We start from the raw sequence: 72,089 nt of genomic DNA on the forward strand, positions 1-72,089 counted from the left end.
CACGCACGCACCAGGCCGAGCTAGGTTGGGCTAACACACGTGCACACCCACCTACTCGTCGTGCCATGTTGTGTCATGCGCATAGGTCCAGGGCCCTTGCCCTATCTTTATTTATTTATTTTCTAATGTTTCTTTTGTAACCGCCCCACTCTCCTAATTGTGGGAGAACTCCTAACATTAGTGGGGAACATTTTTGTCCTGGCATTACTTAATGGCCAAGACTCCTGTGTGCTTTTTGCATTCTCCCACTCTATGTTTTTCGTTTCATTGATTGAATCGTGTGGGGCATACATAACAAACTGGTTTGTTGTTTTGGATTGTGAGTTGACACAGTGCCAAGGCTTAAAGTTGTTTTATCTTAGAGACCGGTCATTAGAAACCTTATGCACCTACGAGAATACTCCAAGAGGCAACAAAATCGGTTTTAAGGAGAACTGACACTTGCTGCAACTCAGATACACGATAAGTTGATAATATATATAATCCTACATTTTGGATTTGGTTGTTTTGTTTTTGGTATGATATTTGTTATAATCCTATTATTTCATAATTTTCAACATAAACTAATAAATTTGGATTTACCAATATCCAATTTGATCAATTTGCTTTGCACACTAGATTTTAGTTTTTGTGGCACTCATTGACCGTTGAACTGGTTGGCGATTGAGGAAGGATGACTCCAAGCTTTTCACCCTTATGTTGGGTGAATTGTCGATAGATGACTAAGGTTAGGTTTGACCAGTGTTTTAAAAACTGAACGGAGGTTGAACCATTTTTTCTTCCAGGTCGTAGGTCATCGATTCAACCGTCTGGGTCAAACAGGTCAGACCCTGCCACGTTAGCATCATCTATAGATTTTAAGTATATGTGTGTGTATATGTGCAAATACATATTTTATTAATAAATAATGTATAATTATATTTTAGTCAGTATATATTATTTTATATTTTTAAATTTGTATATATAAAAATATTAAAAATTACGATTTGAGACCAAAAAGTGGTTTTTTGGCAAAAATAGCAAGAATGCATAGATCTCAAAAAGTTATCTAAAATAAAAAAAAAAATCACCTCAATCGAACATTGGAGCACAAACTTATGACCTCCCAAAATTTACGTATAGTATACAATCCGCGACCTAATAACCGGGTAAATGGTTTTATTGACTTTTCAATGATTTTTGAGACAAGATGAAAATCGAATCTAAAAATTCAATTAATAATGGTTGAACCATCCGGGTCAGCACGGCTTAAAAACATTTGGTTTGACAATAATGTATATAGCCGTTTCATTTAGATTTGGAAAAGTCACAGCAACGCACTCATCTTTCCACCCATGGCATGTTTTAAATGGTGGATATAGCTTTAAATAGAACGAGTCGATAAAACAGGAATCATATAACTGACTCTCTATAATTGATAAGGCATAGATGATGACACGTCCGACTTTCCTCCTACATTATGTTGATACCAATGCTGCATTATTGAATTGAAAAGTATAATTGTGGGAAGAAATGTTGACACAAACATATGGACATTACACCCTACTTAGTTCAATATATTAAACAAAATTATTGGATCTCTTTTTCAATCTGATTATCTTGTCGTTTTATTGGGATAACATTTAAAAAAGAAGTATAAAATAAAAATTGGTAAAAAAAGGGAAAGAATGGCTTTCTCTCTCCGGAGTCCGGACAATAATTGTGGAGATTTACATTAACAACTGGCATTGGATGATGGGTCTGAGATGGATCCATGCTGCACCTGATCCATTGTTGCATCGTTGAAATATCTAATAATAATATATAGGGGTGAGTATTCGGTTTATTCGATTAAAAATCGAATAGAATAAATCAAAATTTTAAAATCAAATTAAAAAAATAGAAACCAAAATTTAGAAAAAGCAAAATTTTTGGTTCGTTTTTTGGTTATTTCGGTTAAAACCGAATTTTAATAATATATACTCTATTATATATTATAAAATCAAATTTCAGTATATTATATATTATATGTTTCATATTACATATAATTATAAAAAAAAAAATTGATTAATTCGATTAACCAAAATTCTAATTTTAAAAATTAAAACAAAAAAATGAAATAGTTAAAAACCGAAAAATCGAACCGATTTAAGCGAGTAATGCTCACCTCTAAATAAATTCATATGCATATGCTTGTTTGAGTATATATATGCACTATTCATGGGGTTCGATAGTCCCCGGAAGCACACATCCTGATTTGAAGTTGGATCAAATTAAAATTCAAAAGTGAGGCGTGAAGACAAGAAGCAAGGATGAAAGATGAAATGTTTGAAATGCTAGGCACAAGTGCAACATAATTCCATTTCCCGTGATGCCCAGGTGTGCAATTACTAACATGTACGGAAGGTTCGGGTATTTATTAATGTGTGTGTAGAATGTGGATGGTGGGAAACTGTGAATGTGGTAGAAAAATAATACAAATGTAGCGAGGAGAAACGGAACAAGCAACGGAACATGAGTTGAGGGTATTTATTACCAAAACACCTACCCCTGTTTTGTTATTTACTATGTTTGGGTGGTGTGGCCATATTATTGCTACACTTCCTCGATTATGATTATGATATAATGCTTCATTTGGATTTCTATTCTACAATGCATTGCAGCTGTATGAGCAACGCCATTGCGCGCTGCTGCATCACAAAGAACCAACTCTAAACCCATTATTGATCCAGCCGGTTAGACCGGTCACAATTGAGGCAACTTTTAACCTGTTATATATGATATATTAAAATCATTGATTCGGCCAATGATCTCATGATTCAACCACTGCCTCATTGATCCGTATGAGAAGAAAACAAGAAAAAAGAAAAACAGCTCAACCGAGTTATGGTTTTTAAAACACAGGCTTAATTGGTATTATCAAATATCAACTCAGATGGACCCAACGGAAACACCGTCAAATATCAGCGACCCATAACAAAGCTCATCGGATCACTGCTTCTACGGTTCCACTATGATTGATAAACTCCAGCTTGTTAATTGTTTTGTTTTCAACAAAAATAGGCAACGAATTCCAAACGTTTCTTTTCTGACTTTCGGAGTCTAGAATATTTTGCAATAAAATTTTATGAAAATCAAACAATATGGAGGTGTTTGGTTCAGTGGTGTTGCCATTGTGCTTTGGATTAATGAACACATAAATCCGTGAGAGAGATAGATTTTTCTAATGTTTTGTAGAATGAATATTTCTGTAATTGAAACGTTTTGAAAATATCTTGGGTTGATTAATATATTTTCTATTTATAATGTCAAATTTAATGTTTATACATGCATTTTTTTTAGTTCAAATGACTTTTGTGTATAATGTGACAATACATTTTTCATAAAATTGTATTGATCAACCAAACATATTGGCAATACAACACTGGGGATGGCAATTTTTCCTATCCCCACCGGACACCCGACCTCTTTGACATGACGGGGTCAGGGATGGGGATTGCTTTGGTGAGGTGGGGACAAAGACAGGATGAAAAATGAAGTCTCCACCCGCCCGACCCTAATTATATATATTAAATATTATTTATATTATATATACTAAAATATATTTAAAACGTTATTTCTATTTTAACATTTTATTTTATTTTAAGTAAAAATAGTTTTAAAAAAAATACTGTTAATTAACAAATTTTGAGGATTTGAATCCCTGCGGGAACCCCGTCTCCATTAGAGATCAGGGATGGAAGATAACTTTTGTCCTCGGTGGGAATTGGGCTTGGGAGCGGGAATTAATTTCAAAATCTGAATCGGGAATAAAAAATATGATCCCCATCCATTCCTACGCAACACCACTATAACAAAACACAACTATATTGGATTTGGAAAAATCAGGGTTCAAATGGATGTTTTCATGTTAGTAATTTTATAAAATTTAATCAATGACTTAGTTCATAGCCTAACCCAACTAACTGAGGGAAGTAATCTGTCTTAAACAAGAATATTGGCAGGATGAACAATGATATGGCACGTGAATGAGTGATATGGGAAGAACGGAGAAATTCTTGTACATATGATATGGGGTCGATACGATATACATATGGTGAACAATCAAAGCAAGGGATGGGGTCTGGTGAAATATTATATGGTATCCTAATAATATTTGTAGATAAGATATTCTTAGTTCATGTTCTTTTATTTCATGGGGTCTGGGATACAGCTAATGTTGATAAAGAATGGTAGGATTAATGATTCGAACTATTTAGCCAAACTTGTAGATAAGTTATATATATAGAGAGAGAAATTTTTGCCACCTGGGCAATCACAATTCGGGAGAGTTTGAGTTCTGGGTTTATACAAAACATTCACAGTATCAAAATAACTAAAATATTCCCTTAACTAGTCCAGGTAGTAGCGCAGCTTCCATTCAAAATGTTCCAGACATCCTCTTCCTTCAACAACCGCTTTAGCATCCGAAAAAACCGTAATGTTTGTCCATCCGTTATGTTTTGCAAAAAGCAAACTTTGCAGAATTGCCTTACATTTAGCCTTCATTGTGCTGCAAACTAAACAATAGAAAGGGTCATTTATTAAAATGTCGTTTATAGTTTCATAGATTTATTAATATCTATACTATAATTAAAATTTTACTAAAACACCACTTATAATTTGCAATGGATTTATCAATCTTCCATTAGATGACAGTGGAAAATGACAATGTTGACCCTAATATTCATTTAGATAAATTTAATCAAAAGAAAATAAAAATACCATTTTTGCCCTTTATAAGATACGGTCAATCACCCTATTGGCTATATTTGGTTAATTTTGTTTTCTATACAAAAAAAAGTGTTAAGGGTATTTTTTGGAATTAAAAAATCAGATAAGTATATACAATTGTTTTATATTTTCAACTTTTTAAATAATTAATAATTATTCATATTTTATATACTACTTTTAATAAATTTTTTATAATACAAAAATAACAATAATTAATTTCAGTTAGGTTTATTCATCAAACTGATGAAACCGACCAACCCGATCAATTCGACCCGAGTTGGTCGATTTTCTAGTATTTTAGGTTGCCTTTGGTTCAAAAATTTTCCAATTCAACCAAGTTTGATCGATTTCACTTTGGCCATTTGTAAACCAACCAAAATCGAACGACCTAAGTCACCTAACCATGGACTATATATTTTACATTTTAAATATAATTTTTAATATAGAAAAGTGAATTTTTTTTCATATTTCTTATTCTAAAATGTTTTACATCATAAATCTAATTTTTTTAATTTATTTTTTAATAATTATACTATAATTTTTAAAATTAAATTTAATTCTTAAATTTAAATCTTTTGAACCAACTGACCAAACCAAAAAATCGACCCAAACCAATATAACTTGAGTGAGTTGATTTTCACAAAAGGTCAGTCGGTTTCAGCTGACCAACTCCCCAACCTGACCAGGTAAATTTGGTTGGCCAAATAGCCTGCGACCGAACCAAACCAACTCATAAACATTCATAATTTGAGCTAAATTAATAGTGTCATCCCTTATAAATAACAATAGTTTAATCCCCAAAAATTATTGAAAACTTATAGAAAAAATACACAATTATTGAAAATATATTGATAATAAAAAAAATACAATAATTACAAAAATTCAATAAGTACTAAAAGTATATTAACTTAGTTAATAAATAGAATAATCTCAAATAATAGTTTAATCTATAATAAATATTAATCAATAAGTTATAACAAAAATACAATAAATTAAATTTAAAAATTTCACTAATAGTACTTTAACTCTTAATAATTATCGAAAGCTTTCTATTAAATAACAAAACAAAATAAATTTATACATAGTCATTTAAAATGCATTTATCACAAAAACAATTTACTGAAATACAATAAATATTAATTTTAGTATATATAATTATATAATAAATACAGATTAAGAGTTTAAAATTATTATTAATAAATATTAATTTTTTAAAAGTTATTTTCTTGAATTATTACTTGATATAAATAAAATTAGTTATTTACAATATTATGTAAAAATATTAAATTATTACTAATTTCAATATTATGTTATAATTAATTCTCTACTTTTCAAAAATTTTTAAATTTATTACATAATTTCATTATTTTAACTATTTAAAATCTAGTTATGTTAAATATTTTGTTATTTAAAATACCCAGTTATTTAAATACTTAAACAATATGTAAAATATTTAAATTTTAAAATATTAGTTATGTATGGAATTTAATTATTCATAAAATCATAATTTATACTATTATTACATAATTTCATTATTAATTTTGTAATATATTAAATTATTATTAAATTAAATATTATGTTATAATTATTTTTCTGCCTTAAAGAATTTTTTAAAATTTATTACATAATTTCGTTATTTTAACTATTTAAAATTCAGTTATTTAAATATTTAAATAATCTAGAAAATATTTATTTTTTTTGGAATTTTATTTATTTAAAGCTATTACATATTATTAAATATTCGAAAAACATTTAAATTGATGATCAGGAAAACCATAATTTAAATTGTTAGTACATAATTTTATGATATATTTTGTAAAAATATAAAATTATTTATTAGATAATTTCGCTATTTTAACTATTTAAAATATAGTTATGATAAATACTTAGTTATTTAAATATTTAAATAATATATAAAATATTTAAAATTTTTTGTTATTTGAATTTTATGTATTTAAATCTATTACATATTATTAAACATTTGAAAAGCATTTAAATTGATCATCCAGAAAAACACAATTTAAATTGTTAGTACATAATTTCGTGATATATTTTGTAAAAATATAAAATTATCTTTTTTGTTTTTAATAAATATTTTAAAGTTATTATATAATTTTGTTAGAATAATTAAATAATTTTTAATTTTTTTTTAATCCAGACTTTCTTTAGATAGATTTAGATAAAAAGTAGGGGAGAGGATAAATAGGAATTAGAGATAATTTTGGAGAGAAACACTCTACTAAATTAGAGATAATTGTGGAGATAAATAGGAATTAGAGATAATTTAGAAGATAAATAGGAATTGGAGATAATTCTGGAGAAAGTAGGGGAGGTAGTTTAGGATAAATTTTAGGAGAAGAGATTATTTAGGTTATTGGGAAAGTGTATCTTATTGGTTGTTTAAAAAATGACATGGAATAAAAAAACAAAAAAGGAGAAAATTTCTTGACGGCTTTGTTTTATATAGATACATAGATAGATAGATAGATAGATAGATAGATAGATAGATAGATAGATAGATAGATAGATTGATTGATTGATTGATAGATAGATAGACAGACAGACAGATAGATAGATAGATAGATAGATAGATAGATAGATAGATAGATAATCATGCCATAAGTTCCTTAATCAATTGCAAGGTATCTTGCCATATATGAAGGCATGAGATTTAATTTATATAACTACATGTTCTTTGTGAGTTCATGGTAAGGTTAATGGACTTCACATGCACTTTGAGGGTGTTTGGTTCCGTTTACGTTTATTAGATAAACACTGCCATCTCAACGACAGTTTAGCTTTTGGGCTATTAAATGTTTTTTGGATTCAAAAATGGTGTTTGGTGCAACCGTTTATTGAAAAAGCACTAATAAGTGTTTATTTATTGATTTTCATGAAAAGAGTCATTGAGCAACGGCTGGCCTTTTCACGAAACGCACGATGATGTGGAGCTAACGTGTAATCTAACTTGGCACACTCGGTTTTTTGATCCGATAGATCATGGATCTACCATCCCAAAAGAAAAAACGCAATTGAAGCCCTAACCATGACAAGTTTAGAGCTAGACAACGCAAACGCTCAATGGAGCAAGGGGAGTTCTTTCTTTTCACACCATTGACGCTAGCCACTGAACGCCAATAAGAGCTTGCCATTGATACCCCCTTATTCCTCTACCGACAGCAAGGCAAGTGTTTTATATTTTCAACTTTTTCAATAATTAATAATTATTCAAATCATCGATTAACCCATTTGACCTAATCCACTAAACCATGACCCCAAAAAAAGTTTGATTTCTATGTTGATTTTAAATTTTGTATTACATTTCTATTATTGATAAAATTATATTCTATGTACAATATTTATTTTTGTTCAATATAATTAATGTATAATATTATAGATGTGCCCAATATTTTATTTTTTATAAATATATAACATTATATCTTATGTATAACATTTATTTTTTTTATCCTTTGTATTTTCTATTTATAAAAAAATTATTATTTAACTATGGCATCATTTAATTTTTAGGTTGATTTTAATTTTGGCATTCCATTTTCATCATTTATAAAAGTTCTTCTTATATTTAATACTTATTTTTGTTCAGTATAATGAATATACAATATTAGTGGTGTGCCCAATTCTTTTTATTTTTTATTATTTAATTATGACATTATTTATTAACGCATTTGACCCCAAATGATTGAATTGCTTACCCACCACCAAGAGGGAAGAAAATTATTTTGTTTTCAAATTATTTTTTAATATATTTATTTTTATATTATTAAAATTAATATTGTGGATTTAATTAGTAGAATTTATTGATGAGAAAAAATATATCTTAAATATATGATTTAATAAGAGAATATACCTTTAGATTTGAGATTTAGTGAGAGATAATAAGAAAACACTTTTACTTCCAATTGGTTTTAAATTTTACATTCCATTTCCATATTAATAAATAAATTTCTTATTTATCATCTATGTTTTCAACCTGTTGTTGACTTGGCCGATTGAATTGTTCGAACCGTCACTCGGCCTTGATCTTGGGTTTGGTTCTATTGAAACACTCCCCCTTTCAGTTAAAAACCATCTAACTCGGGTGGTTCAACCATTGTCCCTTTTGACCCATTGCAGGTTGCGCATTTAATTATGTGCAAGCTTTTGGAAGCCATAACTTTGCACTCTGATGTCTGATTGGTGTTATCTTTTCTTTTCGTGAAAAAAAAAACCTTTTTTGGCCCCAAATTGCAATTTTTAATATTTTTATAAATAAAAAAATTAAAATCTGAATGCAGGCTCCGTTTACGTTTATCAGATAAACGCTGCCATCTTAGTGCCAGCTTAGCTTTTGGGTTATTAAATGTTTTTTGGATTCAAAAATGGTGTTTGGTGTGACCGTTTATTGAAAAACACTAATAAATGTTTATTTATTGATTTTCATGAAAAGTGTCGTTGAGCAACGACTGGCCTTTTCACGAAACGCGCGATGATGTGGAGCTAACGTGTAATCTAACTTGGCACACTCGGTTTTTTGATCCGGTAGATCGCGGATCTACCATCCCAAAAGAAAAAACGCAATTGAAGCCCTAACCACGACAAGTTCAGAGCTAGACGACACAGACACTCAGTGGAGCAAGGGGAGTTCTTTCTTTTCACACCATTGATGCTAGCCACTGAACGCCAGTAAGAGTTCACCGTTGATACCTTCTTATTCCCCTGCCTTGCCGTCGGCAAGTGGTTTTTCTCTGACAAATTGAGACATTTTCTTCTTATTTTTGTAGGCTTATAACCTGTCGACAAGCTCCTTCATATGCAGTTAATCCATTCTCATCACTGCTTCTTTTGCCCATTGATTGGTATGTTCACCATTAATCCCTTGCATTCGATAAACTACCGTTTCTATGCTACAAACTTCAAATATGATAACACTTATCTTTTGTCATTTGTTCTATTGTTCAACAAAAAATGATCCAGATCATTTGTTCTGATAACACATACAACAATTTTCTTTTGTCGTTTGTTCTCTTCTTCATCGTTGCTTTTGCCGTTTGTATGCTACTATTATTGTCTTGTATTCTATCCATCTGAAACATGGGTTCTCCCTTTCCACCACTAACCTGAAAGATTGGTAGAGGGAGAGAAAGAGAGAGAGAGAGAGAGTCGAAGTGAAAGTGTCATATATCTACCGTTGGATGTGGGTTACATCATATTTCCCCCGTTGGATCTGAAAACCGGTCTTTAAATGCAAACACATGTAATTTGGACCATTGGATTGACTAATGGATCGTATACACCAAAGTGAAAAGTGTCACACTGAAACATCCATATGATTGTTTCTTGAAACGCGCCACCAAATAGGAAAAGTGAGAAAACGTTTATATTGTGTTGAGTTGTAAAGGAGCGTTTCTTGAAACGCCCAAACCAAACAAAAAAGCGTTTAAAGTGGGCATTTATCAGATAAACGCCCATCCAATAAACATAAACGGAACCAAACACATACTTTATTTGCCCCCACCCCTTCCTCCCTACAAAAAAAAATTAAGAAAAAAATGATACTTCTCCAAACCAACCCTTCCACTACAACCGACTCTATACTTAGATGCCTTAGCATTTCACCATAGCTAACCTAATTCCACATGTCTCCGTTGATTTGCTTTAGCATTTCAAATAATTAGATGCTATGAATCACCCATTATAGATAGTTAGACACACTCAGGTATAGTGTTAGAATGGGCTTCCGGTAAACAAATCTATACTACTTTAAAAAGTACGAATAGGCTCGAGAATGTTTTTAGAATTTTCTAATGACAGAATTTACCCCTCTATATTTAAATTTATTGAAAAAAATGAGGGCAAATAGGGTAGTTGGTTATTGATATTAAATGAATTGTAAAGAGGTAATTTCAAGATACTCAATGCATTCAATTCTCTCTCATTAAATCCGGTACTAATTTGCACTTTCCTTCATTGAATCATATATTTAAGGATTTTTTGTTTTTTTTTCTCATCATTAAATTCTATAATTAAATCCTTACATAATAAATTAATAATTTTTACCTTTAATATCTACCTGGAAAAAAGTAGTGCTTTCATGTAGGTGGTGGTAAGAAATTAAACCATTTGGGTCAAATGGGCCAATCTGTGTTGCTACAATTAAATAATAAAATTCAAAAATATATAAAATGCAAAAAAACATCTAGAAATTAAAAAAATAGGAACAATTTTAACATCATATATTTGACATATTAAACAATAATAAATATGATTAAACAATGTTTTAAAAACCGGCCCAGAGGCTAACCCGCTTTTGCCTTTGGATCATGGGTCACCAGTTCAACTATCAAGGTCAAACGTGTCAAACCGCTCTGCATCAACACTATATATATATATATATATATATATATATATATATATATATGTGTGTGTGTGTGTGTGTGTGTGTGTGTGTGTGTGTGTGTGTGTGTGTGTGTGTGTGTGTGTGTGTGTGTGTGTGTAAAAATACATATTTTATCAATAAATAGTATAATTATGTTTTACATATACTATAGTTTTGTTTTGCATATATTTTATAATTATGTTTTGCTTATATTATATATGTATTATGTTACATTTATTTATGTTTTTTAATTCAGATTTTAATTTTTTTATTTATAAAAATATTAAAAATTGCAATTTGGGGCCAAAAAAGGTTTTTTTTTTCACGAAAAGAAAAGATAACACCAATCAGACATCAGAGTGCAAAGTTATGGCTTCCAAAAGCTTGCACATAATTAAATGCGCAACCTGCAATGGGTCAAAAGGGACAATGGTTGAACCACCCGAGTTAGATGGTTTTTAACTGAAAGGGGGAGTGTTTCAATAGAACCAAACCCAAGATCAAGGCCGAGTGACGGTTCGAACAATTCAATCGGCCAAGTCAACAACAGGTTGAAAACATAGATGATAAATAAGAAATTTATTTATTAATATGGAAATGGAATGTAAAATTTAAAACCAATTGGAAGTAAAAGTGTTTTCTTATTATCTCTCACTAAATCTCAAATCTAAAGGTATATTCTCTTATTAAATCATATATTTAAGATATATTTTTTCTCATCAATAAATTCTACTAATTAAATCCACAATATTAATTTTAATAATATAAAAATAAATATATTAAAAAATAATTTGAAAACAAAATAATTTTCTTCCCTCTTGGTGGTGGGTAAGCAATTCAATCATTTGGGGTCAAATGCGTTAATAAATAATGTCATAATTAAATAATAAAAAATAAAAAGAATTGGGCACACCACTAATATTGTATATTCATTATACTGAACAAAAATAAGTATTAAATATAAGAAGAACTTTTATAAATGATGAAAATGGAATGCCAAAATTAAAATCAACCTAAAAATTAAATGATGCCATAGTTAAATAATAATTTTTTTATAAATAGAAAATACAAAGGAAAAAAATAAATGTTATACATAAGATATAATGTTATATATTTATAAAAAATAAAATATTGGGTACATCTACAATATTATACATTAATTATATTGAACAAAAATAAATATTGTACATAGGATATAATTTTATCAATAATAGAAATGTAATACAAAATTTAAAATCAACATAGAAATCAAACTTTTTTTGGGGTCATGGTTTAGTGGATTAGGTCAAATGGATTAATCGATGATATGAATAATTATTAATTATTGAAAAAGTTGAAAATATGAAACAATTGTATACTCTTATGTGTTTCTATTAGGGGCATTTACTATAACACACTTTTAGGGATGGCAATTTTTCCCATCCCCAACGGGGACCTGACTTCCCCGACCCGATGGGACCAGGGATGGGAATTGTCTTGGCGGGATGGGGGTGGGGACAGGGATGGGAATTGAGATCCCTGCCCCGACCCTAATCATATATATGCATATATATATATATATATATTAAATGTTATTTATATTATATATATATAACAAAACATATTTAAAACATTATTTATAATTTAAAATTTTTAGTAGTAGTAGTAGTAGGAGTAGGAGGAGGATGAGTAGTAGTAGTAGTAATAATTATTATTATTATTTAAAATTTATGCACATGCACATTTAGCACAAGTATTTAAGTTTATTTTTAATCATATGGTTACTTTTATTAATTTTCAATTTATATCTTAACTATTATATATCTAAAACTCAAGTAATTAATATGGAAAAAAATCATACGTGCGTGCTTAATTACTAGTAGATATGAAGTGGCAATGGTGAAAGTAAAATGCAAAATTAACTTGACATATTTACTCATATTTATAAATATATGCACATTTATTCCTTTGCGTATATTTTCCTTTTAGGCTACATTTGTTTTCGGTGCAAACCTTTATTGATGTAAAAGTATATCGATGGAATTCAACACTGATCAATTTAAATGAGTGAACCATTGAAACTTCAAAAAGTGTGGTTGTCGATGTAAAACTCAATTGTGTGTAGAGTTTACATCGATTTTTAATGTAAAACTTACATTCCATCTAAAGGCCAATAAATACAAATTGGGAATGGAGTTTTACACTGGTCCAACCTTAAAGAATCAATTTCATAGTATATAAAATTTTAGGCCAAAATTCATGAAGCATAAAATCATCTTAAGATGATTTTTCTTACTTTTCCATTTTTTTTTCTATCAAAAAAAGCAAATAAAAAGTATTCTTCTTGCAAATTCTAAGTAGTGTGTTTAACGCAAGGTATTAAATTTGTCATTGACTTGGACCATTTGGCCTAAAAACCAGCATGGGTTCTAGTTATATTTTATTTTAGATTTGTAATTTTTCCAAAAACTATTGCATTCAGTGTTTTCACCTCGTCGTTGACTTGATTGGTTTAACCGCTCGAACTGTTATCTAGTCAAGATTCTGGATCCAATTTGAATAAAACCTGGAGAAGGTCAAAAAACTATTGATGTGGTAAAAAACCGTATGACTCAGTCGGTTGGACCATTAACCCTTTTGACCTGGTGCCCAAGTCATAGGTTGCATATCAATTGTATATGCAAACTTTAGGAGGCCATAACTTTGCACTCCAATGTTCTATTGAAGTGAATTTTTTAAGATTTTGGGTAACTTTTTGAAATCTATGTGTTTCAAGGTGCCAACTTGCCCTTTTTTTTTCAAAAAACCCCCCTTTTGGCCTCAAAATGCAATTTTTAATATTTTTTACAAATATAAAAAATAAAAATTAAATTTTAAAACATAAACTAAATATAAAATATTTCATATATTACATGTAAAACATAATTATACATTATTTATTGATAAAATACATATTTATACATACATACATACATACATACATATATGAATTTTCATGTGACTAACATGACACAGTCTGACCCATCTAACCCAACTGGTCGAACTAGTGTCCCGCGACCCGAAGGCAAAAACAGTTTGACCTATTGGTATTTAAAACACTGTTTGAATTGGTAGGTGTTTGGCATCAGTGCTAGGAACACTGCATTGTTTTCTCATAAAAATGGTACTGGGCATGTGTGAGTTGTAAGCACCATTTTTGAGAAAAATGATGCTTATTTTTTGTTTGGAAATGGTACTGCCACATAGGTTGTTTTCTGGGAAAACAACACTGGTTTGTTTGGTATCAGTGTTGTAATACTGTTAACATTGGTCATATTATCCAACGTTCCAGATGATGCCACATCATTGCACCACCGGCAACATTAAGCTGTTTTCTAAGAAAACATCGAATTTGGTGTTGCTTTAGACCATACTTCTCTCGATTTTCATGATGTGGTTTGAAGCAACATTTTTTTTTCTGAAAAAACGGTATCAAATAAGAGATCATTTTTTGAAGCACCACTTTTTCTGATGTGGACCATTTTCTCAAAAAACGACATCGATGCAAAATACCCACTTGATCAACAACCCACTAACCTGATAGTCGAACCGTCTACCTCTTCAACCTAAACAATGTTTTTTTAGGCCAATTTTTTCATTTTAATTATTTTTTTAAGGAAAATTCCACTTTAGTACCCTGAACTTTGGGGGTAGTGCCAAGTTAGTATCCAAACTTTCAAACATGTCACGGTAGTACCTAAACTTTCAAAAAGTGTCAAGTTGGTACCAACCATTAACTAACCATCAGTTATTTGTTGAAAACGTCAAAACTACCCTTCAAAAGAAGACACTGTTCATTGTCTTATACCTTGAGACTGAACAGGTTGTCTTCAAAGAAAAAGAGAGAAAAAACATGAAAATATGATAGAGGGAAAGAATAACTGAAAGCAAAGAAATAACTAGATAAGAATGTGTCTCAAATCTAAAGGTAGAAGACAATGACTTAATTAGTCTAGAATGTCAAACACCGCAATCGATTCAGTCTCAAGGTAGAAGACAATGAACAATGCTTTCTTTTTAAGGGTAGTTTTAACATTTTCAATAAATAATCGACTGTTGATTAGCGATAGGACTAACTTTACACTTTTTGAAAGTTTAGGTACTGTAGTGACACGTTTGAAAGTTCAGGTACTAACTTGACACTACCCCCAAAGTTTAGGGTACTAAAGTGAGATTTCTTATTTTTTAATATCTTAAAATATCACGAACTAATCTCTTTAAACAAAATGATCAAACTGTTGGCCCGAAAACTAGTGGCCAAAGTGAATCTGGCTCCAGATCAATTTTTAAAACATTGGTTTAATGTTTTACTTGACCCACTCTAGTATCTAACCAGAAAGAAATTCCTATTCGTTTTATCACAGTCAATGCAGGCCCCATGCGGGATGCGTATTGTACAAAGTACAAAATACTGAAATAGCACACACAACCTTACTTCCATAGTGTTTGGCATTGATGTCATTTTCTGTTTGGTACAAAATAATGAAACGACACCATGTAGATGCCACATCAGAGAAAGCGGTGCTTTAAACAGTGTCCTCTTGTTTGATACCATTTTTCTAGAAAAAAATGTTGCTCTAGACCACACCATAGAAATCAGGAAAGTATTATCCAGAGCAATGCCAAATTCAATGTTTTCTGAGTAAATGGTGCATTAATGCCAACGGTGCAATGATGTGGCATCAATATGGCATAATCTTGAAAATTGAATAATATAGACCATGTTGAAAATGTTATTACTAGTAGAGGTGTAAAGTGGGGCCGAGACAGGCTGTAGGCCGTGCCGTGGGCTTGGGTCGTGCCGGACTAAGCCACAAGGCGGGCCTTCGGCATGGGCTGAACCGGGCTAAACTGAATGGATATCTTATATCTACAAATAACGAATTTACAATTGTCAATTACCCAAAAAATAAATAAATAAAAGTATAAAACAATTTAAATAGGAATTTTATTTCATTTAAATTTGAACGAATAATGATACAAATTACAAAGCATACAAATATTGAAATTATGAAATAAACAATGGTTGGATACTTCATACTTCATACTTGGATGAAAATACATATACATTAATAGCAAATAAATTAAGTAAAATTAAAACAAAAATTACAATAATTTGAAAAAAAATAAAAATTTGTGGGTTATTTGTTAAAATTTACATATACATTATGATGAAAGCGTTCACACACACTTTCATCATATGCTTCATGTGAAAAATGAAATATCCAGTGTATGTAGTAGTATCATCCCCTCCTTTGTCTTGTAATTGTAAAGTTATAATCTATATCCTGCATCATGATTCATGACTGCATCTAGCCAACCCTGATACAGTGGTACCTGTAGGTCTTGCACTAAAACAATTAACCAAGACTCAAATGGAACTGTAGCCTATGGACACCGAAGGGGTTAGTAGATCAAGGATCACGTGCCATGGCGGGATTGGCGGCAAGAAATGTTTTCTGACTTCTCCCAATATTTTTAAAATTTATTTTCCATTATTTCAACAATTCATTTAAATTATGAGTTATTTCTTCTTCCTTCTCATGTGTAAGAAAATGTCTGGTCAAATAGCCAGTACCACCCTTTGCTACAATAGCTAGAGTCTTTTCTACATTTTTGGCAAACTCTTCTTTTTCCTTTTCCCTCAACATCCTCTATTTTAAATATTTTCCAAATTGGGCTATTAAACTTGGGGTTTTGAGAAGAACTGGCCATTTTTTTTTCAATTTCTCAAAAAATAAAATTAATTTAATTGGACTTACCCCGGTCCCGGGTTGTTGGTTCAGAATCCCAAATTGATTTAAACAATTAAAGCCTTTCAACGTGACAACGTCCAAGCCTCCAAGCCTCTACCTCCCAAATTGCTAACTTGGAGAATCAGACTGTGAGATTATTAGAGTTCACTCAAATAGTTAGATTGCATAGAATGTATGAAAGACTGAGGGAGGGAAGACTGAAGAGATTAAGATAATAACTTAATAAGAGAATCGTTGAATGTTGATTGTTGAATTGGTGTGATGAGAAGAATGGTGGATGATAGGGTTATTTATAGGAATTAAAAATAATTCAATTGCCTAAAATACCCTAAAAACCAACTATTTTTTAGTTGTTGGGAGGGGTATTTTGGTCATTGTAAAGTTATTTTATAACTTTACCCAAAAAGCCCCCATAAACTAGTTGTTATATAGTTGTTGGGGGCATTTATATCTGTTGGGGGGTATTTTTGTAAAAACCCCTCAAAAGGTAAAACTAGTCATTGGGCCCCTTGGGGGGGGGGGGAATGGCGATATTCCAGATGGGCTGCACTCGGCCTGATATGGACCTTGCGGGCCATGCCATGTCGGCCCGTGATGGGTTGTAGTACGAGCCATGCCGCGGGCTGAGCCATACCGGCACACGGGCCACGAGCGACATGGCATGAATAATCGTGTCATACTGTACCAACCCGTGAACCTCAAACCTCAAACCCAACACGGCACAAACCTTCGTGCCGAGCCTGGCACGGCCCATGGGCCTTTGTGCCAGACCGTGCCAGGCCGGTCCAATTTTGTGCCGGGCCACATGATTTACACCCCTAACTGCCATCACCGATGCCAAACAAAACCAGTACTATTTTCTCTATGTGGCAGTACCGGTTTTAAATAAAAAAATAAACACCTTACAATAGAAAACGGTGCTATGTTTCCAACACCTACTTCATTGAACATCGATTTTGCTAAAACCAGCCGGACTTGGGATGGGCTTCGGGTTCGGGCCCAGCTTTGGCCGGTAATAGTCCTGCAGCAGTACACTGCACACTCTGCTCCTTCCGGCTGGTCAGTCTCTCTGGCACCGACAAGCTCGGTTGGCAAAAAATATAAAATGAATACCATCCATAAAGAAGTCTACAAATAGGATGGTTGTGATGTTTTTTTTTTTTTTGACTTGGACTTCGAAGTGGGCCCATATCACAGCATCTCATCCATGACCGTACGGCCCACGCGTATCTTATTATCATACACGGATGCTGCAAGACAACAAATCTTTCCAAATTTTCGTCCTTGCTTCCCAGACGCAGACTACAATTTTATACGATTTTTTTTGGTGGATCTACAATATCAATATTATACGATGATCCATGACCGTATTCTTTAAAAAAACAAGCCCATATCACAGCATTGTAACTTTGTAAGCTTAAACGTTACTTAATGGGCCCTCAGAATAAAACGATCAAAGCCGTCTGTTGATGAATTCAATTCAGCAGCCTGATTCCGTAAAAGTCCGATATGTCATGTTCAGCAGCTTAGCGTTTCTTTCAGAAGATCTGATGAAAGCTCAGCATTTATTTTAGAAGATCTGATGAAAGCTCTGTATGATCCGACAGTTCTCTATATGCTCCATAATGGCACAATCCACATCGTACACTGTTCACTGGTCCCATGAATGCATTTTCTTCTTTTTTCAACTCTTTTACCCTACGAGGCATAAATCTCAAACGTCTGATTATTCCATCTCCTCCATGATGAAACATTGACATAAAATTTGAACCAATAGGGTTGTTTCGTTGTAAGCCTAATTTGTTAATGGCTATGGACCCACCATTTAGTTGACTTAAAGTCAACTTCATCTACTTGTTTGGAAGAAGGCTCCTTTCAAGTTTTAAGGAATGAATTGTTTGTATCAAAAGGAAAAAAAAAAGGAAGGAATGAATCAATGAATTGTGATTGAGGATTAATTAGAAACAACAAAAAAATAAATAATAAAAGGTAAGCATTTAAAAAATGATGAGAAATTAATCATTTAACAAAGTAAATTTTCTTGGGGTGCAAGGAATACGAAGATTATGGGTTCAGGTTACCACGAGACAAACCATATAAAAAAAATAAATAATTGAATAAATATGCTATAAAATGGGCATTGGATTGGATTCGGTAAGGGGTATATCCGGTCCCAACAATTTGACTGATCTGAATCCAATAAGAATCAGTCGGATTTTAAAAATTATGATTTGAATTTGAATATTTTATTGAATATCTGAATTTGATTCTGAATTGAAGTTCGATCCTATTAAGTTCGATTTGAATTTGATTCGTTTATAATTGGATTATCCTATCTAATTCGATGTAATTCGATTTAATTCAATTTAAATATATGCTCATATATTCTTAAAAATTATATTATATTTATCAATAAAATTGGTCTTATTACTCTTAATGTTATATTTTTCACTAGATTGTCATATGTTATTTTATATAAATAGTTTTCAATTCTATAATATATTATTAAAGCCATTTTTATCTCATCTTATTAATAATATATAATATATTAGTCATTTTTAGTCTAATTTATTCATACTATTTAATATCCTATTACAACCCGAATTCGATTCGAATTCGTTAAATATTTGATAAGTATGATCCAATTCGGATTTCGAATGTTAACAAGTATGATCCAATTCGGATTTCGAATGTTAACAAATCGAACTCGGATATAAGACATATCCGATTTGATCCGATCCGTTTGCAGTCTTAATACATAATACATAATATATTATATTTCATAATTAACGAATTGAATAGGATCGGATCGTGGTGGATTGAATTAGAATATATTCGAATGTGATCAGATCGGTCGAATCGAATTCGGATTTCAATCGCAACTGATCCGACTTATCTGCAGCCTCAGTACCAAAGCACAAAATCTCGGAGAGATATATTTGCGAATAGTGAAGTTTCGGATATACAGTTGTGGACGGTGAAGTTTCCGTTTCGAGACGAAATTCAGGAACCAGTAAGTAACGAAACTCTTGTGGCGTTTCCGTGAATAAGAAGAAGACGAGGGCTTTAATAAAAAGACAAGGAGAGGAGGAGCTGTAAAGATGGAAATCCACGACGCTTCCTTTTCGGAAACCGTAACAAACTATACTCCTCTGACTAATGTCTAATAGTGGTGGCGCCGCATGGCATGTCATGCTCATGCTGTCATGCATGCATTAGGTATACATGGTAAGACAGATGGTGTAAGCCGTAACTCGTAAGGGAGGGAGAGTCATGCATCATGCATGCACATGCTCCATACTCATGCCATATGGCGGTTCATCGGCTTTCCGTTTATTTTTTTACATTTAATAATATTAGCTTTCCTCCTCGTTAATGCATTTGACCGCTTGGGGAAAGGTGAGGGCGAGTGAGAGAGAGTCTGTGAGAGCCAAAGGAGAAGAAAGGGAGAGGGAAGAACAGAGCAACAGAGATCAGACAAGAATATATATATATATATGTAGAGAATCAACCAAGGTATCATTATAAGATTTTTTTTTTTTTTTAATTTTTCTTGGGTTCTTCACTTCTTCTATAGAGATTTGTGTTGCCTTCACGCTCTGTGTAGTTTACTCTCCATCTATTTCTTTGGGTTTTGGGTTTTTCTCAGGCAAGTAATTGGAAATAACCCGAAAGGATTTTGTCATGTTGTGAGGAGATAAATCGCAGCCATAGATTCGTCATCCTTTTGTTTTTTTTTTTTGTTTTCGTTTTTAATTTTTTAATCTTTTGTTCGCTCTTTTTATGTTTTAGTTGGTGATTGGGTTTCTCTTTTTCGTTGGAAGAAAGAAGGAAGGGGTTTTCCTGAAGAAGCAGAGAGAGAGAGAGAGAGAGAGGGAGAGGAGAAAAGGAGGTGGGAGTGACGAATTTATGTCGGCTAGTTTTGATCTGTTGATTAGAGCTCCGGAGCAGCTCTGGCTTTCTTCTCTGTTTCTCTCATTCTCGAGTTTCTTCACTTTCTTCTTCTTCTGGCTCTGCATGCGACTTTCACCTCTCCCGCACTGGACGAAAAAGGGGTCGCTAACCGATTCGATGCGCTTGAGGTCAAAACGGTATACTTTATTTTTTCTTTCATGAATGTCTGATATCTTGTTTCTCTTTATTTGTCTCTATATTTTGCGATGTGGGTTTTTAATGGGTTTTGGGGTTTTGGGTTTTTGCAGGACTGTTTCGAGAGTAGAATGCTTTGTGGGTTTTCACATAAAGCGATTTTTATATCTCTTTTTGTTCTTGAGAGGAGTTCTTACTTGATACCGAGGCTTTGAGAGATTTCTTTCTAATATATTTCTTTTCTCTGAGATATTTTTTGGTTCTTTTCTTCGGGGGTTGGGATTTGCGGAAGATTTTATTTTGCATTCTTTCTAGAAATGCCAGGCCCTCAAAGGCAGCTTTTGAATCAAGATAAGGTATGTAAGAAGCAGAAGAAGAAACAAAGCTTTATCAGCGAAGAGATGGAGACCAAAACGATGAGAAAAATCCGTGTTATCTGTTACGACCCCGATGCGACTGATTCTTCGTCCAGTGAAGACGAAACTAATGAAAGGAGGAATGGCGTGGGTTGTAAACGTCTGATTCGTGAGATTCGTGTTCCGATTTCTCCTTTTCAATCATCTTTTGCTGAAACAGAGAGCTCTTCTCAAGATAGTAACAATGGTGCCAAAACCCCTAACAAGTCTGGCAAAAACCCTAGTAAAAGGGGTTTGACGAGGACGCCCAGATCTTCTTCCAAATACAGGGGCGTTCGTCAGAGGAGATGGGGCAAATGGGCTGCGGAGATTCGAGACCCTATCCGAGGGGTTCGAGTCTGGTTGGGTACTTATGATACTGCTGAAGAGGCCGCTGAGGCATATGAAGCCGCTTCGAAGAGTTTTCAGATAGAGAGCATGTCTCTCTCAGGCGGGCGCATCAAAAACAACGATGGCAACCACAATACACCATCGTCTTCTGCAGCAGGTTCTATGACTCAGTCCTGTGTTTCTGAGGACTCTGAGAGTCTTTTCTCTCACTCGTCCCCATCTTCGGTTCTCGATGTCTCCACTGCAGCCTCACATGTGGCTTGCGCTGGCTCGCAAACCAAAGAAGAACAACATTCCACAAGAAATGCAGAGTCGCAGCAGCCACAACCAGAAAAGCATCAGCCCATCTCAGATTTCCTAGAGGAGGAACCATTGCCAGTAATTTCATCACCAATGGCGGAAGATCTTGAGCTTAGTTTTGAGTTGGATTCATTCCTCGTCAACGATTTTGGGCATGCTTTTGAAGATTTCTACGACTTCTCTGAGATTCCACTCTACGGATTTGAAGACCGTGACCCGAGTGATCTTCCCAACTTTGACTTCGATCTGGGCGCCGAAGAATTGGCGTGGATTGATGAATCCCTTAATATTGCCTGCCCATAAGTTTTGTAGTTAGGAGTTTGAGCTATTTGTTAGTCGTTACAGTGGTTCATTTATCTCTTTTTAAATTCTTAGGAGCTTAAGGAAGAAGCTCTTGAGAGAGAGAGAGAGAGAGAGAGAGAGAGAGGGTTTTGTGGTTGAGTTCGTTTATTTGTTTATACAGAGAGATGAGTTCGGAGTGCGGGGGAGAGTTCTTGGGTTTTTCTGTGCTATTAGAGCCGTCCCAAGATTTTCTACTTTCCTCAACAAGAGAGTCATCAGAAGTAGTGTTGAACCGGTCAAGATATTGTTCATCTCTCTGCACTTTTCTCCCGGTCTTTCAACTTTGTGTTTGGTTGAGATTGAGCAGCTATGCTTGATTTCTTTTTTAATTGATGGAATATAATATTATGAGTTTAGTATTTTATGTGGAATTTTACATCATTTGTTTGACATTATTGAGGGAGGTTGTTGAAGCATCTTCTTTGCATTACGAAGATAAAGAATTGGATTCTTTTGTAGCAAATTGATTATGGAGGAAGGTGGGTTTTTAATTATATAATTCTAAAATCAAATTAAATTTTGTGATTCAAGTATTATCTATCTCTTTTTTTTCAAGCTCTAACCGTTCGTTCTATTGATCTCGTGGCTTGAATGGGTGTTTTTTCTATTCATCCTGGTATTTTTCTTTCTACTTTTCAGTCTTATGGATTGTCTGTCTTTAGTATTTATATTTTACCTACTTTTTCAAGCTTTAACCCCCTTCGTCCTCGTAGGGGATGGCTGAATTTATTGTTGCTGGCAGTGGTGACTCGGCTTTTCTTTTTCTTTCTGTTAATTCTCTGGGTTGATAAACAGCTTTTGGTTTTAGAGAGAGACACTCTGCGTGCTCTAAGTGCTAACTACCATGGGTACATTGCTCTCTTAACAGACGGACCTCTCGGTTCTCTCCAGGGAAGGTGGTTTGGATGGCTGTCTTGTGAGTTTGTGAGCACTTGAGCTCTCTTTTTTCTGGCCGTTGGAATGGATTTGGTGATAAGATTGTGGATTATTGGATCATTCTATGCATCTCTGTTCTCGATGTCCATTTTGCTCTTTCCACATCAGCTGTTGTGCCTGTGTACAGCGTTTTCATCGTTCGATCTACTACAACAGGGTACAGCGCAAGTCTAGCTGTAGTCCAGCCCAGATGAAGACAAGAGAACGTTGAATTTCTGGATTATTGAATTATTTTAATAAGATATATGTATTTGTTGTGTAGAACTTGTGGGAATTCACATCTGCGCCCCACGGAGCGCATCCCACTGCGCATCCCAACCCAATGTGTATGTGTAAGTAAACTCAACTAACTCATGCATATAGCTTGACGAAGGGAATGTCACGTTTTCAACGCATGGCCTGGAACCTGTGACTGTGAGCTTCATTTTCATGGAGAGAGGGGATTGCTAATCCTTTGTAAAAGGGTTTCCAACTTTCCACTGTTTCTTTCACTTTGTTTGGAGCTGATTACTGTGGCAAACTCGCAGTTTTGCAAAGCCCAGGCTTTCGGTGGAGACTGTGTTGTGTATAGTATTTGTAACTTTATAAGGCTAAGCATTGGAGAAGTAGCCAAGTTTTCAAATGGGAGTTGGCACGTGCTAACATTGAACGCCAAACCAAACCCTATGGTCTATGGCCTATGTATGGGAATTGGGATATCATTAAAATAGCACCGGCTCCTCCTTTCTAGTGGGTGGCAAAGGAAACTCGATGTGGGTGCGTGCTCACTTTCTAGAGTGTCTAAAATCGAGGCCCAACCCAACTCATTATCACCCAAATATATTGTAAGCTTGCAAAAGGCAAGAAGCTTGGGTCTTTGGGTCTGGCTCTACATTGGTTTGTGAAATGAAGTGTGGCATATACTGTCGAACCTTAGAAGAAACGTTAGAAACTTTTAAAATAGAGGGCATAAATCAAAAGGGCTCCAAGCCATCTCATTATGCTAATTTTTTGTTCAGCTCTCAAGTCTAAAGTCTGAACAAACAATCGACTCTGAGAGAGCCTGACTCCTGACGCTCTGATTACAAAAGGACCAAACCACAATAGCACAACTTGTGCTGTGGTCACTGGTCCCAGGTCCTTGTCTGTTACATTTGTAAAACGTACCAACTCGAATTTTCTATGCAACTTCATTACCAAACAGTACTTGTCCGTGTCTTCCTGTTTTCTAAAGAGGGATAGTATGCTTATCAAGTACTGTGGCAATTCTAAATTTGTAAATTGTAACGGATGAATGCTACTTTCAAGGATAAAATTATCCTTATTGGGTAAGTTGGAAATAGATATAGATATGCCTTCAAAACGCATGAATATGAATAAAATATATAGAAATACTTGGATATCCTACTAAAATGCCTACAAATCACATAAATACATTAATAATGCTAAACCAAAAGTTGAATTATCTATGAATAAGGTTAAACACATGAGAAATTCATACTTCAATAAGTTACATGAAGAGAAACATTACAACAAACAATATCGAGACTTTAGAACATTCAAACATCATACAATAGTTATCACTCTTTCAATTTTTATAATTATAATTTTTTATTTTATTAAATTTTGGGAATATTTATTAAATTTAATATTTTTATATAAATAACAACTCTTCTTTAAATAATAAACATGCTTTCATTTTTAACATGTAATGCTTTTATTTTACACATAATTGTAAAATAGAATATATAAATCATTTAGGGTAGATAAAATAAATTATTTATATTTTTCAGTTTTTATTAAATAATTTTGGGGAAATTAAATCTTAAATTATTCACTTCAGTTTTTATAATTATACTTTTCTGTGTTTCATTAATTTTGTTGGGAAAATTTATTTACTTAGCATTTTTATATAGTAACTCTATTTTTTCAAATAATAACTATGCTTTCATTTTTAACATATAATTATGTGTAAAATAAAATATATAAATCATCTAAGGTAGATGAAATATATTATTTTTATAATTTTTTTTGAAAAGTTAAATCTTAAATTATTCATTTCAGTTTTTATAATAATATTTTTAATTTTTATTAAAGATAAAAAACAATCCAAATGTAGTCAATATACAGTTTTGTCAAACTAGGAATGGGGATATGCCTCCCTTTTAGTGCGTATCAGACTGAATCCACCAATACAACGTGATTTAGCTTGATATAGAGGTGTATCATGACTCATGGGATACATATCCACTTGTGACGTATCCCATATCCATGACCATAGATATGGATACTATATACCCCGTATCAGGAATATCATACCAATACCTTAAATACTTGGTATCTTGACTTCTTAGTGAGAAATTAGGAATCCATTTTTGCTTTACTTTATTTTTATTTACCTGTTCGGAAATACTAATCTCGCACGTCCATGTCTACTGGTCGAATTGCTGTACAAAGGGACTAGTAAATCAATCACACGAGTGAATACTTTTTTCTCCAGGGAGCAGTGACTTATTAATCATGACTCATCAACATACTAAAGAAAATAAATAATCATGATATATGCTAAGGAAATGGTCTCATGCGCCATGTAAAGTTGTGAACGAAACACAAACACATTTTGTTGGCTCCTTCCTTACTTTACATATCAATACTACAAAATGGGGCATCAAGGAGCATAGCATCCTCTATTCTTCAGTCTTCACAAAAAGTTTCTGTATGCCTAAGCTAAGGCTGGGTTGGCTTCAAAGATGGGATGGGAATACTAGAATAGTCTGTCTATACAGGGAGGGCCTACGGCCAAGGAGTCACATACCAAGTTCACACCGAGCGAGCACTGGGAAGAAGGAACTAAACACGGGACTTTGGGTGAGACGTCCTTGTCCAGTCTTGGCTTGAACGTGAAGCGAAGTAAAGAAAAATGTGGAAGCTCATATGGTGTTGTATTTTTGTTGACTGGGGTCCAGGCCTCTCTAGCTGTGTTCCAATAAGAGTGAGGAGTCAGGAGAGACAAGTGTCCTGGACATACTAATTGCCCATCCAGGACGTGGATCATGGGCGCTGGGGTTGGTATGTGACAAGACTTCACCAACAGAAATCCAGTGATAAACGTTGTCCCACGCAGTGCAAATGTTCAACTAGGGCAGGCCGCAGGCGCAACGCTCTGCTCTGCTCTGTGCTCTCCACACTCCAAAGCTGGAAACCTTTGATGGCTGCCCTTGAATTGAAGGTGAACATGGTGTGGCTAGTGGGTCCATTTGACAATTATAATTCTCCAGCCCTACTACTAGTCTACTACTACTACTAGTGGATGCACAAGTTAAAAGCCCCAACATCCTCCCCTTCTTATGTATAAAGCTTTCTTTTTACTTTCTTCCTTTTTTTTTCTTCAATAAAGTTAAGTTTAGCCCTTTTTTGTGTTCTTTTTGATAGGGCCAGACACTATGGAGTATGGACTTATGGAGTACGGAGTTTTGTGGCAATAACACAAGAAATAAAGGGTGAGATTCGGGCACATCCCGTTTTTTGATATATCTATCCCTGCATTCCCATATGTATTATTATAACATGACATGAACCCCTGTATCAATTTGTATCATTATAAGCAAGCCTTTGTCATGTTGTCGAAGACCAATAGACCATGACAACATCTGCCATCAGCAATGGCAAGACCACGAGATGCCTTGCTAAAAGAAAACCAAGAAATAGAAAGTGATTTTTCCTACTTTATACTTTGATACATTAGATCGAACAGGTGGAAGCATGTTGGAAAAGGATGGCTTGAGTAACCAGATTCAATATTCAGAAAAATCCAACTTCCTTTACAAGTAGTCATTTCAAGACTTCAACATCCGGATAGAACACTGATATGCTAAAGGTCTAAAGCTTCCATGACATAGAGCTATAGAAGAGTGATTAAGGATCGTGCTTGGCATTGTGGTAGGGTTAGGGTTAAATAGGCTTATAGCCTTGGCTCGGGCCCGGGTCTGGGCTGCCCTGAGTTAGATCCTGATTCTTGTAATATGTGAATATGTCATGTGAGGCATGGTTGGATTTAAATTTTACTCCAGGCCCAAGACACTCTTCAGCCAATCAGCCCTTTTGATCCTTATGAGTTATGGTTGGATTTAAATTTTACAATCTGCATATGATTAATAACTGAATTAGGTTTTGGATTTGATTCTATTCAATTTAGTTAAAATTCGAATATAATTATATTATAATATTTATTGATTTTAATATATAAAATTTATATAATTATATTTAAAACTACAAAATATATATTATATTATGAGTTAGACTATGATATTGGAAAAACAATTGACCAATAAATTGGAATCATAAACGTAATAGTAAATCAGGTTCATTTATCAAAATTCATGGATGGGTTTTAATTGGTCAAAACTCTTTTCATATCATATCTTTCCTGTATCATAGATTTTTCCATTATATTATATATATATACTAAATTCAGTATGTTGTATTTCTATTAATTTATTATATATAAAAATTGAAAAGTAATTAAAATTTTAATTCCTTTTCATATTTTACACAATTAAAGTGAAATGGAATAAATCTGAATCCAACACGATTACAACCGTATCCGAATCCGATCTGATTACAGTCTTAGTTACGGCAGCGAGGGAATTGAAATTGGTCAAAATTGTATATTCTTAAATGACCAAAGCACCCTTCGTATTTGGCAAAGCTTGACAACAGCCCGAATCAGCGCCCAAGGGTTTTACCGTACATTCAAAGGTAATTGATACCTGGCGGTTTCAAGCACTCTCATTGGATCATCGTCGTCACCTCGCTGAAAGAAAGGAAGCAGAGAGAGAGAGAGAGAGAGAGAGAGAGAGGGAGGGGATCTCCGATTTGTGTCTGAACTGTCTGAAACCCGCCTCGGAGACTTTTTAGAGGAATTATTTGAAAAGAAGAAGAAAACGAAGAAAGAAGAGCAAAATGCATTCGGTTTTGTATCGTTTGAACACACTCATCACCTTAGCGGGCTTCCTGCTGGCTGTTATGTGCTCATTGGCTTCCTTCACTGATACTTTCCATGTGCCCTCCGTCACTGCCCACGCCGAGGTAATAACACGCAGCCTACCTAATTCTTTCACATCCACTCTCAGTTCCAATTTTTGCTCATATGTTTTTTTTTTCCCTGAGATTTCATTGAACTTTTACTGTTATAAATTTCCCTTTTTTGATTTAAATAATGTTGGAACTAATATTTACTACTTTTAATCGGTTCCTGTTTCTATTTGTTTCGTTTGGGGGCTTACAGGAGAAGGGAATTCAGAATCCGATTTCAATATAGTGGGATTGAGATAGAGCTTTTGGTGCTATAACATTCCTTTATCAATGTCGAATGTTACCTTGCATGGAAGATTTATGATTATGTGATTCAGAATTTACTGCTTGGATATTATGTATGAATCAATAGAAGCCACCACAAGAAATTTGCATAAACGAAGTAACGAACATTGATACTGAGTAGTTTGCTGCATGCTATATGATTTTGTTGGATGCTGCTTTCATGAAAACAGCATTAGGGGTAGAACTTTGCAGGTTTAATTTCGCAATATAGTAGTGGTTAATGTGAAGTCAACCGGTTTTATCGTATGAAAAGGAAAGAAAATATGAGTAGTTCCTAGTCCCTATTCTTCGAGAAGTCCTTAGTGTTTGCAATTATAAGACCATCTCCAACCTCCCCTATCAAGTACCAAAAATAGCGTGGACATTCTGTGTAGCTTAAACACTTCTATAACCAAAATTTGTTACTCTTGAACTGAAAGAAATGCAGTTGCTAAGAAATCTATTATTATCAAGAACTATTTATTTCCAACTTTGTCTAGGTTTAACCTGTCTACAAGCTTTGAGAAGGTTCATCCAATTCCTGCTTAACATAGTTTGAAAACTGACGCGAGGACAACTATTGACTTATTTCTAGAAGGGAAACACTGTCTGCTTGGTGGTTCAATCTTCCTCAGGCTATCTCTCTTTAAGATGTTTTGAAATGGAGAGAAAATAATTCATTACTATCATCATCATCTAAGCCTAATCCCAATTATATGGGGTTGGCGACATGAGTCCTTTTCCACCATTCGGTTCTATTCAGTGCCATATCTACCATTAAACTATGGGTCCTTAAATCATTCTCAATTTCTCACTACTTCAACCAATGTTCTTATTGGGCTGCCTTGAACTCTTCTAACCCTTTCAACTTGTAACAGAATATTTCTTGTTACTCATGTTGTAGTTGGTCTTCTTTGCATGTGTTTAAACTATCTTCATCTACTTTCCCTTATTTCATTACCTATTGGAGCTAATCCTTGGTTCCTTTGAATAAGTTCATTCTTGATGTTATCCTTTTTAATTTTCCTACTCATCCATCTCAACATTTGCATTCCACCACAATTATTTTTTGGATATGTTTCTTCTTGACTGTCCAACACCTTGCTCCATGTAACATTTCTGGCATTATAACCCTTTTATAATATTTTGCTTTAATCCTAAGTAGTTTTCTCCTATTGCACAAGTCTTTGGATGCACCATCCCTTTTGCCCATTCTGCTCTAATTTTATGGGTGACATCCTCCTTAATCTTTCCCTTGTTATGGATTATCGAACCAAGGTAATTGAAGAAGTCATATTGCGATGTTTCTTGGTCTCCAATCTATATCCCAATTTCCACTCCTATTTCTTGGTCTCTAATCCACTTATTTTAAAACCTCTTGTTTCTATGGCATTTTTCCATAAATCTAATTTTACACTTGATCTTTCTTTATGTTCATCAATTAATACTATGTCATCAGCGAATAACATGCACCATGGGACTAACTTCTGAATATGTTTAGTCAATTCAGTCATGTCTATGCAAATAAATAAGGGTTGAGTGCTAATCGTTGGCGAAGCCCCATTTGTAACTAGAAACTTGGTTTCTCTCCCATAGGTGTTCCAACATTGGTTGATTTCCCTCATACATGTCCTTAGTTAAGTCCACGTATCTTATTGGCACTATTTTCTTTTTCAAAACCCACTATATTATCTCTTTGAGGACTTTATCATATACTTCCTCTAGATCAATGAATACTATGAAGATCTCTCTTCTTCTCTCTAATGGTGCCAAGGTAATTACAGAGTGAAAATGAATGAGCTACCATCTAGGCCTATTTGCTAGGAAAACTTGCTAAAGCTTTCTCTAGTAAAGACCTGATTATTTTCCCTTTTCTTTATCTATTGTAAAGTGTTCTTGTTTTTTCCAATAAAAAGAAAAGAGAACCATTGTTCATTTAATGGTTTCTATCAATTTCTTCTTGTCCATATTGTGATATCTTCTGTGAAATCCCCTATTTAAGATGCTTTTGCTAGAAGGACAAATTGATTGCAGAGTAGAAAATTTATGATCTGGTATTTACTATTTTGGGATATATGCTTGAACTTGTAGTACTTTATGTCTTGTTCTGCTCTTATGGTACTTTCTGTATCTTTATCTTCATATGCGAACAGTAAGGCTGATTACCCATTGGTGGCCCCAATTATCTGGTCTTGGGATGGGTAGACTGGATATGAACCTGACCTTTGGCATTTTCTTTTTGCACAAAGTGGCTGCTGTCATATTTGAACCTGTTTTCTTCCACTTGTCAGCCTGAGATTTTACCACTATACCAAACAGTTACTGCATATTGTTCTCATGATTAGATGTTCTGTTTCCCTTTTCTTACTAGACACTCATCAGGTGGCTAGATGTTAACTCTATGTTCTCATACTTCTGTAGTTGGCCTTTTCTCTAGGTCCTGAAAGTAAATCGGTTTCGGAAGCAGCTGACTGGAAATGATGAGGTACAATTCTGGTCAACTTACATCTTAGACCTCTAATAGCTGTCAAAGGCATAATGATAACATTTATGTTTTTTTTGAGAAAAATAATGATAACATTTACCATTATATATGATCACATCTTGAACTCTTTCAATTCATATGCATATAATTCTATAGGGATTTAATAGTCAAGAGTTACATGATGTCCTTCTAGAGACTCCTTGATATTTATAAGGAAATTTGGAAGTAGGGAAAACAAATGTCCTTCCCAAACTGCTTCTACCATACTTACTGTGGATGGTTGGTATTCCAATAAAATTTTAAAGCTTTCTTTAAGGAAGTTTCCAATTAAGAAAACACCTTTTCTGATGTTTTGTTGGGTCCACATGTCATTGGAAAATGCACATTTAGTGATAATTGATGGGGGTGTTATCTTTGTTGGCAGTCTTGGTGACCCTTTTTACTGACTCTTTTTCTTTCTTTCTCGCTTTTCTTTTTCAATTCTGTTAAACACTCTCTACAGGTTCAACAATCTCTTTTGACTTAGTTTGCTGATTGGACAATATCTTAGTTGCATGTTGAATTTTGTAATTATTCTTGCTTTCACAGGTCAGCTTGACATTAAACGTATCCATGAATTTACGGTCAACATTTACCTGGAACACCAAGCAGGTATGATACATCTTTCTGTTTAGATGATATCCACCTTTTTTTAGTGCTTGTGTGAAAAGAATCTTTTTATGCATCATATTTTATTATGGCGCTGCAACCAGGAATTGTTGTCCATAAGTCCAAAGATGATGAACCTGATGTAAGTTTAACCAATATTTATTCATGATTTCTGATAAAGATTTTCAGAGATGGTGATTTCCCCAACGAGGGCCTACAACTGCTTCCTTAGGAAGGGAATCTGCTTTCTTGTTGGCACTCCTAGGAGTATACCATACAAAATCTGAGTATCACATATACTGGTATACCCATTATGCAGTCAATTATATTGGCAAAAGATCCCTGAATCTGAGTCTCTGCCTTCCAATATAAACCATTAGAAGAGTGCCCTTAATCAATGAGGAGCCCCTCAAAGACATCAAACATGAAGAAATTCTTTAAGAATAGCAAAGTTCAAGCTTCCTTACAGAACTTGCAATGAAGTTCTGTGCTATATATCAACTCATTTGTGCACTTTTTTTTTTTTTCTACTATTGTCCTAGCTTATATTGATCTTTATTTAAACATGATTGAATTGCAGGTTTTTGTATTTGTTGCAGCTGAGTATGAAACTGCAAAGAATTCCTTGAATCAGGTTTGTCTTATTTTTTAATTCCATCAGCACAAAAAATGCTGCTTCATGTCCCAATGATTTTAGTGCTTATGAGGCTTTACCTTTTTATGTATCTTTTTAATTTGTAGTTTCAATTTCTAAGTTATTGGACTAGCTTAATATGTTGGCATTGTGTCTTGTTGGAACTAGATTTCGTGTCCTTTTTTTGGCATAATATGTACATGAAGCTAAACATCACTTCTAGCTCTAACTAGTTGGCCTAAGGTACAGTCTAGAATTGTTTCTAGAGAAGGTGAAACCTTGGGGCCCTTATTAGGTTCTGTAGTCCATTTGGACCTCTATATATTGATAATATTAGTTACTCTCAACTTTCTAGTGGTAGGTATCTTTTTATGTTTTATGTCTACACTTCACATTACTACACTAAAGAATATTGGCTAGGTCATTAATCATTATAAGAGACATGTTTAGATTCTTGTAAGAGACTGTTCTCAAGGCCTTGGGTCTTGGTCCAAAACACATCTCCACTAGAGATGAAACTTGAATTTAAGCATCTTCAACCATAGTAATCCACAGTTTAAATTATATACTACTAAACTGCAAATTAAATCAGTAAATGCCTAAATGGTACTTTGTTACACAGATATGGAAAGGATATGGCTGGATACACGGAATTTGCCATCTATCTATCTATCTATCTATCTATCTATCTAATACTCAAAATGGGTTACAGTCACTCGTGGTTATTGTCCCCTACTAAGATGCAGACATTATGAGTTCTTCCCCCACTAAGATGTTTCATTTATACCAGCCACCTGGTTAGTCACCTGGTTGATGCCTAGGACCATATAATGCTAGTGTTTTAAATGGATGAAGTGCCCATGTAGGTAGGACACGTGTCAGATTCTGACAGTCCATCGATGCTCAATGGACACTTTGACATAAAATTCTCTTTTATATACTTGTATTTACATAAATGAACAGCTAACTATTGATCAAAAAAAAAAATGAACAGCTAATGTACACAATGCCATTCTTTTTCTGTCAACTGTTATTAAGTAACAAAGATAAACTTCTAGAATCAGACCTTTTTTTATAGAGATATAATGTTAAAATTCAAAATAATATGGACTATTTTATACTTTAGTATGGACGTGCCTACATATCCTGTTTTTTTCGTCTTGTCAAGTCAGACTCCTAGTAACACATTGCATTCTGATTTACATTTTTTTTTGATGAATTCTGATTTACATTTTTGCTTCCATGCAACACTGGATGTGCATGATTTGGTAAATTGAGGAACCTCATTAGAAAGAGGCCCTGTCAAAATTTTGATTAGGGTTATGAAAATTTCCCAAGGGAGTGAACTTACCACCAATGAGCTCCTCATATATAATGCTGCCAACTTTTCTCCAAGATGCTCTTTCTCTTTTTCTTTTATATTTTTGTTTAGTTGTTGCTTGTACATCCAAACATCCTTTTGACTAGCTCAAGATGTAGAACTGTTGGAACTTACACACACTGCTTGGAAGTACACATAAGTAGGATCTAGTGAATGATAGAAGTAAATTATTTTGTATTCTAATTTCTGGAATACCTTTGGTAAATCCAATAATTTTCTCTCAGGATAAAATATCCTGTTTCTATTGGTGTACCTTGTTTGAAATATCATCCTTGCAGGGCAGTCAAGGCTTTATTTTGAAAAAATATTTAAAAATTCACTGAACTGCCTGTTTGAATTACTTATACCATCATCGATTTCTATTGTTTCTTGCAAAACCACAACCAACGTGGTTGTACACAAGCTTCATGTTCTGTATGTAGCATCTTGTTATATACAACCTTCATGTACATATCTTATATTCTTATCTATATTATGTTAATATGTTTACCATTCAACCCAGTTCAGGAAAAACCAGTCAGCATGGTTCAGTCAAATTGTTACTCTGTTTGACAGCTCAAGTAGACTGATTCTGTGCCTGTTATTATTTTTGATTTTAAATCATTTAGAAGAACACAAAAGAAAACATTGCTAATAGTTAGATCCTGAGGATTCTCAATTCTACATTCTTTTAAGAGAAAAAAAGCAGAAACATTGATTGTTGCTACCATTTTTTAAAGATAATGCAATTTTCTCCATTTTTTTTTTATTTACAATCCTTTCAGTTTCTTGGTGTCAATTGTTTGTACTTACCTTTGGTTATATGGTGTTGACCCTACAGCCAAATTGTATGGTGTTCCTTGTTGTAACTTAAATTATGGATTCAAGCCTTAAAAAGACTAAAGGATTATATAGGCAAAATAGAAACAACATATTGGTTCCACAAAGATCTGTATGGTTCCTGCAGACCATGAAGTTTTGCTTGTTCATTTTGCTCTAATTATCCGTATTAGGTGGGTTTCTGGTGATTGTTTACTGAAGCATATGGGCATATGGCTTTGGTTTTTCCAATCCCAATGGCATCTATAAAAGCTATAGCTTGTAAGATGCTTCTGAACCTTGCTTGGGAACTTTGCCTATAAAAGCTATATGTATCAAGAAGGCTACTGCTGCAAGACAAACATGTAGTATGTTGTACAATGGTTACGGAGGTTCTATTTAATCTTTCAGCGCATTTGTTTGGACTTTGGATTTCTGGTCATTTGGCTTGAAGCACAGAGCTGCCATAGTGCATGGAGAACAACAGCTTGTACTTATGGTACTTTTTCATCCATATCCAGGTGTCATTGTGGGACCATATAATCCAAGACAAAGGCCATGCAAAACTTGAAGCTCAGATCACTAACAAGTATCCTTTCATTGATCAGGTAATTTCTGCTGCATTTTTTTCCTTGTTTTATTCTTTTGTTGCCATACATCATTGATATGTTGTTTTGGGCTTTCGGCTCAGTTTGGGAAGAGTGCAAATACAAATATGTACAGCGCAAAACCTTATATGTGGTATTTCTATATCTTGTATTTTGCACTATACATATTTGCATTTGCAGTTTTTCCAAACGGAGCTTTCAGTGCAATATATTCATGTTTACTGTCTTTTCTGTCCAGGGAAGCCATCTTCGTGGTAAGAAGATCCAACTTGTTCTCCACTGGTATATTATGCCCAAGACAGGTAAAACAATTGAAGACAAGATGGTAATATCTGACTTTCGTCTACCTCAGGTTTACACATAGTTTTTCCATTTCCTCATGCTAATCATCCCAGAAGTTCAATAGTTTTGTTCAACAATATTGGATACTAACTTTGCTTAGTGCAGTATTTTTTGGTGAGGTTTTATTGAGAGAATTGGAACTGGGTCAGTTAACAACTCCGAGCCCTTGTTGCTACTTTAGTGGAATGTTTAAATGAAAATTTCATTTAGAGCTAGCGAGACAGATCTTTCCATGCAAACTCTATAACTCTCTTTGCTTTATTCATTCAAAGCCTTTGGTTTCTCAAAAAAAAAAAAAAAAAAAAAATCATTCAAAAGCCTTCTCTTCCCTTTATTCCGTTGATATTGTTGACTTACTACTACTTTAGTACCACTACTAGTTGAAAGATTTAGGAAGATTTAATGGAGGGCCTTAGAGAAGTCCTTTCTCTTGGAAGCTTTTGATACAGTCATCAAACATTTCAGGGAGAGTTTTGAAACTGGACAGGCCTAGCTGATTAATCTTGCGGGTATCCATGCTATGTGGATTATCATCTCCTTTCTGGCTGCCACACCTGCAATGCCATCACAACCACTTAAATAATCGCCACGGGCCTCTTCCCCAATACAATATACAATCGGAATCAGAGTAAAGCTAGGATAACTATAGGGTGGCTGTGGCTCCAAGCTGGTTTAACCACTGTCATCTGACACAATTAAAAAAAAAATCATTTGTTAGGGGTGAAAGGAATTTTGGCTGGCCAACTTACTTGGTTTCAAATGGATAGGATGGGTATTTGGGCCTCAGTATCTCAATTATCTCTGACCAATGAGCAACCGAGCTTGAACATATAATCCTGCCCGATGCTTTGCTCTCTTCCATGGCCAACAAGTGTGCAGCCACAACATCATCTATGTGGACGAATCCCACCGTAGTGTTTGGATACTCCCCTATGGCACCTAATCCAGAGATGGGAAACAAGTGATGTGAGTGGGGATGGCATGATTGCAGATTTACTGATTTACAGTTTGCACAGAAAAGGCAGGATGAGCGTGGCCCATGCTCTATAAATTGAAGGATGGTGTTCCACCTAACCTTTTATTATTCCTAGAACCATGCGGAGCGAGCTGGTTGGTTGGGGTGCAATCAAGGGACCGACGACAAAGGATGGATTGACAACCACGAGGTCAATGCCCCACTCCCTTGCCAGTTGCCAGGCTTCCTGCTCTGCTAGTGTTTTTGCGTATGCGTACCATAACTGTACGAAACAAGTTAAAAATCGATGAGATGAACTGATGAACCCACCCAGAAGCCTATGCCTATGATACAGTTGTTTTTGTGCTGATAGTAGTGTATACTGAATTACTGATAGAAAGGGAATTGTGTTGTGGTGCCAAGGGTCGAGGTTATTACATTATATCTTTTGCAGTACTCAGGATCGCTCCAATGCGATTCGTCAAGTGGGGAGGCTTTTGAAACATCGTCGCTGTATCTAATGGAAGAGCAAGAGGAGGTGAGCACAATCCGCTTCACTGTAGTAGCTTTGGAGCAAGATTTCAGCACGTTCACTGTGCCTCTTATAGCCGGTTCGATCAACGTTTCCTGTGGTATGCTGTGGCTGTGCCCGATTAGTTATAAATTTAAATATAGTCCAATTCCAAAGGATGAACTTTTTTTAAACATTTTCATCATAGGAGGGTTGCATCGCTTCCCAACTTGTCTGGTCTGGTTCACGAATGCCCAACCCCAATTTGATGCCTAAGGCTAAGGCCTAAGAGTAGAGTTAGGTGGGTTGGAAAAGGCAACCCGTAGTAAACTTAAAAGGTGAAGCCGGGTTAAAAGTTACTATTCCTGTGAGGCTGTGAATCAGATTATGTTGTCCATGTGATTGGTGGCCCACCTGTTGGTGATAGGATAGCCGGAAAAAACATAAATAAAATCAATTTGCCGCATGGCTCGTTCTACGGTTCTACCCTTTCTTTTTCGGGTACAACTTACGAGGGTCATGCAGCTATCCATTTCCTGTATTTCTGCTATCCTGTACTGTCACCGCAGGATTCATGGACACTTCAATCTACTTTTCTAAATGGTGCATGTAATGATCTACAGCTACTTAAGATGCCACTAATAAGATAATGCTGGTACCTGATCAATTCATCATTTTTCTACTTTTACTTGCCTGAATATTGTTGTCATACGGTACGATAACTGGGGATGCTGTATGGAAGACGCCATCCACACCCTGTATAGCCTGATCGAAGCTTCCCTCTACCATAAGATCAGCTCTCATCAGTTTTAGTCTTTCCTTGGCCCCACTCATCTCCCATAAGAAACCAACCTTCCCAACATCCCCTGGGGGAAAAAAGACAGATGATGCAGTCAAAAAGATCGTGGGAACAGAAAAACAATATCAGTGGTTCTATATTTGCTCAAAACTAAACCCAGTTTTGCAAACTTCATTCACTGTGTACCCTTTTTGTGGGGGTACAGAGGAATCAGGTGTGGGTCACCTAATATGTTTTTTACTATGATTTTTTGAATAGGTAAGTTTAAAAAAATGTCTCCATTTCCATACATTGAGGACGTCTATTAGTCTGAAATTTGCCAAGTGGCAAGAGCATAATCTGCAGAACCATATGGAGCCATTTTGGGTTGTCGCCTCAGCAGTCGTACAAAAAAAAATAGTGCGTGGATGAAATTGTTTTCAGAGTCCTGAACAATCACTTTGTTTAATACAAGTGCAGCATATTTGCTGCAATAATGCTGAGTTATATAAACTAAACTAATCATATCAATTTGTAATAAACTAATAAGAAAATTAATATCTAAAAGCAAGTTGGGGTATATATAATTGGGCATGTTATGTCAGAATACCTTTGGATGGGTCACGTGAAGGGCATTAATCACGTCAAAGGTTCGGTTGGAACATAGCGATAATTCCTGGACTGTTGATGCAAGTTGTTTTGTAGCATCATGGTCAATGAGTCCAACCCATTTGATGGACCCAACCCATTTAAAAGCTTGTTTCCATCGCAAGGGCTATAAACCCATTTCAAATGCAACACTTATTTGACTTTTAATTAAATTGGTCCTCTTATTTTCGTCTGCAAAATCAGATCTCTGATATTAATTATCTCTTAATTATATATTGTAAAGAAAAAAGAAGAGAATATTCCTTTTTTTTAAAAAAAAAGCCAAAAGAAGACAAAGATATCTTTAGCTTTGGCCGATACTTATTTAGTTAAGTAGTAGGTCAATTAGTTACAATTTCCTTCCATATGCTTGGATAATCAAAAGATACTGGTGGGTTTATGTCTGGTCAAACCGATTTCATTAGTTCAGATCGTAATGGTAGATCCACTCAAAACTAAATAATCAACCATACACCCACAGCTAGACAACCCAAGCATGAATTCGATTGTAATGGTAGAGATTTAGTGGGATTTCATTCCATAAATGCGAGCAAGTAAATACACGCGGCACTGTATGGGGTTAAATGAAAATTTGGTTAGATCTGAGTTGGTAAATTTGAGTTTTGACATCGGTTTTGGATGCAAACCACTTAGGGGGTGTTGGATTGGGCTTCAACATATGACCCAATCCATCTCATTTATACATCTACTTTATTAACTTTATTAGAGGGAGACAAAATGGTTGAGATATTAAAAAGAAAGAAACAATTTAATGGGTTGGGGGAGATGTCACAAACATAGACAATTCGAAAGAGAATAAAACATTTATTTTTTGAAGCCTAGAGAGTTTTAACAACGATCTTATCGAGGAGGGTAATGATGCATTTTATTAGAAAAGAGGAGATGTTCTCTGTGAGAAATGAGAGGATAAGGATTTGTCTTCTGTGTGAGCATTGAGGTGAGACGACTCTACACATGGGGCAAACTTGGTAGATCCTCACATGGGAATGGCAGAATTCCAATACACCGAATACTAATTAGATTGTAAGGCTATGTACTATAATTAATTCCCTCAGATCTGCAGCCCAGTCCTTGTCTGTAAGATAATTAAAAGCCAAATTTAATTGGAAAGACTCTGTATACTAGAATTTTAATCACAGAAGAGTTATGATCAGGATGAGAAACCCCGGTGACTGGCTCTAAATTTTCAAGCTATATATGCATATGACCAAAGGAGAAAGAAGTGGTAAAGTGGTGAAACTTGGGAGTTAGAAAAATCAACTCGCTTCCTCCTCCAACAAACAGAAAAGGAAAAAAGAATCACTACAAGAACTCATGCAAACATGCCTGAGAAACTCTTAATTTGTCGATGCATTAATTCCGATTCATGTTCTGTGTGGTTGAGATATACAGATGGGCCATAAATAAACATGTGTTTGGGAGTAAAAGCGAAGACAAAGAGACAGTTGAAAGGGTACCGGGATCTCGCACTGTAGCCCGGACGGTGTGGCCCTTTTCTAACAATGACTTCACTAGGTGAGCCGCTATAAATCCAGTTCCTCCCGTTACACAGAACTCTGGCATCTCTCTCTCTCCTTCAATGGTTACCAACTAATCCTGCCGGCCATATATACAGTTTAAAATTTATGACGGTGTATGGAATTCGTTGTCTGTCTTACCCGTGTTATCCGAATGGTCCAATTTTAGGTCATGTTCTTTGTTTTATTCCAAGTTTCCAACTATCTACGGAGTTTTTATTTCATGGGTGTGGGGTTGGTGGAGTTTTGTTTTCATGGCAGATAATTCATGCCGGGAATGGGGTTTCCATCAAGCTTGCAGATGGAATATTAAAGTTGGGATGGGACGGGACCGTGGGAATACGTCAAACTGTCAAAGCAAAACTATGCACCTGAATGCATTCCAACTTTCCAAGCGAGTTAATGACGCTGTCTCCACGGGTCGGATCTGTCGGACGGACCTGAACCGATTGTTTCATGATTTTGTCCCGATTAATAATTGGGTTTGGGTCGGTTTCAATTCTTGTCTGTTTGGAACCGATTCAAACACCACGGAACTGATTATTTTCTTATTCTTTTTATAATTTTATGTTTGAAATGATAAGTTTTATAGATAATAAATAAGACAGTATTAGTTGAAAATATTTAATTTATTAACATATAAATAATTTAGTAATTTTCTAACATTTTTATTAAGGTTATATATCAAATTTTAAATTTTAATTTATTATTTAAATAGGTATAACTTTTAGAATAGACCTGACTATTAACTGGAACAATTTTAGATATGTAATTTTGTCCCAATTAATAATCAGTATGAGACTAATTCTACCTAGACCCAACCCGACCCCTTGACAGTCCTAGTCTTCACCTCACCTAAGCAACACTGAACACTCTGATCATCACAACGTTTTTATGGCCAGATGGGCTTCAATGCATGTTCCTCTTCAAAATGGGCTTGGGACTATTGTGAGGCCCATGATTTTAGTACAGGTCTGAGTTTCTATATTGCACAAATAAAAATTAGGGTAAAGACTTAAACCTTCCTTGAGGTTTGCACAGGTCTGATCATCACAACGTTTAAATGGGATGGCGTTTTATTGTCAAATTGATCTTTCAAAGTTTCAAAATTTGAAAGAGTACCATCAGCTTTATCATTTTGAAATAAGAATGATCATTGTAGCTTGGCTCAACCTTTATACAGTCATTTTGAGGGCTACTCACAAGTGTTGATTCACAAAGTTGATCTCATTAATATAAATCAGCTAAGCCTACTAAAACCGTGAAATCACAGCCTTGGGTAGATGGAAGGTTGTTAGAGAATGAAAATTTAGATTTTCCCTATGAAGCTATGCAAAAGACTAAACCTAGGCTACTTGGGCTAGAACAACGATGACATAGACACACAGTTATAAAAATATCTCTGAAACTAAATCTGTCTTAAATAATAATAATAATAATAAAACTATCAATAATCATTTCATTGAAGGGTTTAATTTCTAAAACCCTGAAATCTAAACTTCAAAGTTATTGGTCGGTCATTGTAGCAGCAGCAAGCTCATCATTTTTGAAGAGTCGTAAAAACTTAAGCCCTATTCTAATATCCAAAAGAAGTATTCTCATTGAAAATGTAAAAGTATTCATACACTCCATGAAACTCAAATCTAAGTAAAATAAAATAAAAATCCAACTTCTATTGTACATATAGACCCCATCAAAACATAGATTGAATCACCACTCCATTCTTGTTGTTCTTTTGCCTTCAATGTGTTGTAGTTATTACTATAGCATGGTACAACATTGTTGATCTACTTTCTTCAACCTCCCGATTAATAAGAACCGGTGCGACCCCATCTACCACCTCTCTCTCTCTCTCTCTCTCTCTCTCTCTCTTCCTTCCTTTTCGTTCCTCTCCATTCTTTTTTTTTTTTTGTTTCTTCATTTTTCTTTTTCCCCTTTCTCTCCCCTATTTAATCCAATCATTACAAACTCAAACCATCAATCTGCTATAGAGGGATAATATTGGGTTTTTGAAAAAACTTAATAAAGTTTAACAGCACATGAACTCACATGAAACCAATTCTTAACAAATACCTAGTGGATGGGAGGCCTTAATGTATTCCTGATAACCAAAGGGGGCCTTAATGTATAATAAATAGCAACATTAATAGATCTCCAAAGAAGCAGGCAATCCGATCATTGGAATATAGGACTAGAAGCCTATCTATTTCTTTACTCACAGGAGCGAGAGATCTAGCCAATGCATATTGGTATACATGGTAACATATATTACATGGATTTGCAGTGCGGCATGTTACTGAATTATTCAGATGAAGCTAGCCAACGAGCTATATATCAACAACCCTGGAAAACAATCTTATTAGTTGATTTGGAATTTAATTAGATGGCATATGGTTCCCTTCCCATCAACAGGAATAACACATATTACATGCATAATGATAATGAGGACATGCCACCTATATATGTATGAAACCTGGTTCAGAGATGCTCATCCTCAAAGAGACTATTAATTACTTCTGCAGTGATGGAGTAATTATATATATCAAACTGATTTAAACATACTAATGAAAAGCATCATTTCAAGTGGTTAAGAGCTGCTAAGAAGGGCCTGAGAAAAGTAGAAATGAAAGGATTTATTGAAAATTTTGTTCAAATTTAATTCCTTGTTTATTTCATTTATTTAGGGGGTTGTTTTCAATATGTATGCTTTTGTTTTTTCAAAACAAAAATGACTTTGTATTGGCAAATGTTTGAGATGTATATTTCTAATTAGAAGTCCCATACCATATATTATAATTGGGTTGTTTGTTTAGCCTCTAAGTTAGCCTTTTATTTGGGATCCTGTTTGTAACAACTTAATCTCCAGTGTAATGCATTAAGCATACGCCATATCATGAGCTTAATATTATAAAAGAGAGAACCTTACTATATCTGTGACAGCTGGTGAAAAGTCGGGGTTGTAGGTTTTTATTGTTCAGCCTACCCATGGGTAGAAATTTAGTACAGTTTGTACAATTCCAAGAGTGATAGGTGGGGGGATGAATCAAAATTTGCTGGGTGGTGAATCATAGGTGGAGGTGTGGGCAAATAAAATTGAAAAACTGATAAAATTTTATGGGGTGGACTGAACTCTAAATTTCTCTTGTATTAGTTGTTTTTCATTGTGCTTATTTATATTTAGTATTTTTTCTCTCCAATTTTCATATAAATTAGTTCTTGAATTTTAAATATTTGATACACATTAAATTAAAAGTTCAACCCATCACCTTAAAGGTGATATATATATATATATATATATATATATATATATATATATATATATATATATATGATTTATTTACTTTACAATGAATCCAAATATCAATATACACACTGATACATTTCAATATTTTGAACTTCTCATTAAAGTTGCCATAAATTGATTTTGTCAATATGTATGATTTTAAGCATTTTAAATTTATTTGATCAATAAATATGATATTTTAGTCAATGCCATATGATATATAAGTATGATAAAATTAAATTCGATCCCAATATTCAAATTTAGGAAGTAAAATGGAATCTCAATGTAGCATTTATTAGATGATATAAGGGTCCAGTTAATTAGTAACATGTAGATTATGTTTGGTTTGAAGGAAAAAGTAGGAAAAGGGAGGAAAACCTTTACAAATCTTGTATAGATTTCCCTACCTTTTCTCTACATTTTCCTTCAAACCAAACATAGCCTTAGGTCAGACCCATGTGATTGGGATTTATAATTATTTTATTACAGACAGACCATATAAGTTATTCGACCTGATAAGCGATTCTAGACACACAGAGATGGCTTTTATTTATCTATTTATTTTGATGAGCAAGAGGTCAAAATTAACACAGATATCTCATTTTTCATGGGCGGTTGTCGGTGGAAAAAACATAGTGAAAGAAGTAAACATGGTCTCAACGAAATCACATGCAAATGCATTGAAACCAAGGACATCTTCCGTGATGCATGAGGGGAGAGAGTGGAAATCCTGATAGAGAGCAGATTCAAAGGAACATATATACATTATAGTAGATTAGACTTTTCCAATTATATATGAAGCAGCAAGAAGCTAGGATGTTGGCTTCCCCAACTAAATTAAGTACAATAATAAAAGTCATGGGAAGGGGAGCCATGGCCCCTCTATAATTCAGAAAATCTTTACAACAATACAGTTTTTTTTTTTTTTTTTTTTTTATGTAAAATTTTCCCTTTCCCCATTCTCTGTTTCAATGGTTGGTCCATTCATACTTCATTTAGGTTTTGACCCCTTTATAAAAATTTTCTGGCTCCGCTCTTGAATAATATTATTAACAAACAATTAATCACGTTCTTCCATGACAAGGTGGAATATGTGCAAAAACTAAAAAAGATATATCTCCAAACAACCCATCTACATGGGACACGAGGCTTGAGGGGGCTGCTTTCTCTTTTACTTTTCTCAAGAATCAGGAGTCAGGACAATCTAAACTCACAGTTTCAACAACCATTTTCAATGTTTTTATTGCTGGGGTTTGTTTATACTTTATATGGAAAGAGAGAGAGAGAGGGAGAGACGCCCCACAATCCACATGTACATACCATTAGAAATATTTTCCGTACGTATTAATCAAATACATGGTTGACATGTGTTGTGAGGCGTGCCTTCCTCAAATGCAGAGGGTGAAGGTAGTTAGAGCTTTGATAATTTGATAAGGAAAGTAGCTTCGCTGGTTAAAGCTATTTAATCTCTGGGGTTGACGTGTCCCGACTTTTTACCAAGGAAAGATGATAACTCAACCTGTTGAGTTTTTAAAGCTAATTTGGTTGCATGTCAAAGTTGTTCTCTTGCCTACACTTAATTGGCATAGAATTGCCATTCAACAAAAACATAAAAACTAGTCGATCAAAAATTGAGATTAGGGCCCATCTCCTAGCTAAGCTCCTACTACCTTCTCTACTTATTAATTTCATTTTTTGAGTATATTTTAGAAATAATCTTAAACCAATTAGCAATGAATTAAAACGCTTTGAGTTTTTCTGTTTGATTAATTTGAGAACCCCAAATATATATTAATAAAGAAATCAACAAAGAGACTAATTCACCAAAAAAAAAGGGGAAACAGAAATTCTTCTGACCATAATGAAATATTAGCCATTTTAATAAGGTCCATGCCAGCAGCAATGTTAGTTACTGATAATAAGTCACAAAAACAAAAAAAATCAGAATGGACTGGAGTTGACTACAATATATAGATATTAAGGCTCAATTTGAAAGGATTATAAATACAAATATATAAAATATAAAATATTATATTTTATATATTTGTAGTCTTTTCAAACTGAGCCTAGCAAAGGTTATGGAATAGGGGTAGTGGTTGTTTGACAATACCACGTAACCGTGCAATGTTGACTTGACTCTATATCTCATGGGTAGTAGTCTTGTTGATGGTAGGGTCCAAGTGTCCAACCAATGAAATGTTTTGGGAGAAAGTAAAATTAATTATTTTTTTTTGGCGAAAGTTTTAATTAATTAAATTAAATTTATTGTCTCACAGCCAAATAAATAAAGAAAAATTATCTAAATTTTTCGCCAACGGGCTTTATGGGCGCTTTGAAAAGTTATAACAAGTTTAAGAGAAATGATTAAAAGTTGTGATGAGTTTTAGACAATTTTCTAAACCCAGAAAAAAAATGTGGATCGAAATTTAAAAAGAAACCAGGTAAAAAGACTTAAACCTTCCTAATGTTTATAATAATTATGTTTATGCTAAATACTAATACCTCCTTTTTCATTTCAAAACTAAAATTAATGGAGTAATACCTCTTGGATGATGTCATTGGACCATTGCGTCAAGACCCGGTTGCCTGTTCAGTGTTGCTTTATTCATTGGACAAAAAGATCTCAAACTCATCGTTAACTGCAGCAGATCGATCGGAATCTCCCCAAGAGTAACGCTAGTGATTGGATGCATTTGTGGGTGCCTGATGTTTAGCAACTTTAGCTGGAATTCGATTAGTTGAACGCTTTAGATGACAGCTTTCTCTTTTCTAAGAGAGAGATGATCCATTCATCTCTCTTACTTTTTTTCTAACAGAGCAAGAAAGATGCTTCGCTTCCTATTGGTAACCTAAAATTTTAGGAAGAGGGCAACCGGTCATTCATTGCTCTTACATAATGTGGCCGCTAATTGGCGACTTAAAAATGCTTGTTATAATAATACTTAGAAGACCAGGTAGGCAGGTAGACCAGAGAAATCAAACTTGTAAGAGTCATAAAATAGAAGTAATTAATTTTAATTGGTTACATTCTATCAATTTTCATAAACATATTATTGATGAAATTAGATAAAGGGTTAATAATGCTAGCTAGGAGTACATGTTCCTCTCTTCATCAGTTCATTGCTATATATAGAGAGAGAGAGAAGGCTAAAGGATAACAAACAGCTAGCATTCCAGGTTTACGGGCTTCATCAGTTCTCTGCAACTCCCGGGCTTCAATTAGTTTGGACTTGGGAGTTTCAAGGAATTTATTTGGAAGAGATTCAGAGAAACTACTTGTAGTTCTTTCTTTTTTGTTTTTCTTCTACTGCTACTCCCTATCACTTGCCTTTTCCTTCTGTTGGTTCTACATTCGACTTCTTTTTGATGGTAGCTCCGGCTCCCTTGGTAATCCCGAGCCCGTTGAAAACCGAGGGGTGCTAGCAGTTGTCCGTCGATGATTTTATCCTTTGGACGTTCATTCAGTGCATGGTCCAGTTGGAGTTGCTGATGTTCTTTTGTGTTTGGTTACAATGCAAATAAATTTGCATTGATGCAAAACTATGACAGTATAAATGATTTGAATGTAAATTTTGATCTATTTTCGTTTCAAATTTTAGCTTATCTTATTTGATTGTAGTACAAATGAAATAAATTAAGACATGAAATATGATGAGGGCAGATTTGGCCCTCCAGTGAAATTGCGACACGTGGCACCTCGTGACAACTAGGCAAACATCCAGGCAAACAACTTACCAAGTTGGTGTCCCATTCGGGCACCGGTCTGGCTGGCCTGGCGCGACCTGCACGTGGCCTGGCGCGGCCCGCGAGGCCTGCGTGCGACCTGGCGCGGCCTGCATGCGGCCTGCGCGACCTGGCCGGATCAGCCTGGCACATGATCCGACTTGGCCGACCTGGCAACCTATAAGACGCCCGCCGAGAACCATTAACGGCATACCCCGTGAGCTCGGTAGCTCACCAAGGAGCTCGGTAGCTCACCAAAGAGCTCGCCAAGGAGCTAGGCAGCTCTCCAAGGAGCTCGCCACCAAGGAGCCAGGCAGCTCGGCATAGCTCCCCCGGGCTTCTCGCCACTTGTAGGGTAGCTCGGTACAGAAGAGTAGTTTGGCGTATCGCAGGAAGATCTCCTGCCTGACAACCTGGCCCAGACCGACCCGCCGACTGACACAGGCGCCGACCTGGCAACCTGGCCCGGACACCGACCCGCCGACTGACACAGGCGCCGACCTGACAACCTGGCCCAGGCGCCGACCTGGCCGCCTGACACAAGCGCCAGCCTGACAACCTCGAGGAGTTCATCACCGTACCCCGGTTCTGACGGGATATGGCGAGTCTTACCGTTTGAAGGCTTTTCACCCACCTAACTCGCGAGGACACCACTATATAAGGACTTCGACCCCCAAAGCCAAAGGGGAGGAAAAAGGATGGTAACCCCTGCTCTCTAGCTCTCTCATTTCTCTCCAAGCTCTCTGTAATCAGAATGCTAACTTAGGCATCGGAGAGTCCCCGCCAGGAAAATACCCCCGGGTCCTCTGATTCAGTTCTCGCAGGTCCCTCAGCTCCCGCCGCCTACAAAGGAGAGGAAATCACCTCACGCGGAGGGTAGTCGGGTTGCGCTGCACCAGGGAGCTCCACCATCCTCTGAGTTGCAGGCTGCCTAAGAGCAAGTCAAGTGACGAGTCCACCAGGTAGTTCGCCACCAGGCAGTTCGCCACCAGGGAGTTCACCACCAGGCAGTTCGCCACCAGGCAGTTCTCCACCAGGTAGTTCGCCACCAGGCAGCTCGCCACCAGGCAGCTCGCCACCAGGCAGTTCGCCACCAGGCAGTTCGTCACCAAGTAGCTCTCCACCAAGGAGCTCGCCACCGGGCAGTTCGCCACCAAGTAGCTCATCACCAAGGCACGTCACCACCGGGTCAAACAACGAAGTACTTAGCCAAAAAATTTATACATCACAAAAAATGGTACGTGACCAGAAACGGTGAAAATGGTACGTGACCAGGTCAAACACTGGGTATTTGATTGTAGTACAAATGAAATAAATTAAGACATGAAATAGAATAAAGTAAAGCCCAAAAAAATTTTAAATGAAAAATTGATTTTTTTTCATTTGCACTCCTATACATTTGTATTAGTGCAAATAAAATTGCACTGCAATCAAACACAGCCTTAGGCTCAATATCAAAGGAAATGAAAATACAAATATATACAATATAAATACATACAAAATAATACAAAATGTAAGGTCTTGCACTCTATATGTTTGTATTTGTACTCCTTCCAAACTGAGCCATAGCAGCTCTCACAAGCCTTGGAATCGCCAATTAAGCAGATCAGCTTCTCTTCTTAATTTCATGGTGCTTGGTGATTCTTCTAGGGTCATCAAGTGGTTGAAGCTTGATGACGGAAGTCCTTGGAGACTCTTCCATTTACTTTCAAAGGCTCGAGACCTAGACATGGTGGCATTTTATCGGTGTTTCTTTAAGTTGGACCCCTAGAGATTTAAATCAAGTTGTTGATAGTCTTTCCAAGTCGGGAGTACTGTTCAGATCAAATTAGTATTCCTTGCCCTGACTTTGTCCATGCATGCGAGGTGTTTCTCCTGAGTAAATCACTCTGTTGTATTTTTTTTTTCCATAATGAAAGTTATCTTTTCAAAAAGAAAGCAAAAAGAAAATTATTAATAATAATGAAAGGCCTAAGCGAGGTAACATGAAATCTTGCACTTGAAAGAAAATCTAGACAAATTTTAACATAAACATTTCAAATAGTGACTAATACCCAAGATGGTTATAATAAACAAGTTTTTCTTCAATGTGAAAATTCTCATTGACAATTTAATTAGGTTTGTATGCGCCACCACCACTTGATCCATTAAATCAGTGATTTATGATGTAGAACAAAAGTGGTTGAAAGGTTTTTTGAGGCCTAAGATGGCAAAAATCAGAAGAACAGAGGCCCAAACAAATGCTAACACTTTAAATGGTTATAACCTTTTGATCTAAGCATCCATTTTTAAGGCCCAAATTCCACGGTTTTGGCATTTAAATAGGCTTTTTTTTTTAAAAAAACTTTCCATTTATAATAAATTATATATCTTACTCGTTTTAGTTTAGTTTTAGTTTGCGTTTGTTTAGTTACGAAGTTCTATTTCATTAAAATATGATTTGGAAAATTTTGAGTTAGATTAGAAATTTTACTATTTTAGGAATTCTATCTAGGTTCAAGATCAAATAATTTGGTGAATTGAATATGATTTCCTTGAGTTACCTCTTGTGGATTCAAAACTTTTTTTTATTGAAAAAGAGAATGTTCTCCTTTCATTCTCTTGTTACATCAATTTCTCACTATCAATATCTTATTTTCTACAAGAGATTTCTATTGTAACACACTATCATGCATGCTTAATTTTATTATTATGTGTGTACATGTTTTGTACGTGACAAATTTTGTGGTGATGATAATGATAGTATATATAATATGTTTCCAAAAATTTTGATAATGTTTTATATTTTTATGTCTATAAAAATAATTCTTATTTGTCGCACTTATTATGATTCATTAATATAACATAGAGATATACCCAAATGTTTTCTATGTAATTTATATATTTTTATATTTTTATCTTTTTAAAATTTTATTATTTAATTATAACTTCATGAGTTGACACATTCGACTTGAAATGATGATTTGACCTATCACCAAACTGGAAAGTAATTTCACTTTTGGATTAGTTTTGAATTTCGTATTTTATTTATATCATCAATTAAAAGTTAAAAACAGATTTTATTTGTTGTGTCTGATTTTTAATATGATCAATATAAAAGATTAGAGATGTGTGCAAATGTTTTTCTACATAGTTTCTATCTTTTTTCATATTTTTGTGTCTTTATCTTTTTTAAATTTTATTATTTAACTATGAAATCAATTGTTGACACATATGACCCTAAAGGTTGAACTGTCGACCCGCCAATAGGAAAACGATATCATTTTTGTGTTGGTCTTAAATTTTATATTTTAATTCCAATATTAACAAACCAATTATTATTTATCATACTTATTTTCCTTAATATGATTAATATAAAATATTAGATAGGTGCCTAAATGTTATTTACAATTTTTTTTATTATTATATAATATTTTTGTGTTTCCATGTTTTATTTAATTATGATATCAAGGATTGACACATTTGACTCAAAAGGCTGAATTATTGACTTGCCACCACAAAAATAATTTTTATTTTTGGATTAGTTTTAGATTTATATTTCATTCCAACATCAATAATAGTAGTTATTATTTATCACACTTATTTTTCTTTAGTATGATATATATGTATTATGTATGTATGTAACATTAAAGATGTTTCCAGTTTTTCTATATTTGTTATTTATTTATATTTAAAAGTTTTTATTCAATTATAGCATCATGGATTAGCCCACTTAACTTAGATGGTTGAATTGCTTACTCATTGCCATGTTGGAAAAACGATTCTATTTTTGGGTAAATTTTAAAAAGCATGTATTTTATATTGTTAGATGCAGATCTAATATATAGAATTTATTTATTTTTATTTTATGAGAATAATATTTTTGATATAGGATTCAATAAAAGATTGAGAGTTAATACCCTAATTCTATGTTTGGTTTGAAGGACAAGGTAAGGAAACCCATACGAGGTTTGTAAAGGTTTCCTTATCTTTCCCTTCCTTTACCTACTTTTTCCTTCAAATGAAACACAACTTAAGATAAGACTTAGTGAAAGGGAATTGAATGGGGAGGAAATGTAGTAGTTCAAATTACACTATGTACCCTCACAATTAGAGAAGGACTAAATTTCAAAGTAGGGGTATTCTAGTCAAGAAAAGGATTCGATGAATGTTAGTGGGAGTTAATACTTTAAATATGAGATTTAATGAGAGAGATTTGAATAAGAAAAATGATTTTTCAAATTACAATTCTATCCTTAAAAATTAAATAAGGACCGGATTCAAAAATTGGGGTAGTTTAGTCAAACAAAAGTTCATCGTTATTATTCACACTTTTGATAATAGTATAAATGACATTTTTGCTATAACTTGCTTTCCAATTATTGAAAAAAAAGAAGTATCTTTTTATCAAATAAGTAGTACTAAATGAAGATGTAAAGTAACAATTTTGCCTTGTTTTATAATTCAAACTTTAGAGATGGGGCATTTGTTATCCAATGAAAAGCTAGAAGCAGTGACATCTATTCACACTTTTATAGATAGTATAGATTATTTCATAATCATAATCATTTTCAATGTTCTACTAGCCTTCTTGGCTCTCTTTTCAGTCTTATGTGTAAAGTCAACCATTTTATGCCTCATGGCCACAATATTAGACTAGACAGTGAGAAAAAAAATTAATATAAAATTAGAGTTCCTTTTTCAATTTTTGGTAGGAAACTAAGGAAAGTTTGGATGTATCGTAGTTAAATTTTAAATGCTTGTTAATGTGATAATAATCATGTTAGGAATAGTAACGGGGTGGGGCGGGGCTGGGTTTTGCATGCCCCATCCTCAACCCCAAACTCAAATACCCCGCCTGTCCTTGCTCCAAACCCCACTGGCGCTAGAAATCCTAACCCCATCCTCGTCCCTATGGGGAATGTGGATCCCCAAATATGCTTTGCGCTACCTTGATCATTCCTACTTGTAAATTTATTTATTTTTATTTTTTTAAATGTACTTAGAACTATATTGTATTATATTATGTAATGTAATATAGTATACTATATATAATCTGGGTAAATTTGAGGCCGAGGCCATGATGGAGTGAACAAATACCATTTTTGCCCTATCTCCGGTCCTTGTAGTCTCAGGTTTCCTCGAAACCCACCTCAAACCTTGATTAGTGGTCAAAAAACCCATCCCAACCAGGTGGGGCGAGGCGAAGGCCCACGGGTCAAATTGCCATCTTTAGAACATATGGATGCAAAACCATAATTAATTATTTTGGTAGCTAGCTAGATGGAAATTAAAAATAATTATTTGACGAAATCAAGAAAGCTACTCCAAGCTGGCAAGCTGGACGGAGGGATGATACATTAATTGCAAGCAAAGTCCATAGGCCATGTCTAGGAGCCACAATATTGTATTCCTTTCCTTGTTGTTAGTGGGTGAAGGTGGTCTTTCTTTCTTCTTTCATTTTGATATCTTGATTAATTATCTACATTAAAGCTCGTTATAGTTTTAAGGGGGTGTTTTGTAGTGTGGATGAGAAATTGGTGGGTGTGGATTGGTCCACACCACACCTTGTGACAAGGACTTATCCACACCACACTACAGTCTACAGTTGTTCTGAATTGTGGATAGATTGTGTAAACCAGTCCACACTCAAGGTGACATTTTGTAGGTGTGGTATGGATTGGTCCACACCAAACACCATACTTTTTTGATTCCATGCATCTTATGTACATTTTATGGAAGATCTACATGATTGATCACAAATGTCTAATTTTTGCATTTTATATAGTAAATAAATTGAAAAAAATGCATCAATTAATTAATATATAGGCAACAATTGCATTTTTTTAAATAATTAAAAAATATTATTTTAAATATTAAAAAAAGTAAAAAAATATATTTTATTGATAAAAAATTAAAAAATTAATATTTAAATAATGAAAAAAGAGTGAAGAAAAACCATCAGACTTGTACTAGATTTAACATTGAAAATTATTATTTTATTGATAAAATATTAAAAATTATTAAAAGATTAAATAAAATGAGGGTAATTAGACTAATGTAACACAAGTGCATTATACTGAAACCTTCCAACAAACTGTTCACACCATAGTGTGGACCATCCACGAGAAAATATTATAGATGATAAATTGGGGTGTGGCCCGTCCCTGTCCACACTATTTTGTAAATGGGGACCGCCCACACATAACAGAACACAATATCTTTCCGTGGATATGACTAAAATAGTCCCGTCCACGATATTTACACAATACCGAACACCACTTATATAAATGATAAGTGGAAGCCAAAAAAGGCTAGATGAATTTGATTAAGTAGATTAGTAACTATTAATACACTTAGCTTAGTTGCTTTAATAATTATAGTAATTTCGTTTCATCAAATAAGGCCATGTATCTATTATATTGGACAGTTTTTGTCTTTCATCTAGGAAAAGTGAATTGTAGATCTTCTGAAAACATTATAGGGTTCCATTTGGCTCTTCCTTTGATAAAAGGTTCTCAGGCCTCGTTTGATTCGCAGGAATAGGGGTTTGGAATTGGAATCAGAATGGGCTATTTTGATTCCAATTGTTTGATAACGGAATCGGAATTTCATTCCCATTCTTATTGGAATGATATTCTCCTATTTGAGGGAATGGCCATTCCCTATCCCTCCCTTAAAAATTAAATTCCATTTTTGCTGATTTTAATTTTCATTCTCATTCTTGTCTAAATCAAATAGATTATGAAAATAAGCCATTCCAATTTTGATTCTAAAGGATTTCAATTTCGATTCTGACTGTCAACCAAACGGACCCTGATACATTAATTGCAGTTTACAATTTCATGCGATACTTAAGAAGATCCTATTGTGGTATGTCTGTAGCTTTCTTCTTCACAAATCTTCACAGATGAGTCATATTTAGGTGAATTTTCTGTTTCGATGAATCACCCATGGTCCCTATTGTGCCGTGTCTTTTTTTTTTATCACAAAGATTACGCAAAATCTTAGAGTGAGGTGTTTTAAATTTCTAATTCAATGCTAACTGCTCTAATCGACTAGTGTAATTTGTGTCGTCTTAATAATTAATTAAAAACAGAATTCAGCGATACATGTCATGATCATGTCGTGGATCAGAGGCAAATGATGGACACCTGTTGTGGGCGTGAATAGAAACTATGCTGCTCTTGCGTTCATACGGTCACAGGGGCTTACATGTAGCACTGCTATTTATTATGGTGAACTGTCAAGGTTAATTAGGAATTCTTCAATTAATTCCTCTCTGTTTCACTTTCACTACGGATATTCAATCAATCCTTAGCTCTCTCTTAGTGTTGAAGGCATTAATTTGCAACTTCTTAGATTTAAAAGCTTTTCTTTAACTTCTATATATACTTTTTGTTTTTTTCCCTCTTTTTTTTTTTTGAAAGCTATATTTACTGGAAAATCCCTTTAATTAGCAGGTGCAAGGGAAGACATTTGCGATGTTTTCATTCACACAAGACGAATGTTTTAATTGCAACTCGATCTTCTTTGAAAATTAACTTCAAGGGTTTGTTACCCTGTAAAGCCTCTTTTGAATTTTGATTTCACCACGAACGTTGAAAGCTCAATAGCTTAGCTAGTCAGCTGACCATGGAAAGGAGAAGCCATGAAAAACAAAAATGCAAGAAATAAAAAAGAAAAAGATAGTTTGGGACGGCTATTCCAAATACATCTTAAGGCTCAGTTTGGAAAGAGTACAAATACAAATATTGTAATTGTACAATGAGACTACATAGAAAATAAATAAATAATACAAAATACAAGATTTAGCAATTCTACATATTTGTAATCTTACTCTTTTCAAACTGAGCCCAAGACTGAATTCGGTTGCATTTGTATTAATACAAATGCATGAGAATGCAAATGAAAAAAATACAAATTCTCGTTTAATTTAACTTTATTTTGCTTTATGTCTTAATTTACTTCATTTGTATTGCAATCAAACAAATTAAAATAGGCTAAAGTTTTAAACAAAAATAGGTCAGAATTTACATCCAAATCATTTACACTGTCATAGTTTTACATCAATACAAATTTATTTATATTGCAACCAAACACAGCCTAAAGAACATCAAAACGGTCGGCGGAACGTCTCAAGTTTGGTGATCATAAATGTCTGATTAGCTACTTTGCTTCACAAAATTTGTAAAATTTGAACACTAGTTGTGCAATAATCCTGACTCACAACCACCCCCAACCGTAAAGATATTCACCAAGTTTATGGCGGTTCAGTTGCAGGTTCCCCACATGAGTATTGAGCAACGATTTCCTTCAAAAGGGATGGAATGCCAAGTCAAGGTGGAGCAAGAGCTTAGAGAGTTAGAGGTGCACCTAGTATAGCAAATTAATTAAGATTTTCCCTGTAGTCTGTAGAGGATAAATACTTTGGAAGAGCAGTCAGATATATAATTGAATGGATTCATGGTCATCAAAACTCTAAACTAAAGTACGTAGTGTGTATGGCTAGAGTTCATGTAAAAGCTTAAGAAATTAAAATATATGATCGAAAGCTATAACATTGACAAATGGTTTAAGAAATTAAATAGTATAGCAAATATTGCATTTGCATGGATAATAAATATTATATTGCATAATTAATCCGGTGGGTGTTAAGGAAAATAAAGTCCAGCACTCCAGCTAAGAGTAGCGTTGGGTGACGTGAGAGCTTCATTTAATCCTTCCATCTGCCTTCATTCATTGCCTCCCAGCAGCCTTTAAATTCTCATCACCTCACAAAACCCAACACTGCCTAATTCACCAATCCACTCCAACCCAATTAACCCAGAGGCCAGAGCATCCTTCTGTCTCTCTATCCCTAGCTCCCGCCTCCCGGAGCCTGTCAGTTCATATTCAACCGTAAAGATGCCACCAGCACTCCCGAATTTCTCCAGCTCAGTGAAGCTCAAGTATGTAAAACTTGGTTACCAGTACCTGGTGAACCATATTCTCACCTTTCTCCTCATACCCATCATGGCTGGAATTGTGGTAGAGCTGCTTCGGCTAGGACCCGATGAGATTCTAAGAATTTGGAATTCTCTCGAGTTTGATCTGGTTCAGATTCTTTGCTCAGGTTTCCTCATCATCTTTGTTGCCACTGTGTACTTCATGTCCAGACCTCGACACATCTACCTCGTCGACTACTCTTGCTTCAAACCCCCGGTGACATGTCGTGCCCCGTTCTCCACCTTCATGGAGCACTCCAGGCTTATCAACGGAGCCAACACCAAGGTGGTGGACTTTGAAATGAGAATTCTCGAGCGATCAGGCCTTGGTGAAGAGACTTGCTTACCCCCGGCCATCCATTACATTCCTCCCAAACCCACCATGGCTGACTGCAGAGCCGAGGCCGAGCTTGTTATTTTCTCCTCCATCGATTCACTCCTCAAGAAGACAGGGATCAAGCCAAAGGACGTTGACATTTTGATCCTCAACTGTAGCATGTTCTCGCCGACACCATCGATGACGGCAATGATCGTGAACAAATACAAAATGAGAGGGAACATAAAAAGCTTCAATCTCTCTGGAATGGGTTGCAGTGCTGGGCTTATATCCATTGATTTAGCTCGAGACCTGCTCCAGGTTCACCCCAACTCTTATGCACTGGTGGTGAGCACCGAGATCATAACCCCAAGTTTTTACGGTGGTTCTCAGCGATCCATGTTGCTCCCCAACTGTCTATTTCGGATGGGCAGTGCCGCTATCCTTCTTTCCAATCGGAGAAAGGATGGTTGGCGCGCCAAGTACCGTTTGGCTCATGTAGTTCGCACCCATAAAGGTGCCGACGACAAGGCCTACCGCTGCGTTTATGAAGAAGAAGACCCACAGGGTATAAGGGGTGTATCGTTGTCCAAAGAGCTCATGGTGATTGCCGGGGAGGCTCTCAAGTCCAACATCACAACAATCGGACCTCTCGTCCTTCCTGCATCGGAGCAGCTCCTCTTCCTCTTCACGCTTATCGGCCGGAAACTCTTCAACCCCAAGTGGAAGCCTTACATTCCCGACTTCAAACAGGCCTTTGAGCACTTCTGCATCCATGCCGGAGGACGTGCCGTGATTGACGAGCTGCAGAAGAATCTTCAGCTTTCAGCGGAGCACGTTGAAGCGTCGAGGATGACACTCCACCGCTTTGGCAACACTTCATCGTCGTCTCTCTGGTACGAACTAAGCTACATTGAGTCCAAGGGTAGGATGAAGAGGGGAGACCGCGTCTGGCAGATAGCATTTGGGAGTGGGTTCAAGTGTAACAGCGCGGTATGGAAGTGCAACCGCACCATTAAGGCAGACCCAGAAAGTCCCTGGTTCGATTGCATCGACAGATATCCCGTCCACATCCCTGAAATCGTTAAATTATAATCTATTTTTAATCTGGTTCTTGGCCGCCACTCGCCACTCCAGTACTGCAGTTGCTACTTATTCTCATAAACAAGTTGTGCAATTTGCAATTAGTTCTGTTATCAAACTCGATCCCACATCACACCACCTCTCGTCAGTCGCCAGCCGCTGCTGCTTTTAATTTGTAGGGTTTCCAGTGGGTTTTAATTTCTTTGGACTTTTGAGATACCTACTACCAAGATGTATGAATGAATCAGAATCTTCCTCCTCTCTTTAATTAGAGGAAATACAGCTGAAGAATTAACCGTCGTTGCTTGGTCTTGGTGGACAAGCCGATGAAGCAATAATTTTACTTTGAAGGGTTTGACTTGAAAAGTTGAAATTGAAAGCTGTGGTTTGTGTGACTCTCTCAGAATCTCTCTGAGGTTCTGTATCTATTGGTTCAGGTGCATTCATGTCCATGAAACTTGCTTTTCGATTTTCCAACCCCCCAACCGAAAGGCTGTAAAAAGGGTTCAACTGTATTGGAGGTTCATTTATCATGAAAATGTTTGACGTGGCATCTCTACGGAAATGTTTCCCTTCAGAGTCTGTGGCCTGTAGGTGACGGGAATATTTACTGTTAAGTTAATACGGGAGATGTCCCAATGCATGGTAAGATGTGCCGTGAGAAGCGCCAGATGTAAGGAATAGATCCGGTCTAGCCTGTGGGTGTGGGTGTGTGCAGCTGGAGTTGGTTGATACATAAAACCGTGTGAACCCTACGTGGCTACTGTGTTTGGAGTGAATTGAGATCTGCTCCTCACAATATACGTCTCCAGGACACGCTGTGAGGCGCGATGTGTGAGGACTGAGGAGCAGATCCGGACTCGTCGTTTAGAGTTCATCTTAGTTCATTTAATCCGGCCACGCTATTAAATTGGAGAAAACTTGGGCTGTCCACGTTTGATAGCCTGTACCCTGTACTGTGTCTATGTATGCTGTCGACATTCGATAGGCACGGCACGGCCTTTAGAATTGAATTAGAATTATGGCCCCACCAAGAATCATCTCATTCAAAGTAAGGCCGTATCCAAACATCATAGGCTTTGATTTTCTGTTTTAGCGGCAGCGTTTCGACAATGTTACGTTGCACCAAAATGTTTTTGGTATTCCACAGTACAACATGCAACCATGTTTTCGGCACTCTTACTAGTGTATAGAGTTCATATAGGTTAAGAGGGTGGGACCGGTATTGGGCATAATGGTTGGGTTGTTCTATTGCAATATAGGGGTGAGGCTCGTACAATTGTCTCTCCTCATTTCTCGCATTAGCAGAAATCGAAGTTCATATGGATTTAAGCCATTATTGTTTCTATATATCTAAAACGTTTTAGTTTGGATGATCAATTTATGAATTATTGAATTTTTGGTTCCTGCGTGAGGGTTTTTCTCTCTTTGCGGGAGGGTCTCTCTCGGCCAGAGGATTTCTCTCTCACATTTACGGATGTGAGTTTTTCTCTGTCACACTCTATGTAACGGTTTCTCTCTTATATTTATGGATGCGAGTTTTCTTTTATTTCTCTTCATATCGGTGTTTGTTGGAGAGGTTCTTTGGACAGATTTGAGAGATGGCGGTTTTGATCTGGGCCTATGAAACATATTTGGGATCTTTGGTTCTATTCATTCTAATTTTCGTTTTTCCTTTGCTCTTTTTCTTATTTCTGTTGGGCCTTAGTTGAATATGTGTGTGGTGTGCCTTTGGAGTCTGCCATAGGTATCCATTTGTTTTGTAATGATGTTATCGTTCCTGGCAAGCCATTTTCCAATGATCTTAGAGTTCTCTCTGGCGATGTTCATGATCCAATTGTTTCTGTTTCTATAACAACATGGATAGGTGATGTTTTTATACATTTTATGTTTCTACAATTACAAGTTACTACTTATTTTGTGCACTTTTGGCTTTTTGTGGGGCCCATTCCTTAAATGTTTGGATGGTGGAGTGTTAGGGAGCATTTTGTAACAAGAGGCGATCTTGGGCCTTTACCGCTTTCACGTTTTCAATATTGCCATGAATTGGGTGCCATAGCACCTGTTCTCTCTATACCCCTTGAGGGTCTTGCATAGTTGATCCAGACTCATTTGGTAAGGAGACACTTGCTAGCTTCATCTATATTGGAGGCATTTAACCGAACTTTTTGGCATTTCTTAAATTTGCGTTGGTTGTAGAGATTTCTCAAGTCATTTTTTTTCTCTGTGCTCATGATTACCTGTTTTTGTCTCAGCATGCTTAACATGTTTTTTGGTTGTATTTTTTATTGCTGTTATTTTTTTCTATTTTATAACCTGAACATTTATGAATGAATTTGCCTTTAGGCATAAAAAAAATCAATTTATAAATTGGCATATAATGATATAACTGTTATTTGAAGTTATTTATTATTGAAACTTGAAACAGGCATACATGACATTATTTATTATAATGCCAAATTAACGTTTTTGCTTGAGGGAGGGAGGATTTAATCAATCATATGTGACAACACACATGACTCATCAATTAATTCTGTATTAATCACTTAAAGTAGAAACAGCAATGTAGAAAAACAACCTATCATCATGTCACTTAAAGAGTCGTATTTTTATATAAAATATATATTATAATTCTTTTTACTTTAGTTTAGTTTGTTAATAATATTCAATATTTAAATCCATCCTAGTTCATTATGAATCTGAGAAATAATATTTGATTCGATCCAATAAACGTAGTGGCAGGCAGTTTAAGTGCCCTCGTACCTGGTTCCAGTAGAAATATTAAAGTTATGTTTAGTTAAAATTCTGCTCATCCAAAGAATGATTATTTGAAGAACAAGATTTGAGCCAAAGTTGTTTCTTTTTAAGTTAAATTCTTTTACTCAATAATCAATTATTAGAATGAGTTTTGATATTAAAAAAATGTTTAGTTTAACAGATTTTTATACATCCAAACTTAAAATGAATTTTATAAGTCAAAGGGGGTGGAAGATCCAAGGGCCAAAAAAATAAGATATAGATTAATGGAAGTTCATCGCCTGATGAAGGTATCAGTTGTTTGTCGTGGCTTCAATTTCAATTAAAAGTTTCCTTTGTTGGTCTGTCAGCTTATATGCTTCTTTTGTCCGTTCCAATTTCATTATAAATTCTTTTGTTATTTACTTCTCGATAATATAATATGGGCAACAATAACTTCAACAAGTTATTGAATTAATATACTTTGATGTTAATTCCTCAAAAAATATGCATGGTGTTTGAAAGTTTGGGTGTTTTTTAGGATCGATTTTCAAGAAAAAAACGTCTATACTTCTAAGACCCATTTTTCACAAAAAACTTTTCTGCCACATAGTCAGTGAGTAAAACTTTCACAAAAAACTTTTCATGTATGTGCAGATAGGTAAGCACCACGTAGAATACACATCAGTCAACCGTTGGGGGAAACGATTCACCGATGCATGAAATACCAAACAATGAGATACACATTGGTGGGGTCCCGATTTTTGAGGCATGCCCGATTTTTTAATAATCGGCTAAACCAAACAATGAGATACATGAACGCTTGTTAAAATGCCTATATGGATCCAACGTGGCATCATTTTTTTGAAAAACGGCCACAGTTTCAAACATCCCCATGGTATGTCCACTTTATTTCTTATGGACATCTGGAGGATGAGGCTGGCCCGAACTGTAAAACCTCAATTGGTTGCAATTGGTAAAGACTTTGGGCCTAAACCCCACTTGAAATTGGAGGGAGTACCTTAACCCGGTTCTAGCTGGTACTGGATTTTTTTTTTTTTAATATAGAATTTGAAAAGACGGATTTCATTGATACGGTCAGATTATAAAATCAAATAAAATAATAGATAAATTGCAGATTAGTACGTTATACTTTAGGGTTAATCTAACTTTAGTGGCTAAAGTATAAGCTATTAATCTGGAAATTAATCCATTCTTTTGGTTATTTCAAAATTATGCTTTTTTCACTTATTCAAAACCTGAAGGGTATTTTTGTTCTTTTATATGCCATCTGACTCCGTTTAACAATTTTAGACTAAACTAGCAGTTTTTGAGAGTTGAGGTAATGCAATAACATGTTTTAAGGTTTGGGTACTAAGCTTATAAGACTAGCCCCAAATTACAGAGAACTAATTTGCACTTTACCCTAAAACAATCAGCAAGAGAAACAAAAAATAGTCCCATGTTATAGAGTTGGAACTTTGCTATTTCTTTCTCTGGTTTGTGAAATGTCGTTGGGTATCCTGTTGGTTACGTTTGAGTTGGACTACAATGGAATCTAATTTCATTTTCAACTCAATTCCATCGAACTTATGACTATCCACCAACAAAATCTCAAATCCGACTGGTTGCCTAAAAATAGTTAGTTTCTGAACTCTCTTCTCTCCACTGCAGAAATATAACACAAAAGGGTGGATCATGAAACTTGCATAATTGGCAACGTCCATTCCACTCATCTGTGTCTCCATATAAGAATTCAAATATTTATCATTTCTCTTTCCTTCTCTTTATCATCATTTTTTCCTTCTTTTAGAACATGTTTACCTTTCAGATAGCATACATATTTGGCAAATGTCAAGTGACCAAGTCTAACCCAATCAAAATCTGCTTCACTTCATTCTTTTTTTTCCCTATTAATTGTGATAATTATTGACGTTTTCCCACACCCCACTTTTGATAAATGAGAATCTAATGGAGCCTGAGCCCATGAAATGATTCAAATCAGTCGAATGATCTGTGAACAAATAAAAGGTGGAAAACTTCAAATCATCAATTGAGTAACGGAACCTTCCTTGCACAGACCAGAGAGTACAGGTCTCCAATTCCTAAGTTGAGACTAAAATATGTAGATTAAATACATGGGAGAAATAATCTACCCCAGCCCAATTAATACATGGGAGAAATAGCCTAGCCCAGCCCAATCAAACTTAAGTCCTATGCTTTTTTTTTTTTTGTTATGTTTGAAACCGGCGCAGCCCTATTCAAACTTGTTGTTATGCTTACTATAAATTATAAACCAATATTTCATAACCTCCCAAAATTATGTTTTGCACGGAACCGTGGCATATATATATATATATATATATAATTCATTACATTCTTCGGCTTTGAAGCCCTTGGAAATTGGAATAAAGGAATAAGGGTAATTTATAGAGACCACCCTGTACTTTGGGCGGTATGACACTTAACCCCTTTTTCTTTTTTTTTTTTTTTCAGAACATTCAGCCCTACATACTTCTTGCATCTTGACAAAGAAAAATAAAATAAAAGGCTCAATTTGGAAGGACTATAAATAGAAATATGTATAGTATAAATACATACACAATATACCGTTTTGCACTCTACATATTTATATTTATACTCTTTCCAAACTAAGCCAAAAGATCTACTCCCTACAAAAACTCTGCATGCACCCTGAAAGCACTTGTATCTATCTATACCCATGCATTGGAAACATCTCCCCATTAATTTAGCTGGGAGATATATCCAATGTGCGTGTAGACACCATTGCTTTCAGGGTATCTGCAGAGTTTTGTGAGGATGGATCTGCGCTGAAAAAACTCTTTTTTATTGCTATTTTGTCAAAGCTCTGACAGAAAACTGTTCCAAATGATCTGCGTCTTCATATTTCAGACATAGTGGGTCCAAGTCTAATGGTGAGATGTGTGGGCACTGAACACATGATCAAGTTGGCAGCGTGTTGGGAGAAGATCCCAACTCTATTTTAAGGGAATTAATGGTATGTATCCGTGCATATATGCGAGACTGGATCTGCTTCTTACACTTGGTGCCTCACACGCACATCCTATCATGTATTGGAAACATTTCCTGTACTTATTAGTTATTATTCACGGGAAATATTCTCAATGCATGGTTGGATGTGCCTGTGAGGCACCCATTTGTGAGAAGCAGATCCTGGCTCCATATATACATGTTAACAAATCTCAAATCCTAAAATGCCCTATTATCCTTTTAGAAGATGACCCTGAAGTCTTCAATTCAAAACAAAAGACTCGCACTGCATCCCCCAATATCAAAAAATGGATAGGATGGGAAAAGCCCTAGGGTACGGGGAGGGTTGTGGGATAGAAGCAAAGGGTTTTAGCAGGAGGGTTAATGTGCTGTTGGAAGACTGGCATGTTCATTGAAATCATCAAAATTACGGACAGAAACATTATCCTAAATATAAAAAATGGACCATGTGACCCCTCTTGGTGGCTATGTTTAATCTATGGCCACCCAAACAAATCTCAAAGAGCCAGCTATTGGAGAGAGTTTAAAGAGCTCATTGGGAACAGAAAAAATTGGATGATGGTGGGAGATTTAAATGACATGACAGAAATTCAAGACTATAAAGGTTGTAGCACCAGGACATGCAAACTCTCCAAAAACATAAACAAATTAATCCAGGACCATGCTCCCCTCGAAATTGAAACTAAGGGGGTTAAGTATACTTGGTCGAATGGCAAAAAAGGAAATCTATGTGTAAAAGAAAAATTAGATAGAGGTTTGGCAATCGCATGGTGGCATGAGAGGTTCCCGGAAGCTAAAATAAGAGCCTATAAAAATATTTTTTCAGACCACGCAATCCTTCTCGTTGACAAGGCTTTACCTACAATATCAGGCCCAAAACAGTTTCATTTTCTACCTATGTGGGCCGAGGACGAGGAATGCAATGATATTATTCAAGAAGAGTGGAGCCAAGGAAATTGAAAAATTGCAAGAAAATGCTAGTTAGGTGGAATAGAGAGAGATTTGGAAGAATTGAGAAGAAATAGAGGAAGAAATTTTGAAGATGGAAAAAATTGGGGAATCTAGTGACATCAAAAGAAAAACGGCTTTGAGGAGAGAATATGAAAAGTGGTTGAGAAGGGAAGAACAAATGTGGAGGCTGAAGTCTAGGGAGCTCTGGCTTAGGGACGGAGACAGAAACATAAGGTACTTCCACCAATTGGCAAAATTTAAGAGGAATAAAAATTCTCTTGAATTTGTAAAAAATGAGGGGAATATCCAAACATTGGGAGATACTGCTCAAGCCTTTAAACAACATGCAATCTTGATAAGTGGACCCCAATCAGAAGAGGATGTTGAGCTTCATGATCTGATACACAACAAGATCTCTGAAGCTGAGGCTACAAAACTAATGAGATTACCATCAGATGAGGAAATAGAGGGGGTAGTTAAGTCCATGAGAGCTCATTCTACACCAAGACCAGATGGCTTTATCCCATTCTTTTATCAGAAATACTGGGGATTAAGAAAAGAAGACATATGTAACTTTGTCAGAGAGTTTTTTGTTTCAGGAAAAATGCCACAAAATTTGAATTCCACTAACCTTGTCTACATCCCAAAAACCAAAAACCCAGAAAAAATCCAACATTACAGACCCGTAAGTGTTTGTAATGTGCTGTGTGAAATTATAGCCAAATGCCTGGTCCTAAGAATGCAACCCCTCCTTGACAAATTAATTACCCCAAACCAATCAGCCTTTATAAAAGGAAGACAAGGTGTGGACAATATTTTGGAAGTAGTTTACAAACTAAGAAAACAAAGGAAGGGAATAGGATGGGTTGTTTTGAAAATTGACATGTCAAGTGCTTATGAGAGAATGAGGAGGGAATTTATTAGCAAAATGTTAAAGGAGATGGGTTTCATGGAAAAATGGTGTCAACTAATAGAGGCTTGTATTAACACTCCCTCATTCTCCATCAAAATTAATGGCACACAAAAAGAGCTTTTTCAACTCAATAATGGAATTAGATAAGGGGATCCTTTATCACCCTACTTATTTATAATAGGAATGCAAGCCCTGTCCAGTCTCATTGAAAAAGCCGAACAAAATAAGGAATTACAGGGAATCAAAATTTGTAGAGGTGATACTGCAATTAGCCACCTTCTATTTACTGATGATTGCCTAATAATGTGTAAAGCAAATCCATCTCAGGTGAGAAGAGTGAAGGAAATTCTGAAAAAATTCGAAGACATGTCATGAGAGAAAATAAATTTGACAAAATCGGGAGCCATGTTTAGCAGTTGTGTACATAGGAAAAAGAAGAAAATTGTGCTACATATACTTCAAGTGAAGTACTTAAAAACCCAAGAGAGGTATCTGGGCGAGAAGCTATGCTTTCAAGGTAAACATGCCTCACCTCATGTAGAGTTAATGGAGAAGGTGAATTCTAAACTGGCAGCATGGAAAGCTAAATTCCTATCACAAGCTGGCCGATCAATTATTGTCAAATCAGTCCTACAAGCCTTGCCAATCTACACAGTGTCGACCTCCATCCTGGAAAAAAGAACAATTAACCAAATGAAGAAAATACAAAGAACTTTTTGGTGTGTGGGGGGGGGAGGGGGTTCCTCGACAAGGCCAGGAATACACACTATAGCCTGGCACAAGCTGTGCAAACCAAGGAAAGAGGGAGGGTTGGGTTTCAGGAGGATGGGCGATTTTAACAAAGCACTATTTCTGAAACAAGTATGAAGACTCCTTACTAGCAGTCGGGGATTGTGGGTGCAAATTATCAAGGAAAAATATTTTAAAAAGAAACCCCACGATGCCATATTGGACGAAACAAAAAAGTGCCTGTTCTGGCAAGTTAAGGATGGCATAAGGATTCACATACTGGATCCATGGATTCCTACTCTCCTGGATGGTATGCCTCAATTGCAGAGTTCTGTACACATGCCTACAAATATTAATCGGGTTAGTGATATCCTGCTTGAGAATGGAAACTAGAATTTAGAGATTCTAAGGAACATATTCACAGAGGAGATTGTGAATCACATCACCCAGTTGCATAAATCGACTCAGAACAGTGAAGACAAACTAGTTTGGAAAGAGTCAAAAACATCTACATACAGTGTAAAATCAGGATACACATTCCTAACAAAACAAAATCCCTCAGCCAACTGCTCCTTGGAAAATCATTTAGAAAGCTAAAGTCCCCCCAAGATTCCAGTTATTCATGTGGAAAGCTTGTTGGAATGAAAATTGTTGTTGTGTGATCTATCTACTCCTAGTTGAAAGGCGATCTGGCTTCCAATCGAGCAGCGAGCTTGATCTATCTGCAAGACAGTGGATCAGAGAACCTGGGATAGCTAGCCCGGCAAGGCCGCTCTGATGCTTAAGTTAGTATACTGTAATGTGAGCTGAATGCTTTGAGAGTTTGGGAGCTTGAGAGATAGAGAGTAGAATAATCACGCGTACCTTTGCCTTGAGGTTCCCATCTTTATATACTGGAGTAGTTGCGGGTCTCACAAAAGAGCTCCGGGATCTCCGGGGTGTGGAGATAGGGTTCGTTCCGCTTTCGAAGGAACACCACGTAGATAAGGCTTACTGTTTTACTTCCGACTCTGGCGGAGCCGGGATGAGTCCTTATTGTGATCTCGAAAAAGTCGGGGTCTGTTAGCTCATAGTGATCTCGAGAGATTCGGGATCTGTTAGAGAGACCTCTGGAGTCGGTTACATGGTGACTCGGGTTGTTAGCCCCGAGTTGATACTTTGATTCTTTAGTTTCGAACTGGATGCCTGAGGTGCCTCTACGCCGAGGTGGGTTTGGAGCCGAGGTGGTTGGGTACCCGAACTGTGAATGTTACGAACTGAGCTCGCCCGGCTGAGTTGTCATCCTTCAACTAGATTGCACTTACGTGTCCCCTTCCTGCTAGGTCGCACCAAATTGGCCTTCATCAGAAATGATTTTCCTGAAAGAACATGATCAATTGTACTCTCTATGCAACATGGAAAAGGAAACATGGCAACAGTATTTTTCCTATGCCACTATGCTAGAGCGGTGTGGCTCCTTGAACAAATAGGAATAAACCCTGATGACGTTCAGAATAGACATCTGCACCAATTCATGTCATTCTGGATTGAAGCAAAGCTAAGTCATTTCCCATTTGACATCCAAACGAGTTATATTGGTAAATTTCTTATTCTGCTTAAGCTCATTTGGGATATGGGTAATGCAAAAACCCATGGCCAACCCATCTCACACTGAGCACAGTTAATTGAAATAGCCTAGTCATTGTGGTGTCCAATTTCACATGAAGTAGGAAAAGTAAATAAGAGAAGAACAACCACTTGATTTTCACAGATGGAGCATTCAGAATAACTACAGGAAGAGCAGCTATCGGGTTCATAATACTTGCTAAGGACCTGTCTGTGTTACATGCAGAGGGTCGAGCAGTCAAAAGCCTCATCAGCAAACCAAGTAGAATGGCAAGCAGTGATCGAAGGTTTGAAGGCAGCTACAAGGCTTAAAATCAGATCGGCACTAGTGTTTTGTGACTCAGCGAATGTGGTTCGAGGCATCCAGGAAGATAGTGATGTAGAATGGGACCTCCTCAATCTCAGAGACAAATACCGAAATACGATACTTGATTTTGATAATATAGGTGTAAATCTACTAATACTGCTGCACATGAACTTGCATATAATGCTCGTAAATACCACTATCCCCAGGTAGAAAGCAGCAACAGAGACTCTATATGTAATATTTCTGACTTAACTATATATATATATATATGTTTTTTTTTGGCAAGCTGGTGAAAAACCAGATATCAATTTCAATATTCAAAAACAAGAGCAATAGAAGGCTTCAGGCAAAGTACAAGCCTGTTATCACTGACTTATATCTGCATCTTCGGCACATAGCAGTGGTCTTTAATTTGCATTTATGCATTATATATCTAGACTACCATTTTAGGATTTAATGATGATAATAATTAAACCTACAAGATGACATCAACTGTGACCATCGTCACAGCACTCCATTGCGACCCTCCAATGAAAAATGGGGAAATCAGCAATGGAAATAAATTCAAAATCACCTACCTAATTTTTTCTTAGCCTAGGTCAACTATCACCATTAATCATACTAATTTGGATGCTCCACAGCATCTGCTTCCTATAGCACTAGTTGTAATCAAACCAGGGACGCTCACACGGTGGGAACTATGCGTTCGAGTTCGACATGTTTCCTTTAAACTTTTGCTTATATCTTCTCCACCAATATGCGTTCAACATGTTTTACCCTTTTCTTTTATCAGTTAATGAGCCTCCCAAGCTGCTCACGCCTCTGCCATCCTCTCAAGTGTATGTTTTGAAATCCATAATCTCTCCATTGCGATTCATTGCAATAGCTGCAATGGAACATCTCCCATTACTAGAGCGAGAGAGATTAAAATTGATTTTCATGGAATCAAATTTTGGAGCACTCCAAACAATGAACTTCCATGATTTATGATGCACAGGATGCGACTTTTTTCGAGAGCTATCATATTCCTAATTAATATTAATGGTTTCGGTGAGCTTACGGCACCTACCAAAATTAGGTGAAGATACTTGTCATGCTCAGCCATATAAATTTGGGATGTTTTTATGTTTAATGGGCTTTCTGAATTAGTGATTTCGGTGGAAATTCTTCGCTCCGTTGTTTGTTTAAAGTGTAAATCTGAACCGGATACAAATTTTGTATCGGGTTCAGTTTTCCAGCCGTTTGTTTGTAATTATAATTTGTGCACTTATCTAAGGCTCATCTGCACTCATTATGTTCAGTTTGGTTGCAGTACATCGATAAATTTTATATTCTTACTAAACAGTTTTATGGTACAAACATGAATTCCAAACACCTTTTTTTACATTAACCAACTTTAAATGTAAACATGTCATGGAATTCGTAATTGCTGTTATTTTCAGTATACAAATGTATTGTTACCAAATGTCAGCAAAATTAGAACTGATGTACATATGTGCTTTAATCCAGCATTTGCACTCCTGCCAAATGCAACCTTAGGCTGTGTTTAGTTGCAATGCAAGTAAATTTGCACTGATGCAAAATTGTGATAGTGCAAATGGTTTGATTGTAACTTCTGACCTATTTTGTTCCAAATTTTAGCTTATTTTGTTTGATTGCAGTAAAAACGAAGTAAACTAAAACAGTTAAGACATGAAATAGAATAAAGTAAAATCCAAAACAAGATTAAATGGGAATTTGCATTTTCTTCATTTGTACTAGTGCAGATAAAATTGCATTGCAACCAAAAACAGCCTTAGTGTAAATGGGCTTATTTGTTTGTAAGAAATACAATAAGTAGTAAAATGATGTTGTCCCCCCTTCCCTCCTTAAATGCAAGAGAATGGAGGTAGGATGAGGGTTATTTATTTAGGAATGAGATAGAAAGCTAGATGATTTGATCCCCACTTTATATGAGAGAGAATTGAAGTAGGACAAGGGTTATCTGCAAACAAACAGAGCCCTGGATGTTGTTACTTACCGACATTTGAATGTGCAATCCTATATATTGCCTTAGATCTATACACCTTAGGTTTGGTTAGCATGGTCTGATAAATCCCATTCCCACCGACCATATATGCTCTATGTACCTGTGGTGAAAGCTGGGATTCTTTCACACTCAACTTAGGGCCCATTTGCCAAAACTAGGCCCATTTGGGTGGGCTGAGACGAAGATTCAACTTAATATGGTACAATTGTTTTGAAACACTTAAACAGATGATTTGGGCTCTCTAGAATTTTCACCAAATAAAGTTTATAAGTTGTCGGTAAGCTAGAAGCCACTGTGCTTCAGCCTCCCAAACGGGCACCCAAGAAAGTGGCTTGAAAGTTGAGATACACCCCCAAGGTCTTGGTTACGGTGAGAAGCAAACCAATGCATGTCATACCTTATGGCGTCCCTGTCTTGGACAGGTGCATGGGTGGTCGGCAACACCTCTCTCACCAGTCACCATTATGTGGCTCATAATTCGAATTTTATTAAATGTTCAATAAAAATATTTTAAAATCATCTCTTCATTTATATTCTATTTCTCAAAAGATATTTATTACATTGTATTTTATTTTTAAGGATTTTGTTTTAAAGTCATCATGATTTTTTCTTTTTGTATTTCTCTTAGAGAGTCCCTTGTCAGTGAGTAACTCACATCCCGAAGATTTCCGTTGGATTGCTATTACTGACCATTAATAGAATTGCATTTACGTATTTTACATGACTAAACTTCCCCTAAATGGCCAATCAACCTTAATAAATGTTTTTATAACAAAATTATTCCTAATTACTCGTATTTTATAATATATGTTTTAAATATATATGAGCTGGGTCAGGCCTAGGCCAGGCTTGAAGTATTAGGCCTAGGCCCGATTCTTAAATTTGCAGGCCTAGTGTGGGCCTAGGCCCAGGTCAGGGGGTAATTTTGTCATAAGAAACATTTAACAAGTTTGATTGGCCATTCAAGAATAATTTGGTCATGTAAAATACTTAAGTTCTTAAATATACAATTTTTATTAATGACACTAACAGTGATTTAATGGAAATCTTAATGAGAGGTGATTTATAGACAATAAAACTCATTGATAGGGGGTTCTCTGGAGGTTTTGAAAAGTCATGGTGAGCTTACGAGAAATGCAAAAAAGTCATGGTGAGTTTAGATTATATCTCTTATTTTTAAGTTGGTTGTCTCTCTCTCTCTCTCTCTCTCTTTTTGGTATTACAAGGTGCACGTATGGTCCATTGAAGTTTGTTGTCTCTCAGTTGAACAAAAAAAAAAAACACTTTTTACTCCCTCATTTGCTATTATTTTGTGGGTTTTACCTTTCTTAGACAACAATGTGGTGAGTTGTCATCATTCTAGTGAAACCAGACATTTTATAGACAAAATCATACACAACAGGCTAGACAACCTATGATGAGTGGACATGATAGTGTTCCATACACATGGGGCCCATATGGGATCCACACCTTATACTATGAAACACTAGTATGTTCACTTGTGATAGGTTGCCTAGCCCATTGAATATGATTTTTGTCTCCAGTTAATCTAGATTCATTCAAAAGGCATTTCTCATGGACTTTTAAAGTAATCTCTTTCACAAACATGTGATGGATATTTGATTATTTAATGAGGACTTGACAATGATAATTGAAAATACTTGATATTGGCAAAAACTTATAACCAATCAAAGAGATTGTTGAGGAAGATTTTCCTTGTATTATTGACAGTAATTGAATATATATAGTAAGTGATCAAATCGAGACTTTGTGAGTGATTGAGGAAGTCATTGTCAACCTATACATAGTGCTTAATGATGTTGAATTTGGTACAAAGATCAATAAAATGGGCCTTAAGAAGGGCTTTAGTAAGGATATCTGCAACTTGATATTTTCTTGAAATTTAGCATACTTCTAAATCGATATTGTCATACCACAATGTTGGAGGAGTGGTGAGAGAGAGACCCAGCTCACCAATTAAAGGTTGTAACCATGGGAGTTCAACAATTGTAGAGGCAAGAGAGTGATGGTTAAATACTACAATATACCTGCAATGCACCTATATTTCAATGGATTAGGGAGAACTGAACTAGATGCACAAGTTAGAGTGGTAGCTAGAAGGAGACATGGGTGCTTGGATAGCCTTACACTCAGCCACTTCAATCCGTTGAAGAAGATCCCTAGTGTATTTTTGTTGATCGAGAAACATGCCCATAGAATTATAGGTGGCTTCAATGCTTAAGAAGTAATTGAGCTGACCAAGGTCCAATAAAGCAAATGTAAAACCAAGGGAATGTAAGAGAGAGTTAATTGGTGAAGTGTCATTACCCATGATTAGAAAATCATCAACGTACACCACAAAAATAGGAGTTCACATCTCCGCCCCACAACACATCCGTGTCGTGTATTGGGAACATCTCTCGATGATAGTACTAGT

At 35.4% G+C, this 72,089-nt stretch overlaps 4 protein-coding genes across 6 annotated transcripts; 3 read left to right on the plus strand and 1 right to left on the minus strand.

Annotated features, from left to right (window-relative positions):
• Positions 1–20,281: 20,281 nt before the first annotated feature.
• Positions 20,282–22,750, plus strand: LOC104602974 (ethylene-responsive transcription factor ERF118). Of its 2 annotated transcripts, XM_010266854.3 has the most exons (3): positions 20,285–20,418; positions 20,695–20,993; positions 21,105–22,750. In XM_010266854.3, exon 3 carries the CDS (start codon positions 21,309–21,311, stop codon positions 22,338–22,340), a length of 1,032 nt encoding a protein of 343 aa, XP_010265156.1. In that variant the 5' UTR covers positions 20,285–20,418; positions 20,695–20,993; positions 21,105–21,308; the 3' UTR covers positions 22,341–22,750. The 2 variants fall into 2 exon arrangements, with proteins under 2 accessions (XP_010265157.1, XP_010265156.1); XM_010266855.3 differs by having other exon boundaries at positions 20,282–20,984.
• Positions 22,751–28,115: 5,365 nt separating this feature from the next.
• LOC104602972 (signal peptidase complex subunit 3B-like) lies at positions 28,116–35,763 on the plus strand. Of its 2 annotated transcripts, XM_088886357.1 has the most exons (7): positions 28,116–28,382; positions 31,090–31,137; positions 31,726–31,788; positions 32,366–32,419; positions 35,120–35,206; positions 35,290–35,339; positions 35,445–35,763. In XM_088886357.1, the coding sequence occupies exons 1-7, from the start codon at positions 28,257–28,259 to the stop codon at positions 35,533–35,535; spliced, it is 519 nt and encodes a 172-aa protein (XP_088742483.1). In that variant the 5' UTR covers positions 28,116–28,256; the 3' UTR covers positions 35,536–35,763. The 2 variants fall into 2 exon arrangements, with proteins under 2 accessions (XP_088742483.1, XP_010265152.1); XM_010266850.3 differs by lacking the exon at positions 35,290–35,339.
• On the minus strand, positions 35,735–40,077 carry LOC104602973 (tetraketide alpha-pyrone reductase 2). The gene is made up of 6 exons (XM_010266852.3): positions 39,919–40,077; positions 37,708–37,880; positions 36,942–37,130; positions 36,624–36,786; positions 36,298–36,487; positions 35,735–36,102 (listed from the first exon to the last, which is right to left on the minus strand). Exons 1-6 carry the CDS (start codon positions 40,022–40,024, stop codon positions 35,961–35,963), a joined length of 963 nt encoding a protein of 320 aa, XP_010265154.1. The 5' UTR covers positions 40,025–40,077; the 3' UTR covers positions 35,735–35,960.
• A 15,658-nt stretch (positions 40,078–55,735) lies between these two features.
• On the plus strand, positions 55,736–57,746 carry LOC104602971 (3-ketoacyl-CoA synthase 6-like). Its single transcript, XM_010266849.3, has one exon. The coding sequence runs from the start codon at positions 55,871–55,873 to the stop codon at positions 57,359–57,361; it is 1,491 nt and encodes a 496-aa protein (XP_010265151.1). The 5' UTR covers positions 55,736–55,870; the 3' UTR covers positions 57,362–57,746.
• Positions 57,747–72,089: the final 14,343 nt, after the last annotated feature.

Source organism: Nelumbo nucifera, chromosome 4 (genome assembly GCF_055504915.1).
Source record: "Nelumbo nucifera cultivar China Antique chromosome 4, China Antique-T2T, whole genome shotgun sequence".
Taxonomy (NCBI): Eukaryota; Viridiplantae; Streptophyta; class Magnoliopsida; order Proteales; family Nelumbonaceae; genus Nelumbo; species Nelumbo nucifera.

Bases quoted from the DNA above. Each gene is read 5' to 3' on its own strand.
- LOC104602974 (XM_010266855.3), top strand. From the start codon at position 21,309: ATGCCAGGCCCTCAAAGGCAGCTTTTGAATCAAGATAAGGTATGTAAG.
- LOC104602972 (XM_088886357.1), top strand. From the start codon at position 28,257: ATGCATTCGGTTTTGTATCGTTTGAACACACTCATCACCTTAGCGGGC. The intron at 31,138-31,725 runs GTACAATTCTGG...TTGCTTTCACAG, and splicing joins AGCTGACTGGAAATGATGAG to GTCAGCTTGACATTAAACGT. The intron at 31,789-32,365 runs GTATGATACATC...ATTGAATTGCAG, and splicing joins TTACCTGGAACACCAAGCAG to GTTTTTGTATTTGTTGCAGC.
- LOC104602973 (XM_010266852.3), bottom strand. From the start codon at position 40,024: ATGCCAGAGTTCTGTGTAACGGGAGGAACTGGATTTATAGCGGCTCAC. The intron at 37,881-39,918 runs GTACCCTTTCAA...TTTTTCCCCCAG, and splicing joins GGCTACAGTGCGAGATCCCG to GGGATGTTGGGAAGGTTGGT. The intron at 36,488-36,623 runs GTTAGGTGGAAC...TCTCTGGATTAG, and splicing joins GGTTCTAGGAATAATAAAAG to GTGCCATAGGGGAGTATCCA.
- LOC104602971 (XM_010266849.3), top strand. From the start codon at position 55,871: ATGCCACCAGCACTCCCGAATTTCTCCAGCTCAGTGAAGCTCAAGTAT.